Below are 62574 nucleotides of genomic sequence, written 5' to 3'. Positions count from 1 at the left end.
ACTGATAGTCTCCATTGCTTGTGAGAATATCAGTAATTCCCCAGGTGGGGATGTTTAATATTTCTGCATTTCCCCCCAGTCTCTCAGAGGGACTTTGCAAATACATTTTTATTCTCTGCCCAAAGTACTTTGGTATGTATTGGCGTTTCATGCTAAACTGTACAAATCAAGTAGATCTCACTCCCAATTCACAGTTCCATATAGTTTCCCCATACAAGTTAAACTATTTAGTGTGCTACAGAAAATATAGATTTTGCACCAAATAAACATCTCTTCCTTTGTTCTCACACAGAAGTTGAAGTTTTAAAACACCATCAATATTATCCCTTATCCTTTAGTCTGATTTGCCTTAGTCCTAACCAGATCCAATTCATTCATATCTCTAATTGAAGTCTGAACTCTTTTTCAACTTTTTTTTTTAACAGTTGCTGTATTTAGTAATACTGACATTCATAGCTTCCAAGCTCTAGCTCTGGGTTTCTGGTATCACACAGACACCCAAAGTTTCAAAGATTGATCAGGTTATATACAAAGAGCTCAGCATCTTATAGCCTAGAGATAACCATTGCAACACAGGAATAGATATGACTTCTATAAGAGCTTACAACTGTAAGGCACCTTTACAATAAGCCTTCGCCTAATAATCTGTGCTCTAATTCTCAGAGTTTGCAAATTATAGTTAGTCCATATTAGTGAGGTATTATAATGTTTGTCTTTTCATTTCTGTCTTATATCACTCAAAGTATTGTACTCATGATCCACTCACATAGTTGCATGCCTCACAACTTCATTTCTTCTTGCAGCCTCTCAATATTCTATTGTAAGCATACACCACGGTTCACCATTCTGGTCATCAGTCAGTGTACACTTAGGCCACCGCCATCCATTGCAAATTATGAGATAATGGGGGGGGGAGAGAGGGCTCCTGATAGCATCCTAACATATTAAGGAGGCACCACAATGCCATTTAGGATATAATACAGGCTCTTCCAGGAGAAGCCCTTCTATTGTCCTCTCCCCTTAAAAAATTCAGAGAAGCCTTCTCTTTTTCAGCATTGCTCAACATAATAAAGGGAACAGCTGGATGGTAAATTATTTTACCACCATTATTTCTAAACCCTCCCAAGATCCTGAGGGAATGGGATGCAGAGCTGGAGAGGTTTTTTGGAGGAGGATTCAGAAGGAAGGACCTATGAGGTGACCCCTTCATCTGTAACAGTGGGGAGGACAAGCATCCCAGCTCCTATTGTTATGGAAAGAACTTGGGATCCATATGAGAAAGATTAATGGTCCCTAAAGAATATGTCCCAAGATTTTGAAGGACATGGCTTAACATGGCCTGGACACAGTGACAAAGTTCACTCTTTCCCTTCCTTTCCCCCTCCCCCCCCCCATAAGAGCTCGCCACCCAAGGTGGGCACTTATATCGGGTGTCCCTGGCCAAAGCTAGGGGAGGGCTCAGCACCATCAAAGTCACCATCCAGGAGCCCCCAGGGAGCAGAAAACACACCATGCTGGAAACCAGGAGCCGTCAGGGTGCAAGAGAAGCAGGCAGGTCCCACTCAATGAGGTCTATGCCCCTCTTCCTCCCACAGCCCAAAATATAGCAAAGAAGGAAGTCATTTCTTTGACCCTGTGTTTGGTAAACTTAATGTGGGAGAGCCAGTCAGCATCAGAGGCAAATGGCATCATCAGTTGCTGGTCAGAGATTCAGTACAGTGGTCCTCTTCTGAAACGTAGCATTGCCTTCTTTTTAAAAAGGATTTTTTACTTTAGTACCTTAAAAGTTTGATCTAATTGTACCTGAAACATTTTGACTAGGCCCTTTTGGGAAACTGATGATACATCAGAATTATAGCTTTCAAACGGATAATATAGTCTGGATCTCCTCAGAGATAAAAATGTCTCTGATAAATTAAAGGAAATTAGAAGCTAGTCAACAATTTAACCTGAGTGAAAAGGTTTTTCTTGTTTGTCTCCTGGTGCCTTCACTGAATTTAGTGGCACCACCAGAATACACATAGAATAGGGGCTTAGAAAAGGCAATTGATATGGAATGGAGAGTCTTAAAGTTACCTTTGTATAACACTTAATTGAATAATATGATGACAACTGTACAAATCAAAGTATGCAAGGGGCTGAGAGATTGATAAAATCAATCATAGTCAGCCTTTGGCACAACTCTGCTTAAAATAATTAATATATTTTGTAGAAAAGTGTTTGTGGCAGCCCCTGGCCTGAGCAAAACATGCCTGCACAACTTGTCGTTGCACAGCATTCTGTGTCACCTGGGCAGCTAGTGTTTTACCTATCATCTTTGTAAGCCAGTAAAGAGAAAAGGGTAAATTAACCTTAAAATATAACTTTAAAACATGAAATGGGAAGTAAGCAGGGGGTGAGAAACTGTTGGCCTCACAAAAGAGCAAGATGTAAATGCACCCCAGACCTCCCACCATCAAATATTAATCTAGCCTACCTGCTTCCTGGCTCCCAAGTGTTTTCACTCTTGAGGTTATCTACTAAGCCCCATCCTATAATTCTCCTCTCCTTCCTGCATCACCCCCGTGTCACAGGACCCTGTTCCTGCATCTGTGCTCTCCCACCCTTAGGAATGTCTTTGTCTTAAACCCTTATAACCTGCTGGCCACTTCTTTAAGCATGTGGTCAACTTCCCTGCGATGTGATGCCTGCCTGGTGAGATAGCATCATCATGATCTATCTCTACATGACTTCTCACCCTGTAAACAAGCCCTGAATAAAAGTTCATGTATCAGAGAATGCCCGGTGTCTTCTTTGGCCTCTGGACTGGCAAAGCCCTCACAGGCCGCGACAGTGTTCAATCTCTTACTCCTGTTCCCCATTATGATTTGCTCACTTTATTAGGCATATTTCCCCCATTTGATTCCTTTCTCATGCTTTTTCAAGGCACTTGAAAAAGAAAAAGATAAAAAGAATTTGCTAATGAATACATTACAGAATGTTCAAGAAATAGAACACTATGGAAATCGACGAATTTTACCCTATTATATAATTTTAAACAGATAATTCTACTTTTAGACAATTATTAAGCATTGTATTATTGTAAATGTAGTAACTCAGATCCAGAATGCACTTTGAAGGACAATACACTAATTCTGCATGAATTCACTCTATACCACAGTTCTAACAAGCAGTCATTCGCTACGTGTGTGGGAGCCCTTGGCCCAGGACCTTTCCCAAGTGCCTTGAAAACTGCACACAGCAGTTTGCTTGACCTAGGACAGTTAATGTTTGACCTACTCTCCTTGTAAAATCAGGCCTCTGATGATAAATGTAATCTATAGCTACCTCATCCTTAAACTCCCTGAGATAGTTATCTACAAGATAATTTATAATCCTCCCCTCCTCTCTGTTGATTACAGTCAATCCCTCCCTACATTGCAAGACTCCCTCGTCTGTCATGCTCTCACACCCATTGGATGGTTGAGCCCTTATAACCAGCTTGTTCATCTTCACACTGAGCTCTGAACCCACTGCCATTCAGAGCAGATCCTGAATCCATTCAGAGAAGCTCCTGAATTCAGGGCAATGTGACCAACTTCCCACTCTGTAGGTAAGCCCCAAAATAGAAGCTCATATCTCAGAACATGTCCAGTGCTTTCTTTAGTCCTTTGGCTACAAAAATCCTCTTAGGCCATGATAATATGATTTAGTATATCTAGTGACAGAGCACTCACCATGCTGCAATGACAATGACTAAAATATAGTGAACTATTTCTGAGCATTTTGCTTTGTACCCAGAATTGTACTAAGGGTTTTCATGCATCATTTTTTTATTTACTCTTACATCAGCCCAGTAAGATAAGTACCCTTTACTTCTTACAGATGGAGGGAGCAATATGATGTAGGTTAAACAACTTTTTCAAAGATACAAATCTGGTAAACGGTACACTCCAGATTGAACTGAATTATATGTGATTTGAAATTCCTACAAGCTCAGCCATTACATCATCCGACCTGACATTCAACTTCTGAATAGTGTTCCTGACACTAAAAATAATTTCTATCACTTTAGTTCATGGATTCTTAATGAATGACAGAATTTTAAATAATTTAGGGGAGGTGATCTGTAGCTATTCAAGTTCTTTCAGAAGATTCCACTCATTAGTATTGTTATTCTCTTGTAGAAGTGAGAAGATTTGCATTTATTTACATAATGACATTCCTATTGTTCCTGCACAAAATCAACTTGTGCCTGATGAGCTAAAAAATCAAATAAGTAACACCAGAGTTTCAAAGAGAGAGATATTTCTATGCACAGCTGCTGGTAAGGAGAACAGGAGCTAAGCAAGCCGAAATCTGTCTCCCTGAGTCTAAGAAGCTCATGACTTTTATGGGATTTAAACAAAGGGAGCTGGAGAGAGTGGCCTTGTAGATACTGACTGATCTTAACTGGAAGTGTATTAGCCTGGGCCCAAGAAGCTGCTCTTGAAGACTGATAAAAGCCAGCTGGGGTAAGATTGGTTTACACATACCCACAGGGTTGTAAATCGCTTAATTAATATAAGATAATTGAGCACAACAAATGAATCATTAAGAACTGACAAAGTCTGCCTTGGGTAATATGTATGGCTATGGGTTGTAGCAGAGACCTAAATAGTTCAATTAATATAAGATAGCTACAAATGGGCTAAACAAGCTGACAAAAGCCAGTTTAGGCAAACATAGTCACCTGTTACAGCAAGGTTGTAAAATATAAAATAACAAGTGAAGGAATGGAAGTAAATTAAGGTAACATTTAAATTAAAACCTTCTAGTCAGCAGTTATGATTTACAGGGAAATTGAACTTTTCCCAAGAGAAATGGGCAACCTGGAGACAACAGTGGTTATAGGGCTACAATATAACCCACCAAAGTCTCCTTTTATTAAAGATTAGTAGTGACCTCAAAATTCCTAAATCCAATGATTGCTTTTAATCATTATTTCAGGTTACTCAGCACAATGTAGGGCAACACTTCAAGTGTAATTTGACTATCTAAGACTGAAAAATGGAAAAAGTATCACACTTACTTTGGGAAACATATTTTCCAGCGTAAGGGCTTGAAGGGCCCTTTCAAGTGAGGTCTCAGTGAAGTCACCCACTGAGGATCTTGGGGTGTGTGCAGCCATCAGTCTACACACAGTGATGCTGCCCATCTGCCAGCTGACAGGGCTTCTTCAACTTGTGAATGCCATTCTTAACTCACTTTATCAATGCTTTATAATAACTTAACACACCACTTCTAATAGATCCAGAATGTCTGTCATTGGTTTGTCACAGAAGGAACCACCAGAATTCTCATAGTGTTTCCATTATTATTTTACGTAGGAAGAAGAGTTTCAGTTTCTTTTCTATATATTTTTTCTCTAAATGTTGTGTTCATTGTGCTGTGGCAAAGTATCTGCCTCTTTATCCAGCACAAATCCTGGCCAGATTGTTTTTCAAAATTTCACGTTGGTGCTCCTCTTGCCCACTGCCCAGTGATGCCAGCTAGTGTGGGCAGTGAAGAAAATGATGAATTTGCTGAGCTTTACCAAATTCTTTAAAATAAATTCTGTAAAGCGTGCCCCTGAAATGCTGTTTATTTCATTCAAAAACAAATAAAATCATTTAGTAGTATTTTTCTAATTATCTACCTGTAGGTGAAAAGTTACTACTCATTCTGAAAATGTAAGCTATGACTAGTAGTTGTTCATGCTAAGGACACTTTACCTAAGTAAAATTAACTTGAATATTTACAAAGAGCTCCCCAATGGAGAGGTTGAACTACTTTCTTTATTTTGACAACTCTTCCTACATGGTGTACCTAGCAAATATAGCAACTTGTTCAATATTATGAAGCAGTTTGAAAAATTGGAATGTATCTCCCTAACATGATTGCTAGCACCCCTATTTTGTTCATATGTGCCATTCCAGAGGTTACACAGCAAGATAAAGGAACAAAATTTTGTGCTACTATAGACATCTACAAATGCTAAAGTTGTTCTGGGTTCAAGAGACACCCTGTCAATTTCTAAAGTTTGGAATTTGGGGCCTGACCTTAAAGAATAAGTTGCCAGATTAAAAACTGGTACTGTATAACTTAGTGAAACTTAGAGTGATGATAATGGTGGGTAATTGTTCAAATACAAGAAAGTTTTAACATGAACTAGAACAAACGTATGTCACAATGACAAGGTATTTAAATGAGATGGTAGGGAAGATGGTGGCATAGAGAGGAGTGGAAGCTAGTTAGTCCCCGTGGAACAACTAATAAACAACCAGGAACAACTAGTAAAGAATCTGGAATAACTGCTGGGGGACAAACATGACTGTCCACACATCAAAACACCCACCTGAATTGGGAGGAAAGCCCAAGATCACAGCATAAAATCTGTAAGTAAAAACTGTGGACCTGAGCTGAGAGCCCCTCCTCCAAGGCAGCCCAAACTGCAAAGCCTTGCTGTGATAGAGAGCAGCACTCTATGTACAAGCAAATATACCTCAGTCCAGCTCCAACTGGGGTTTTGATTAACAAATGTGGACTGCTCAATACAAGCTACAAATTCCCAACAAGCAGACAGAGGGTTTTGGTGACAACTGAACTTGGGGAGCCAGAGGACCTCTCTGGGAGGGAGGGGGAGCCCACAGGACCAGGTGCTATCTCTGGCTGATGGGTGAAACAGGGTGGCTACAGAATGGCTCTGAAGGGGGCTTTCTGTCCCTTTTTTGGCTCATTGGAGAAAGCCTCAGCCATTTGCAGTTCCCAGCACTCTGACCCAGACAAGGGTGGAGATAGCAGAGTCAGAGAGACTATTCAAATACAAGTGATATCTCCCTAGGGGGTGTATCTTGCCTAAGAGGAAAGAAGTGGTGCCAAGCTCTACTACCCACCTTCCATTCAGAACCAGACCCCAGAGCCTGGGGGAAAACAGCCATGAGCCACATTTCCTTACACCAGTCTGGAGTGACAGGCTGACAGGTGCCAACTTCTGGGCAGAAATCACAGTGGCTTGAGGCCTCATAGGGTGTATCAATCTTCTAAGACACATCCTCAGGGAAACCGGATACTATTGCCTCCTTCTGAGACCTGAGCCCATTCTGGTCTGGGAAAACCTGATTGGGGTAACCAAGGAAACCAGATGCCTAGAAAACAGAAAACTACAACCTACTCTAAGAAAAATGAAGTTATGGCTCAGTCAAAGGAACAAACATACACTTCAGCTGAGATACAGGAATTGAAACAACTAATGCTAAATCAATTTAAAAAGTTTAGGGAAGATATGGCAAAAGAGATGAAGGATATAATGAAAACACTGGGTGAACAAAGGTGGAAATAAAAAGTTGGAAGAAACAACTGGCAGAATCTATGGAAATGAAAGGCACAACACAAGAGATGAAAGTCACAATGGAGACATACAACAGCAGATCTCAAGAGGCAGAAGAAAACACTCAGGAATTGGAGAATGAGACACCTGAAAGCCTACACACAAAAGAACAGATAGAGAAAAGAATGGAAAAATACAACCAACATCTCTGGAAATTGAATGACAACATGAAATGCAGGAATGTACATATCACGGGTGTCCCAGACAGAGAAGAGAAGGGAAAAGGAGCAGAAGCAATAACAGAGGAAATAATCAATGAAAATTTCCCATCTCTTATGAAAGACATAAAATTACAGAGCCAAGAGGCACAGCATACCCCAAACAGGGTAGATCTGAATAGGCCTATCTGACCTGATCTGAATAGTGCCTATCTGACACTTAAGAATCAGATTATCAAACATCAAAGATAAAGAGAGAATCCTGAAAGTGACAAGAGAAAAGCAATCCATCACATACAAAGGAAGCTTGATAAGACTATGTGTGGATTTCTCAATAGAAACCATGGAGGCAAGAAGGAAGTGGGGTGATATATTCAAGATACTGAAAGAGAAAAACCACCAACCAAGAATCCTATATCCAGAAAAACTGTCCTTCAAGTATGAGGGAGAGCTTAAAATATTCTCTGACAAACAGACAATGACAGAGTTTGTGAACAAGATACCTGCTCTACAGGAAACACTACATGGAGCACTACAGACAGAAAGAAAAAGACAGGAGTGAGAGGTTTGGAACACAATTTTGGGAGATAGTAGCACAGCAATGTAAGTATGCTGAACAATGATGACTGTAAGTATGGTTGAAAGAGGAAGATTAGGAGCATGAGGGACACCAGAAGGAAAGAGGAAAGATAAGGACTGGGACTGTATAATTCAGTGAAACCTACCTGAACAATTGTGATAAAATATACAAATATGTTTTATCATGAGGGAGAACAAATGAATGTCAACATTGCAAGGTGTTAAAAATAGGGTGGGATTGGGGGGAAAATACAATCAATGCAAACTAGAGACTATAATTAACAGAAACATTGTATTATGCTTCCTTTAATGTAGCAAAGGCAATATACAAAAGTTAAATTCATATGTGGGGGGGACCTAGGGGAGGTGTATGGGACTCTTGGCATTGGTGATGTTGTCTGACTCTTTATTCTACTTTAGTTCAATGCTTTCTTTCCTTTTGTTGCTTCCTAGCTGTCATGTTTTTTTTTCTCTTTCTTTTTTCTTTTCTTTTTTTTTTTTGTCTCTCTACTTTCTTTGACTCTTCCTCCTTTTTTGTGGAAGAAATGGAGATGTCCTTATATAGATAATGGTGATGGTGGTGAATACATAAATACATGACTATACAGGGAACCATTGTTTACTTAGGATGGAATGTATGGTGTGTGAACAAAACTGTCTTTATAAAAAATGGGTTGACGTAGAGACCTTGAGGCCACTATGTTGAGTGAAATAAGACAGACAGATAAGGACAAATATTGCAGGGTCTCACTGATATGAACTAGTTATAATATGTAAACTCATAGACATGAAATATAAGTTACCAGGATATAGAACAGGGCTAAAAAAATGGGGAGTGTTTGTTTATTATGAGCAGAATGTTCAACTAAGGTGAATTTAAACATTCAGAAGTGGACAGAGATGATGGTAACATGTTGTGAGAATGACTAACAGTGCTGAATGGTGCATGAATGTGGTGGAAAGGGTAAGCTGTGGGTCACATATGTCACCAGAAGGAAAGTTGGAGGTTACAAGATGGGAATGTATAAAACAGTGAATTTTGTGGTGGACAATATCCATGATTAACTGTACGAATATTAGAAATCTCTCTCATGAACTAGGGCAAATGTATGACACTATAGCTAGAAGTTAATAATAGAGGGGCATATAGGAAAAAAATATACCTGTTGCAAACTATATACTACAGTTAGTAGTATTTTTTTATGCCTTCTTGAGTTTCCTCTTGATCTCTTTTTTGTTTTTTTTAATTTTGTTTTGAAATAAATTCAAACTTACAGGAACAGTTGCAAAAACAATACAAACCCCATACACAGAACTCCATCATACCCCGACCCCCCTCCCCCGATACCCCAATTCACCAACTTTAACATCCTGTCACACCGCCATTTCTTTCTTTCCCTCCCTCCCTCCCTCCCTCCCTATCATCCATCATCTATTGCTCTGTCTTCTGAACATATGAGAGCAAGCTGCACACATCCTTGAACAAACAATATAATTCACGTATACATTTCCCACGAACAAGAACATTCTTTTATGCAATTCCATTAAGTGCAGCTAAGAAATTCAAGAAATTCAACATTGATACAAAGCTTACATTCTATATTTCCTTTTTTTTTTCTTATGTCCCATCTGTGTCCCTTTGAGCCTCCTCTCCTCCATCCTCAGATCCCATCCAGGATCATCCTTGGCATTTAATTGTCATCTATTTAGACTGTCTTTTTTTTTTTTTAATTGTGGAAACATATATACAGCCTAAATCTTCCCATTCTAACCCCTCCCTAGCATTCCATTAGTGGGATTAATCACATTTAGAATGTTGCAATGCTATCACCTTCCCACCATCCATTACTAGAATTTTCCCTTCACCCCAGACAGAAACCCTACTCTCATTTCTTAACTCCCCATTGCCCCTTCCCCCACTTCTCATAACCCATACTCCATCTCTGTGGTCATATTCTCTGATACTTTCTTTGTGTTTGCTGTGGGGCCTAAATTTAACCTCTTAAATCTATAACAGTCTTGTTTTTCTTTGATACCAACTTAACTTCAATAGGACACATAAACTACTTTCCTATTCTCCTCCATTCCCCTACCTTTATGTAGTTCTTGTCAAAAATTACATATTTTACATTGAGTCCAAAACCATTCATCATTACAGTTAAGGTATTTTAGATCCTGTAGGAAGTAAACAGTGGAGTTACAAATCAAAAATACAGTAGTATTGGTATTTATATTTACCATGTGGTCTTTACTGGAAATCTTTATTTCTTCATGTAGTTTCAGTCAATTGTTTAGTGTCCCTTCCTTTCAGCCTGCTCAACTCCCTTTAGCATTTCTTATAGGACTGATCTACTGGTGATGAAGTCCCTCAGCTTTTGATTATCTGGGAATGTTTTTATCTCCCCTCATTTTTACCCTCCAGGTATTTGTGAATTCAAGTCTCTGATGGTTATTGACTTCTATTTGTATTCCATTGTGGTCAGAGATTTTAAAATTTATTGAGGCTTGTTTTATGTCCCAGCATACAGTCCATTCTAGAGAAAGATCCGTGAACACTAGAGAAGAATGTGTTTCCCGGTGACCTGGAATGTAATGTTCTATATATGTCTGTTAAATTTCTCTATCTCTCTCTCTCCTTTCTTTGTTTCTCTGTCAGTAGGGCTCCCTTTAGTATATGAAGTAGGGCAGGTCTTTTATTAGCAAAATCTCTCAGCATTTGTTTGTCTGTGAAAAATTTAAGCTCTCCCTCTAATTTGAAGGAGAGTTTTACTGGATAAAGTATTCTTGGCTGGAAATTTTTCTCTCTCAGAATTTTAAATATGTCATGCCACTGCCTTCTCGCCTCCATGGTGGCTGCTGAGTAGTCACTACTTAGTCTTATGTTGTTTCCTTTGTATGTGGTGAATTGCTTTTCTCTTGCTGCTTTCAGAACTTGCTCCTTCTCTTCAGTATTTGACAGTCTGATCAGAATATGTCTTGGAGTGGGTTTATTTGGATTTACTCTATTTGGAGTTTGCTGGGCATTTGTGCCTTGTGTATTTATATTGTGTAGAAGGTTGGGGAAGTTTTCCCCAACAATTTCTTTGAATACTCTTTCTAGACCTTTACCCTTCTCTTCCCCTTCTGGGACACCAATGAGTCTTAAATTTGGATGTTTTATTTTATTTATCATATCCCTGAGATCCATTTTGATTTTTTCAATTTTTTTCTCCATTCTTTCTTTTGTTCTTTCATTTTCCATTCTGTGGTCCTTGAGGATGCTGAGTCATTGTTCAGCTTCCTCTAATCTTGTATTATGAGTATCCAGAGTCTTTTTAATTTGGCCAACAGTTTCTTTTATTTCCATAAGATCTTCTATCTTTTTATTTGCTCTTGCAATTTCTTCTTTATGCTCTTCTAGGGTCTTCTTTATGTCCTTTATATCCTGTGCCATGCTCTCGTTGTTTGACTTTAGTTCTTTGATTAATTGCACAAGTACTGTGTCTCTTCTGATCTTTTGATTTGGGTGTTTGGGATTGGGTTCTCCATATCGTCTGGTTTTATCATATGCTTTAAGATTTTCTGCTGTTTTTGGCCTCTTGGCATTTGCTTTACTCGATAGGGTTCTTTCAAGTTATAAAAAATACCAATCTCTAATTTTTCAGATCTACAGCTTGGTGGCATACACTTTCTCTAACTAACCAGCAGATGGTGTCTGTGAGTCACCTATTCCCCTCAAGTCAGTTCTCCCCAACTTTGTCTTTGTGGTGTGTGGGGATCTGATTCTTGTGGGGTTCAATTGGTGCACTAAGTTTGGGTATATTGTTGGAGCTGTCCACCCTGCATGTGGGGCGTGTGTCTGGGTGGTTAGGGAGGTAGGGCAGCTTTAATAATCAAACCTCCCAGGTGTTCCTTGAGATTTAAGTCTGTTGCAAGAGTCTAAGCCTTCATGCCATCCCTCAAGGGAAGCCCTGGGCCACCGGGCCATGCAAGGGCATTCCCAGCCTGATGTAAAGATGGTTGAATGGGGTGTGTTAATTTCCCCCTTTACGCACAGCTCCGCCTTCCCAGCTTGGGGATAATTAGCTGTGGGTGCACTAAAGGCCACTGCCCATGGCCAATATTGTGGTGTGTGTGCAGTGCTGTGGGATATACTCCCCATCACACTGGGTTTCTTGGTGTGGCTCTGGCTGTGGGTCTGGCCCTGGGCAGGGGTGTCCCCAGCCCGCCAGGGAGATGGCTGCAAGGGGCGTGGTTTCTTTGTCCTTTTGGCTCCCCTCTGCCCCCTGGCCTTGAGACAATCAGCAGTGGGTGTGGGAAGGGCTATCCTCCATGCCAGACACCAAGGCATTGGGAGAGCCCGCTCCTGCTGTGCTTCACTGCACGGTTCTCCCTGTCATATCCGCAGCCGCTCCTGGGTTTTTTTTTTTTTTTTAAAGAACTAGTCCATTTCCAAACGCCAACCCATGGTTTCTCCACACCACAGTGTGGCCACAGGACTTTCAGCCAGCTCACTCACTCGTTTCAGAATGCAGACTCCCGGTTTCACCAAGTGCACAGTCCCTGTGGATTTAGCAGGCCTTGTCTGGCTGGTGCATCACTGGAACTGGTGTTCTGGGTCACTTTCTGGCTTTTATCTAGTATTTTTCAAGGAGGTGTTTTTTTGCCCTGTCTCACCTAGCCACCATCTTAGGTTCTCCCAGTTAGTAGTATTTTAACATTCTTTCATCAACAGTAACAAATGTACTCTACCAATACTATGAATCAATAATGGAGGGGGGTTGGTTAGTGGTATGGGAGGATTTGAGTTTCCTTTTTTTGTTTTTATTTCTTTTCTGGAGTAAGGAAAATGTTCTAAAAATCGAAAAAAATTAATTGTGGTGATGGATGCATAGCTGCATGATGGTACTGTGGGCAATTGATTGTACACTTTGGATCTTTGGATAATTGTATGGTATGTGAACATTCTCAATAAAAAAAATGGGATGGCATATAGGAAAATACAATTAATGCAAACTAAGGCCTATAGTTACTCATAACATTGTCGTATTCTTTCATGAATTGTAATGAAGGCACTATACTGAAACTAAAGGTCAATAATAGAGGGACATAACAGAGGGGTATGGGATTTTTTTCCTTTTTTAGAAGAAATGGGAATATTGTCATATAGATTTTGGTGGTGAATGCTCAACTGTGATTATACTAGGAGTCATTGAGTGTACACTTAGGATGGATTTTATGGTGTGTGAATAAAACTGTTTGTTTAAAAAAAATAAAAAGAAGAAGCTGCCATGAGAGTCTGCTCCATTGTTAAAGATTAGAACAAACCTGCCAGTTAACAAAAAAATATCTAAGCCATGTCTATGTAAAGTAAACATATTTTCTAAGAAACATGGCTTGTGTTAACGTAAAGAAAATTAGGAATTTTAAGTTCCTCCAGAAGTGAGGATTCCTTGTAAAAGCTATGAAAAATAAGGAATAGCAAGAGTCAGTTCAAAAATTGACAGACATTGAGATAAGGCAACCGGTTCTGCCATTTAAGCAAAATACAAAGTAGTTGTTCATTTTCCCTCCATGGCCAAAATCAAACACCTCAGATCCTTTAACTGTCAACATTTCCCTGGGTGCTATTCCTGACAATGTGATATCTTTCTTCTTGACCATGATCTTTCCATCTATAGTTTTTTAGCCACATGATTTCAGACCATCAGAAACAAACTGCTTGTTGTGCTTCAATATGGGCAATTCACTGGGGAGGCTTCTGTGCCTGCCTCCAGTTGCCCACTCTATTCGTTAACAATATAGTCACTATCCTGATAAGGGGTTAAACTGTCATGTGAGTTGTAAAATTCCTGAGGGGCTCATGAATGGTCAAGGAGGCCATGAATGTTGGAAGAAACTGGTGGCATGCAGGAATCTTTGGCCCACATCTGAAAGATCACTGCTGAAGCATCACCTATGAATTCTAAGTATTACACTTGGGAAGGTAAAGAGATGTACTTGACCTCTCCATGGGTTTCTTAATCCAGGAGTGTTGGAAAGTTGTACAAATTTGACTCTGTACAAATATGCCCCATAATGAAATCAGGAAACTTGGCAGGATTCAGGATGATCTCATGGGGTCCAAGCTGACACTGCTTTAGTAGATACACCTGCAGTTTTCAGAAGTGGCTATAATTACACCCCCACAGGCATGGATGAGAGCTCTAGCTGCACGCACTTTCTAGGAATGCTCCAGTCACTGGTTTCCATGTTATTGCTCAAAGGATGTGACATGAAAGATGATTCACTTCACCCTTCGTCAACTTAATTAATTAGTTTTTCTGCCATCCAGGTACATTATTGTACCTATTTCTGCATGACAAATTACTCCAAAATTTAGCAAGTTAAGGCAACAAATGTTTATTGCCTATAGTATCTAAGGGTCAGAAATCAGGGAGCTGCTTAGCTGGGTAGTTCTGGTTCAGGGTCTCTCATGACATTGCAGTCAATCTGTCAGCTGGGGTCACATCATCTAAAGGCTGGACCAGACCTGAAGATGTACTTGCAAGATGTCTGACTCATGGTTGTTGGCAAGGGGCTTTGGTTCCTTACTGGCTGAGAATGAAATCCGTCAGTGCCTTGCTACAGAGCTGCACACGACATGGCAGCCAGTTGTCTGCAGTGAGTGATCCAAGAAAGAGCCAGAGAGCAATAAGAAGCCATGATGTCTTTTGTAAATTTTGCAGGTGAGGGACCATCCCTGGTGGAATATATGAAGGGACTACTCAAGGGGGTGAGTAGCAGAAGTTGGGGATTATTGTGGGCCCATCTTAGAGGTTGGCTACTGAAATTACTGTCTATTTTATCTTCCTACATTTGATTCAATGCTAAGCTTGAAGGCTTTGAGGAGTTGCATTGTTGGGATTGTGCACAGCTTATCACAGACCTAGGTGGTCAGCACTTGTAGTCAACATTGTACTATGTATGTCAACCAAACGTTCTCATTGCCACATGCAAACTTTATTTTTGAAGATTATAGAGAAGGAGCTGTGGACATGATGGCAGATGGATCAGTGCAAGCTGCCCTGATATTTGCCATGTGTAGAATCAATGTCATGCATGCTGGTGATGAGAATCTCTTTTTTAAGGATTGAAATGTATATTTATGTCATAAATGGAATCTAATACATGCCAGTTCAGAGTCCTTCGTTTAAATCTACTTTCTTTTTTAGAGTTGCAGGACATAAAATGTTCCTTGTTGAAATACACACCCAGTGTATAAAAGTCCTGAACTTCCAGTACCTCATGCAGTACAGACTCAGCTCTGCTCCACTCATTGGGTATTGTTGCCTGCAAGTAGAAAACAGGAAGCAAGAAAGACTCTGGAATGTCCCCTTGAGTGACTGGGGAAAAATGTAGAAATATTAAACTTCCCCACCTGGGGAACTCCTGATATTCTCCCAAGCATTAGGGACTCCCAATTTATTAAGTCAAGACCTTAATCTTGGGGCTTGCCCTCATGTAACTTATTCCTGCAAAGGAGATGCTAAGCCTACTTATAATTATGCCTAAGAGTCACCTCCCAGAGGACCTCTTTTGTTACTCATATCTGTCCTCTCTCTCTCAGCCAACTCTGCAAATAAACTCTCTGCCCTCCCCACTAGGTGGGACATGACTCCTAGTGATGTGAATCTCCCTGGCAACATGGGACATGACTCCCAGGATGAGCCTGGCCCTGGCATTGTGGAATTGAGAATGCCTTCTTGACCAAGAAATGGGAAAAGAAATGAAACAAAGTTTCAGTAGCTAAGAGATTTTAAATAGAGTTGAGAGATCATTCTGGAGGTTATTCTTATGCATTATATAGACATTCCTTTTTAATTTCTAGTGTATTAGGCTAGCTAGAAGGAAATACCTGAATCTGTTCCAGTAGACTTGATTCTTGATGATGATTCTATAACTAAATAGCTTTTATCATGTGACCCTGTGATTGTGAAAACCTTGTGACTGACACTCCCTTTATCCAGTGTATGGGCAGATGAGTAATAAAATAAAGACAAATATATATATAAAATAGTGGGAATAAGGGGTATGAGATGTTTGCAGTGTTCTTTTTTATATTTAGGTGTTTTTTTTTTTTTTTTGGTATTTTGGAGTAATAAAAATGTTCTAAAAGTGATTGTGGTGATGAATGCACAACTATATGGTGGAACTGTGAGCCACTGATTGCATACTTTGGATGGAGTATATAGTGTGTGCAAATGTCTCAATAAAATTGCATTTTAAAAAAAGGCTCAGAAGATACCTGTGTCCAAGATTTGCTCTCAAAGGAGTTGGGAAACTTACTGAATGCTTCACAAAAACATGTGGATAGTGGATAGGTTACATATAGGATGGATTAAAGTGATGGCAAAGGAAAAAGTTCTGGTATGGAAAACCAGGATATTTAAGTTCCTTGACAATATGGAAAACGAGCAAATAAGACATTTGTTAGCTGAAAGATGATATGATTTTCTTTTTTAAGTGTGTGGAGGTTTAGACTATTCTCAGAAATCTTTCTTCTTTTGTAATAAGTTTTACAGAGATGGGTCTATTTAAATCTCTAGAGAAGAGCTACTTGTAATGACAAGAAAAAGAAGAAAAAAATATTTCTTCCTTATTTATTGTTAAAGGCTTGCCCAGTTTTTCACTTTGATGACCATTTGATACTTCTGACCTACCAGACTTATCAGAGATTCTGAACTTTTGTAGTTGAAAAGTAAAGAGAAAGTGCAAACAATGCAGATTTCTGAACTATACATGACTTATATTTCTCTTTTTTTGCACCCAATGTAAGTAGGATTTTTCTGGTTTGCTGTATCTGTTGGGTAAACCATTTGCCTTGGTTTTCTTTGTAAATTTTGGTAGCTCAGAAACAATATTTGATTAATTCACATAGTAACAGAGGACTGAATTCTCTAAGACTAAGTCATAAAGAAAAGTTTGAGCAAGATAGAATCTGTTTGAACAAGATTTATCTGGACTGATAACTAGGAGTAGCTGCCTCCCCAAGGATATTTTTTCTGCATACAGAACTAACCAGGAAACAAAGTTTTAGAAGAGGAGTTGATTGGTGAATCAAGGAGTCACATCACAGTGTCTTAAATGTTTTCACTGGGTGAGCTTATTAGGCAATCACCATAGCTGGTTCTGATAAGTCACTTAGAATCAGAGTACCCCTTTACCTAAAAAAGATGAAGAAAAACTGATATTTGATTTTCAATCTTTCAACACTTAGATGCTTCCTTGGATTATAATATATTCATTTGACCAAAGTAGCCTTCTATTTAAAATATTTCAACATCCAAGCTGTTGAGGTTTCTTTCTACAAGTAGGAAAAACTTAGGAAACAAGAAAGCACAGTCATTCATTCAACACATATTAATTGAAAAGTTTATGATATGGCATTGATAGATGGGCCTCTGTCTCTGTGGAACTTACTTTCTGGGGTGGGGGTGGGGGACAAAATAAAAAGGCAAGAAAGAAATGTAATTATTTTAGAAACTGAGAAGTGCTATGGAGAAAATAAAGCAGACTAATGAGAGAGAAGTAAATGATGATTTGCTCCTATAGTTGGGGTTTTCAGGGGGGCTTCTTTGAGGAAATGACTTGAGCAGAGCTCTGAATGTGCAGAAGGGGGAAGCTTTGCAAGGCGCATGGAGTGACAGAGTTCCAGGTGGAGAGGGCTTTAATATAACCCTGCTTATCGATGTATCATAAATCATGAGGTGTGTAAATGCTTTACTATTACGTCAGCAGAGAGGAAACTGAATGTGAGGCCATGTTTGGAGAAAAGCAGCAACATCACCTAACCTTTGTGACTCACGTTAAAGGTACTCCTTGCACATCATTTGCCATGTAAGCTCATTCAATTATTTATTGTGGGCCATTTGTATATCTTCTTTGGAGAAATGTCTGTTCAAGGCTTTTACCCATAGTTCAGTTGGGTGGTTTGTCTTTTGGTTGTTGAGTTTCCTTTTTGAATCTAATGTAATTTAGCAATGTCTTGTACTGTCATTTCCTATAATGTTAACTTTCTGTGTGTTTTCTACATTTGCATGGATCTTTATTTTCTTTTTTTCTGAACTATTTTGGCAAGAACTTGGTAAGGTTTCTCTGACAGTCATTTTTATGTCTCTTAAAGTTGATTTTTTTCTTCTTATCTTTTTTGCCACTTATCCCCTATTCTCCCAAATCCCTCTCCCATTGCTTTTCCTCCAGCATCTAGCTTCAGTTTTCTGCTTTTCTTCCATGTGCTGTGCTTCTCCTTTCTTTCTCTTTCCTTTCCCATCATCTCTGTCTTTCCTTTGTTTTTTTTTTTTTTTTTTTTTGCCCCCTCCATTCATCTCCTTTCTTTCTTACATAGTCTTAGCCTCTTCTGAATTCCACATGCTTAGGATGACTTTATTATAGGGTGAGAATGTGAAGGCAATCAGGTTAAGAGGCCAAAGTTTGTTTCCATCATAGGAGTTTTCCAGGAATCCCTTTTGCGAACAGGCTCTGGAGGGGCTGAGCTAAGCTCCTTCTTCCTTTGACCTCATTTAACACCTCGTGCACAGGGATGCCTTTCATTGGGCAGGGGCAGCCTTGAAACTTCCACTGCCCTTGTCCAAGTCTCTTAAGTGTCTCAAGGTCTGTCCATAATTACACTTGCCTGGCTCTTTTGTTTCTCCATCTGTAGTTGTTACAATTCTTTCCTTTGTATCTTAATTCACTAAATTATTTATTTAGAAATTATTCTTCTCTTTGAACCTCTGTACATGGACTGTTCACTCAAGTAAATTTCACTGATAATAGAGCTTAACAGTGTTAATATTTTAAATGATTGAAGTGAAGGACTTTGTTTTCCTAAATTTCACATTGCTTTTTAATAGCACATTTATTTGAATAATTTAAAGTATAATTTAGATGATATTCTTTGAATTATGGTGATATTTTTGGATGGAATGTACTTTAAAGATGTACTCCTTTTTATAGGGTAGAACTGGTGTTGATTCTATTGCATCCTGCTTTATCGTTTGCTAATGTAAGATTTTTTTTTTCTTTTTTTGAGAGAGGAGGAAGGCTTTATACAAGACGGAGAGTGACTCTAATTATCTCTTAGGGGACACCATTTCATGGGATCTCAGGGGTTCTGATGTATTTAGTTCCTGAGCCAGCAAGCAACAGAAATATGGCAACATTTCTTAGAGTCTGCAAGGAAGTCTTGAAGTGTTATGTTTTTAATTATCCATAATGTGCACTGTTCTTTCCGAAGTGAAAACAAACAACAAAGCTGTTTTAAAAAAACCTCAATCTTTTAATTCTTTTATTCCTTCCTTTCTCCCTCTCCACCCTTCCTTCTTTCCTTATTTTCTCTTTCTCTTTCTAGTTTACTTCTGCATGGTGATCATCATGATCTCGTGAGAAAAAAGCTTAGAGACTCAGTAACTATTGAGGATAAGAATTAGTGGGAGACAGGGAGAGAAGAAAAGCAGAATGAAAGGCGGGGATGAAGAAGAAAGAAGAAAATGTTTTTCACTCTATGTCTAGTGGTTGAGCCTGACTGTTGGTTGGGACACCTACACATGGCCTCTCTAAGTGGTCCCTCCACATGGGCTAACTTGGCTTCCTCAAAGTTTGAAGACTGGATTCCAGGAACGTGTATCCTGAGAGCAGGGTAGAAGTGCGTGGCTTGTGATCTGATTTTGAAGTCATGTAGTGTTATTTCCACTATATTCTATTGGTTGAGGAAGCCACGATGATCTACCCAGGTTCAAGAAGAGGGGCTATAGACACTACCTCTTGGAGTTCTAGCAAGATTCCAGAAGAACATACAGGACAAGAGATATTTTTCCAGCTGTCTATGGAAAATATGATCTGCTTATTACTGCTTATCTGAAGTTGCTGTGCATTATAATTTAAATTCTGTTCTTCTTATTAATATTCAAAACTTCCTGGCCTAATTTTTTCCCTGTCACAACTGCCTGGCTAAATTCTAAATAGTAATGAATCTAATTATCCCCTTCTTTGTGTCTTAATACAGGCAGCTAAATGGTATGGAAAACATAGGCATATTGCTACCTTTATAAATTTTTAGTCGCCTACCAAAACTTGGTCATAAAAGCTATTGTGCATTCCTTTTGTTGTTTCTCTAGCCATCTGAGTCTCCTTATTTGCATCCTATGTCAGAATGTCTTCCTTTTTATCAATTTTCTCATTCTTGATCTTCCCGTTTTTCTGAGGATACCTTGTCTCTCACTTCACAGAAAATAAAATGAAGAAAATAGTAGCCCCCTATATTTGTCTCCACAATTTTATATAAATCTATCTGGTTTTAAAAAATTATTAGAGGAATTGTACCTTTATGGAAAGATCATGCAGAAAAAATGCTATCTAGTTTTTCACCTATTGTTCTAGTCTTTGTTTGCAGTTACACTGGAAGAAGTGTTCCACCTTGTGTGGAGACTTCACCATCCATTCTTTTCTCTTCATCCTCATCCCACTGAAACCTATCAGTTACCTTTTCAATCTCTGTTTCCTATCTTCTTTATTTATTTTCAAAAATTTTCCCATCCTAAAATAAAAATCAGCTTTATCTCCCTCCAGCAACTCTCCACATTCTCTTCAGAGGTAACAATTCATTCTATTTCTTTTACCTCAATTCCTGTTTTCCACTCAACATTCTCCAATCTCTTTTTACAAAATCAACTTTATTGATGTATAATTAACATTTGATAAAATGAACTCAGTTTTAAGCATAAAGTTTGATGAGTTTTATCATATACATAGACCCATGTAACTACCACCACAATAAACATATAGAATGTTTCCATCACCCTCAAAAGTTCCAAAACTTTTTACCAAGTCCCCCACCTACCACTGATTTGCTTTCTGTCACTAGAGATTAGCTTTGCCTTTTCTAGAATTTAATATAAATTCTGATATAAATGAAATCATTTGGTGTGTACAATTCTGCTTGACACTGCTTTCACTAAGCCTAATGCTTTTGAGATTCATCTAAGTTGTTGTGTACATCAGTAGTTTGTTCCTTTTTATTGTCAAGTAGAATTCCATTGTTTATCTACTCACTTACTGATGGGCATTTTTGTTTCTGAGTTTTTGCTCTTATGAATAATGTTTCTCTGAATATTTATGCATAAGACTGTTTGTACATATGTTTTCATCTCATTTGAGTAAATGCCTTGGAAAAAATTGTTGGCTTCATATATTAAGTGTATGCTTAATTTTGTATGGAACTGCCAAACTATTTTCCAAAATGTTTTTTCCTTTTGTTATTCCCATTGGCAATGTATGAAGTTCTGGTGCTCTACATTCTCAGCAACAGTTAGCATTGTCACTCTTTTTAATTTTAGTAGATGGGTAGTGAGCTTTCATTTTTAATTTTGCATTTCTCTTGTGACTAAGGATGTTGAACATCTTTTTATTTGTTTGTTTGCCCTGAGTATATTTTCTTTTATGAGGTATCTATTCAATTTTTGATCATTTAAAAATTAGGTTGTTCATCTTTATATTATTGTATTGTAATACTTACGTTATAAATAATATAATGACTTATAGTCTAGGTAGAAGTCCTTTGTCAGATATAGTATTATAAATATTTTTTCTCAATCTGTAGTTTCCTTTTCATTTTCTTAGTGGTATCTTTCAAAGGACAAACTTAAAAAAATTTTTTTTTGATGAAGTATAATTGAACAATTGTTTCTTGATTGATTCATGGTCATTGTGTCCTAAGAAGTTATCAGTCCCAAGATTTTCTCCTATGTTTTCTTCCAGAAGTTTTATTGTTTTAGCTTTTATATTTTGGTATGGCCAATTTTTTTTTTTTTTTCTTTTGGGAAATCTTTATTTCTGGGAAACAAGAAATTTTCACTTGTGAAGACTAGAAAGAGAACACACTTCCACACGCAACCTTAATGACAAAATACGTGAATGAGAACTTTTCACTGATTCTGCTAGTTGTCATCCACAGCAGCCAAAGAAAAAATAAAATGTTCTCACTGCAAACCGTAGACAATCCACATAGCGGCGTTGGAGCTCTGCTTTCCACTCAACTTCTCCTTTGTGTAACTGTGGATTTCAGTATTCTCCGGTTTCCAGGATTACCTGCCCACGTGCAGAATTTCTCCGCTCCTCGGGAGTGGACGCGTTCCTCTTCGGCGTTGCACACTGCCATCTCTCCTGGTTCTCGCCGGCTTGTCTGTGCCAGTTCACTGCATGCGGACGATTTCCCAGAAAAGCCGCACCTGTTTGCCTTTGTCCCCCCACCCCCACCCCACGATGGCTCCTAACCTCTACTTCTAGGAGTCTTCCCCCGACGAACCTAGCTCGTCCCCGCATTCCACGGGGAAGCGCTGCTGCCCAGATTGTGAGGGCGCGAGACGCGGGCATCTCTATCCGGGAAAGCCCGAGCTTCAAAGCAAGCAAGAAACTCGGCTCGCCCGGTGCTCCCGATAGGTGCGCGGAGGGTGACCGTGTCTGAGATTTCGTTCGGCGGCTTCGTCCTGGGACGGGCACTGGTGAGTCATCCGCCCGTGCGGGTCACATGGGAAACGTGACCAAAATAGTTTCAGGATTTTAAGCCGCTATTAAAGGGGACAGCGGGGCACAGCCGGGAGGGGAGCAGAGGCCGGGCCCGGCTGGGAGGGCAGCGGCGGCGCGGGTGTCCGGGGCGGGCGGGGGTCGCGGGTGACCGAGGAGGGGGAGGGGGAGGTCCGGTATGGCCAATTTTGATTTACTGTTTTTGCATGTTGTGGAGTAAAGTTTGGGTTCATTTGTTTTTCTTCTGGATATTTTTCAGCACCATTTGTTGGAAAGATTATCCTTTCCCCATTGAATTACCTTGATATGTTTGTTGAAAATCAAGTGAAGAAAATACATGTATATGAAGGTCTGTGTCTGAATATTATTCTATATGTTTAACTATTTATATATTCTTACACCAAATACTACAGTGTCTAGATTTCTATACCTTTATAGTAAACCCTGAAATTTGGCAGTGTAAGTCCTCCAATTTTGTTCTTCAACAAAATCATTTTGGCTTTTCTAGGTCCTTTGCATTTTCATATTAATTCTAGACTAAGCTTCTCAATTTCTGCAAAAACCCTGCCAGGATTATGATCAGGAGAGTGCTGGCTGTATGTATCAGCTCAGGAAGAATAGGCTTTGCAACAATAACAAGTCTTCCCATCTGTCAAGAGGGCATACCTCTCACTTTATTAACTTTGATTTTTCTCAGCAATGTCGTGTAGTTTTCCATTTTACAAGCTTTCACATATTTTGTTAAATCTATCCCTATGTATTTCATGTTTTTGGAGGCTGTTGAAAATGGCATTTAAAAAATATATATGATTTTCCATTATTTATTGATAGTATATAGCAGTGGCTCTCCACTGGGGGCTGTTTTTTCCCCAAGGAGACGTTTAGTAATGTCTGGAGAAATTTTTGGTTGTCACAGCTTGGAAGCTGTTATTGGCTTCTATCTGATAGAGACCAGGGATACCAAGTCTTATGTTTCGTAGGACACTTCTCCTAACAATTGTCTGCTCAAAATGTCAGTGGTGCCAAGCTGAGAAACTACAGTATATAGGATGCAACTGATTTTGTTTATCAACCTTGCATCCTGTGACCTTTCTAAGCTAACTTAATAGTTATGATAGCTTTTTTTTTTTGTAGATTCCTGAGAATTTTCTGATTACACAATCATGTCATCTGTGAATAAAGTTGTTTGAATTTTATTTTCTGAAATGTGTGCCTTTAACTTCTTTTTCTTTCTTTGTTGCTCTGGCTAGGAACTTGTGGCAGTTTAAAGCTGAATGTAGCCCAGAAAAACATGTTCTTAAATCTGATTCATTCCTGTGGGTGTGAACCCATTGTGATTAGGACCTTTTGAAGAGGTTACTTCAGTTAAGGCGTGACCCACCTCAGTCAGGATGGGTCTTAATCTTATTACTATATAAGAGAATGAAATTCAGACAGACACAGAGAGAAAGCCATGGAAGCAAGAAACTGAAGTCAATGAAACCCAGAATAGAAGAGAGAGACCAGCAGATACCACCATGTGCCTTGACATGTGGCAGAGGAGCCAAGGATCACCAGCAGCTGGTATTTGGTTAAAAAAAAAAAATAGCACCATCTTGATGATCGCCCTGATTTGAACATTTTTCTGGCTTCAAAACTGTGAGCTAGTAAATTCCTGTTGTTTAACCTGACCCATTACATGGATTTGCTTTGAGTAGCCTAGGAAACTGAAACAGTCCTGATCTTCTGGTACAATGTTGAACCCAAGTGGGAACTTGAATGATGCCCTGCAATGGTGTGAGGTCTGGGAACTGTTGAGCTCACAGCTCCTTGGTAATTGTTCTTTTCCTTGCAGTTGTTCTTGGTCCAGCCTATTGGGGTGTTTACCGTACATATGTGCAGACTGCTCAGCCAAAGACTTAAGAGGACCCCTATGCAGATTCCAAGAGCACTTTCTCTGTACTGCTCCTTCCTCTCTGGTCTCTGCCCCATAAATTACAGGCTTTGAAGCCTCCCTGGATCTGACATTGTTTCCTTGATTCATTGAGATCACAAAGCTCTGTTTGTGTGACTTTTCTTTATGTTGTGGTCTGGAAATGCCTGCAGGCATTAAACTGGTTTGATAATAGGGCTCACCAAGTTTATTTTTCCTTTTGTATGGATCACAATTTTGCACTGCCTGTTGATTACTATCTGAAAATAATGGTATAATTTTTTCCAGTGCTCTAGTTGTTTATGGCAGTACTGTTATGACTTCATATAGCAACTCCTTTAAACAGAAGTTTATGTTTTTAATTTCCACAATTCCACTAACTATCCCCACTGTAGTTGACAGTATCTCAGTCCTGGCAAGTATCAGTCTAGTGTTCTTTTCCTCAATCTGCCCTGAAGAGACAGTCTTCATAGCTTAGGGGCATATTTTTGAGTTTATTTTTAATGTGGCTGGCTGGATATAGTCTTGGCTCTTAATGGAGGTGCTGAGCAGCCTACCCACCAAAGGACTTTTACAATGCTAGGCTACACATCAACCGAATTCTTACTTCCCATTTTTAGTATTTTATCCTGGTTTTAACATGAAGTTTAATAACTGAGCTCTATATGCCTTAAAAAAATAATGTCTGGACAATCTAGTCACTGAAGGGAGAAAGGTACCCTGAAAGTGGCAAACGCAAGCAGGGGTGCCCTGGCCTCCAACAGGGGCTGTTTTTCAGCAGTCCCAACCGATTCTTCTCACTTCTCAAAAGATTCTTCATTAGACAGAAAGAATCTGAATAGTAGTAATGTGTTTCATATTAATGGTGTTGCTTCTTTTCTCCTTTTCCTTATGATTCTTTTTTTTAAAAATTTGATATAAGTATGTCAACTTGGCTAAGGTGGAACTTTGATTCAACAAATTCTCTTCCTTGTATAGCTCTAGGTTTGGCAACAGGAAAATTTTCTGTAAGATTTGGAAGGCAGAATTGAAGCAGCATCCATACATTTTGCACTCTGAAGTCAGTGCAGGCCAAGCACAGTTGCAGCTGAAGCACACTGTCAGGAGCTGTGGGCTCACTTGGTTTGTGTGAGCAGAAAGCGTGTCTTGGCTCCTCACTCCTGCTGGATCTCTTCCTTCAGCTCTTCCAATCATGGACCAGGTGTGTATGTAGCTCTGTGCTGAAGGGTGCCAGCTTATCCTGTGGATCACCTGTGTTATCAGTGTTGGAGATGGTGGGAGACAGACAAGTTTTCCTCCCAAGTTCCAGTTTGTCTTTGGTCTCCACAATTACGTGTCTATCTTCCTATCTCAGTTTCCAGCACTGCTGACTTCAGGCCCAGCACTAGACACAGAAGGAGCAGATTTACATAAACAGTTGAGCTCCCACAATTGTAATAATCGAATTCCTACAACAAATCCTTTGTTTTATATCTCCCATAGTTGTTCTGTTTCCCTGATAAAACCATAATTGCTATAAAATATTTTTTTATACCATAAGATCAAGTGGTATAGAAACAAAGGCACCCTAATGTGAGTTCAGAGGTTCTCTGGGAGTTCAGAGAGAATGAAAATTTAGAAAAGGTTTGGTTACCCCATTCAATTACCAAATATAATTTTTTTTTTATGGTGACCCTGGCGAAGTCTCTTTTTCTTACACTTGATGCTTAGAGATGCTGAAGGAAGGAATAATTTCCCCAAAGACAAGGAGACATCTCCTCTGCATTCATTTAAAACTATTCTGTATGGTTTAGCTTACAAATTTTGTCTATAGGTTGCAAGTAACAATTTTCTACATATATCATTCCCTTACCATAGTCACCTTTGCACTCACTGTTCAACATAGTATCAAAATGGTACACAAAAGCGATCTTAATGGATATAAGAGAAAATTTGCAGGAATAAGTCAAACATAAATGGTGACTGAGCAAAGATCTCTAGATCATAAAATCGGTAGCCTTTTAAATTTAGTCCACAGAGAATAAATGTAATATTTTTATTGTTGAAAGTGTGATTATGTGTAGTAAATTTGCTCTCTTTCTAGTTTTTGAAACTAGAATACTCTGGATTCTTTTAAAAGAGCACAGAAACATGGGGCAGCTGACAGAGGCCAATATCCTTTGGCTATGTTGACTTACCTGCGTCCTCAGCAAACCTTATCATGAGAGAGAAGGAAGCTTTGGGGGAATGCTGAATCAGAGGATGTGATCATCTCAAATTCAGGCACAGATTGGTGTGGATTTTTGAAAACAAAATAAATGCTAGTGGAAGGAGAACAAATGGGATATACAAAATTTCCTAATCTTTTTTCCTACACATTGCTTCACAATCATGCTTCTTCCAGACTTAAAGATTTTTGATGTGCTGAAGGATGAAGATCAGAACCTGTTAAAGTGCTCCATCATTTGACCATGAGCACCTGTACAAAAGCAAATAATGAGGTGGTGTCATAATACCCAAAGACTCTCCAGTCATCTAGGAAATACCGGTCAGACTAAAAACATCCTGTTCTGTGCACTGAGGTGAACTGCGGCTCCACTGCTGTGCAGACAATGTGCCCTGTGCAATGTACCCATGTGCCAGCCCCAGAAGCAACCCCATGTGTTTTGGTGTGTAGGGTGCCCCTAAATATTTATTTCATTATTATTATATCCTTCAGTTCCCTACATTATCAAAATACTATAGAACTCAGAAGAATATTTATGAAATAAAGTGAATCATGGTTGTGTTGTGGCAAAACACAGAAGGTACAATACCACACTTGAGGTGGAACTTCATTTCTTCTTGTGAAAAGCTGTACACCCAAGGAAGCAATCCTTGAAGGATGAGTTGCTTTGATAGAGTTCCAAGGAGAGTTCTCTTTTGGGGGCTTAGGTCCTCACCTGTGTCTGCCACTTTATAAGGAGCTTCCTATCCTTAGAATCTGGCTGTCTCTTAAGCTGTGTGACACCTTTAGGGGATTAACCATAAAATAGGCAGATGAAGCTCAAATACTCATTTTTAAATTGGGTTCCAATATTACCATTAAAAAGAAAGGTTTGGATTGAATTTCAGCAGAATACTTTAAAAGAACTGGAGGGGCCTTGCAGATGTGTGGTTTGGTTCTTCATGCCTGGAGCCTTCCATAAGATGCAGGATGGCACTCGGCCCCAGAAAATACCAGAGCTCTAAGGTTGTCTCTGCAAAGCACATTGGTGATAAAGACGCATGTGGGACTGCAACGTTGCTAACGCACCAGCTGAGCCCACTGTGAGAACTGGTGTCCTAGTGAGAAAAGTTCAATGGAATGCTCCTGATGAGAGTAGGGTACCCTGAAAGTGAGATGGGAAGCAGGGAAATAGGAACAGAGTGTTCAGATAACTATATTGAGAAATTTGCCTATGAAGGGACAGAGGGTCAGAAGATTGACTATAGCTTGATGGAAAACTGTATTGTTTTGGTTTTAAGAAGGGTAAGACTTTGAAAATGTTAAGGCTCATGGCAAGGAACTAGTAGAGAGAGGCTGAGGGGGAAAAACTGATGGTTCATAGTACCAGAGAAGGAGAATAGGATGGATGGAGCAAATATTGGATTGGTGTTCCTTGTATAGAAAGAGAGACACTTAATATAACAGTGAGAGAGGAGTAAGGGAGAGGGGCAGATTTAGATATATTTGTTATAGTTGTTTTTACAAAGATGATCCATATCCTTTCCAGTGGATTCTAATTATTTTTTTTCAAAGTGACAACACAGTCATATATTGAGAATAAGAGGGGAATAGAGCAGAAGTTCGAAGGCAGTTGTGTTTTCGTGAAATTAATGGTGCAAATGTAAGGAAATGCATGTGGATGGAGACACATGAAAGGATTAACAGATGGTTCTGAGGCCCAAGTTGCAATAGTGACTACAGAGATGCAGAGGTACCAAGCTGTTCATATGTAGGGAGTTTTACAGCTGGTAGTGTGAGAAATAGATGATTAGATTCATTTATATTGGAGTTTTGCCAAGCAGATGTGAGAGGAGGACAAAAATTATAAACTGTGGCAGCTGAATAGGAAAGAGTAGGAAGGGCAGTCAGGAGTGGGTGATGGTTGAGGGGGAAGTGAGAGGCGAGACTGCAGTACTGGAGGACTGGGAGTAGCTCAGCAGGCAACGTGGGACTTTCAGCCTCTTGTCCAACTGAGTGTTCAGCTGAGTGTTCAGCTGTGGGAGTCGCTGCTGCTGTCCTTCAAGGGAGGGGCATAGTTAGGATTAGATTAAATCAGAAGGGACAAATGTGCATGTAAATGGCTTAAAGATATAGAAGTTTATTTCTTACAGAAAAGATGTCTGGAATTGGGCAACAGAGTGCTTCCATGAAGTTGTCAAACACTGAGTCTCATTTAATCTTTTCTGCTACCCGGGTCCTATTACATTCACTACATGGTCAAAGATGTTATTTGAGTTCCACTCATCATTCCACATTCCAGCCAGCAGAAAAAGTAAAGGAAAAGAAAAAACAAAACAAAACAAAACAAAACATGAAGGTATACACATTTTTTTAAGGCCACATCCCTTAAGTCACACAGGGCAATTCAGCTTCCAATGTGTCATTTCTTTTTATTTTCTACCATATAGGATAGATAGCTGGGCAGCGAATTAAATTTTTAGCTCACAAATGTTATCATGAAAATTTATGATGAAACTCATGTAAGCTAAGAAACACAAAGGAAAAATATAAACGTTTTATATGAAAATTTTAAAGTAAAATAACTAAATGAAAAATACTAAGAAAGACAAGGCAGCCTCACTCCTAATGATATGATGTATTTTAAAATCACAAAACATGATTTCTGTCAAAGAAAAAAACTGATATAATTGAAATCATAAGAAATGCTCGGAGGGCGGGAGGAGCGGCAGGGCCAGCAGCATCGCGCATGCGCCGGCTCGGCAGCCGGACGCCCCAGAGGAAGGCAGCTCCGCCCCGGGGGGCGGGAAGGAGGCGGTCAGCGAGGCTGTCAGCTACACCTGCTCCTGCAAAAGTGGAAACGAAGCCAAAAAAGGCAGCAGGAAGGATAAGTCTGACAATAAATTTCAGCCAAAAATGAAAAGGGGAGCAAAGGGAAACAAGCTGTAGTGGCTAACCGAGAAACCAAAGGAGATTTACCTGCATAAAATGGAGAAATTAAAAATGATGGGAGTCCAGCCTCTGATGAAGCGGGAGAGAAAGAAGCGAAATCTGATTAATATCATATACCACGACTTATCAGGGGTCCTTGTTTCTCCCTTGTTGTACAATCCAGTGGAATATTTTTTTATCAACTATTTTGTAAATGCAAGGTTTTTTGGTTGCCTTGGATGTTAATTTAACATTCCATAGGATGGAGGGTGGTTGCAGTTTTATATCCTATAATACAGCGCATACTAAATGATGATTTGGAGTCACAGGCAAGCATTTAATATGTGTTGAATGTTTTTAATTACTCCTATTCCCATGTTTTTAATAGAATTGTTTCCAAAACCTCCCTGTGATCTTGGCTCCCCCGCCAGAACTATGTGCATTCTGTAATATCTTTGGTTGTGGTCATCCAGTTTTCCTAATAACTGTTCTATATATATGAGGAGGTTGACCAGGTTTTGTATTGCTAACAGCAGAGGTTTTGGCAGGGGAGTGTTCGGGTAGTGCATCTGCCAAAGAAAACTCTTAGTAGAGGAGCCTATTAAGGGCATATGAAAAAGTAAAAAGGCACCCCCCCCCCCGAGGTAAATTAAGCAAGTATCTAAAAGCAGTCAAGATTCCCCTTAGGAAAAAAGTTTGTTTATTCTTAACATACAAACTTAACAATTCAGATCCCCATCTAGATTAATCAAACATCCATTTCAGGTGTAAAAGAAGAAAATCTCAATAAAGTACCCCTGACACGTCAAAAAAAAAAAAAAAATCAAACAAAAAAAAAACATGAAAAACATCTGAGGTATAAAATACAACGGAGCAAATTGTCAATTACCTCAAAGGTCGTTACAACAGACAGATGTAGAACATCCGGGCTTCACTATCCAGTGTGATGCAGAGTTGAAGGCAGAGACATTTCCAAGGCTTGAGATTCCCGTTTGAGAGCCTCAGAAGAGAGACTTCAGGGAAAAAGAATGGAGACCAATGGCTTTCCTTCGATTATGGGGGATATACCTACCACAGATGGATTGTCATAAAATTTGGAATCATTATGAGTAAGCAAAGTAGCATTTATTCCTTTCATAACCTCTTTTATTTATTTATTTATCACATTTTTTATTGTGGAAAATAACATATACATAGAAGTGATAACTTTCCAAGTGCAATTTAACAAGTAGAGAGCAAATTTCAAAAAGTATTATAGGTTACAGTTCCACAGTTTCAGTTATTTCCTTATTATGAAACATAACATATATACAAAAAGGTAATATCTTTCAAAGTATGATTTAACGAGTAGATATAAAGGAAATTTCCAAAGTTGTTATGAGTTATGGTACCATAGTTTCAGTTATTTCCTTATTGTGAAATATAACATACATACAAAAAGGTATAGCTTTCAAATTACAATTTAACAAGTTGCTATAGAACAAATTTCAAAGGATGCTTTGGGTTATAGTTCCACCATTTCAATTCTTTCCTTCTAGCTTTTCTAATACCCTAGCAACTAAGAAAAAGAAAATTATATAAAAATTCAGTTATTCACAATTCCATTTTGTCTGTTGCTACCTGTTTCTCTAGTTTGATCACTTTCCTGGTCTTCAGGGATGTCTAGCAACCACCCTAACCTGTTCATGTTGAAAAGGGGTGTCAACTTTATAAGCAAAGGGGACACATCTAGTTGATGTTCTTGAAGAGGCTATTGCCTCTGGGTTTGGGGACTTATCTGGCATAGGAGCTCTCTGAAGGATTTAAGTTTCTGAAGAATAAACTTGGTGAGTGAAACTTTTATAGAGTCTCAAATAAGGATCCTGGTATTTTTTAAGGTTTTCAGGACTACTGTGACTTGGGCTCATCATATTGTGGTCATTTGGCATATCTAGGCGAAGCTTGCATAGGAGCAACCTCCAGGACAGCCTCTTGACTCTATCAGGATTCTCTTAGCCACCAAGACCTTATTTTGTTGCCTTTCTTTTCCCCCTTTTGGTCAAAAAGGCATTCTCAATCCCTCAATGCCAGGGTCAGGCTCATTCCTGGAATCCATGTCCCATGTTGTCAGGAAGTGCTCAGTGGTCAGAGAATGCACTTCAAATAATTTCAATCTTTTAAAATTTATTAAGACTTCTTTTGTGCCCCAGCATATGATCTATCTTGGAAAAAGTTCCATGTGCACTAGAGAATAAAGTGTATCCTGGTACTTTGGGATGCAACAATCTATATATGTCTGTTAAGTCTAATTCATTTATCATATTGTTTAGGTCCTCAACTTCCTTATTGGTCCTCTGTCTAATTGTTCTATGTATAGAGGAGAGTGGTGTATTGAAGCCTCCCACTATTATTGTAACATGTCTATTGCTCCCTTCAGTTTAGCCAATGTTTTTCCCATGCATTTTGGGGCTCCTTGATTGGGTGCATAAACATCTATAATTGTTATTTCTTTTTTGTGATTTATCCCTTTTATTAATATATAATGTACTTCTTTGTCTCTTATGACATCTTTACATTTAAAGCCTATTTTGTCTGATATTAGTGTAGCTACCCAGTTTTCTCTTGATTGCAGTTTGCATGGAATATTTTTTCCATCTTTTCATTTTCAGTCTCTTTGTGTCACAGGGTCTAAGATTAGTCTCTTGTAAACAGCACATTGATGGATCATATGTTTTAATCCATTCTACCAGTCTTTATCTTTTAGTTGAAGAGTTTAATCCTTTCACATTCAAAGCTATTACTGTGAAGGCAGTTCTTGAACCAGCCATCTTATCCTTTGGTTTTTAGTTGTTAGAGCTATCTTTTCTCCTTTCTCTTTTTTTCCTTCAAGTTACCCTTACTAATAACTCCTCAGTTCCATACTCTTCTCCAAACCTCTCTCTCCTTTCTTTTTTTCGTCAGCTGGTAGAGCTCCCTTTAGTATTTCTTCAGGTCAGGTCTCTTGTTAACAAATTCTCTCAGTGTTTGTCTGTGAAAATTTTAAACTCTCCCTCAATTTTGAAAGAGAGCTTTGCTGCATAAAGAATTCTTGACTGGCATTTTTTTTCTTTCAGAATCTTAAATATGTCATACCACTGCCTTCTCACTTCCATGGTGCCCACTGAGTAATCAGTGCTTAGTGTTACGTTGTTTCCCTTGTATGTGGTTAATTGCTTCTTTCTTGCTGCTTTCCGAACTTTCTCCTTCTCTTCAGCATTTGGTAATCTAATCAGTATGTGTCTCAGAGTATGTTTATTTGGATTTATTCTATTTGGAGTTCATTGGGTATCTTTGATTTCATATTTATGTCATTTAGAAAGTTTGGGAAGTTTTTCTCAGCTATGTCTTGAAGCATTCTTCCTAGCCCTTTACCCTTCTCTTCTCCTTCTGGGACATCAATGATTCTTATTTTTGTTTGCTTCATGTTGGCATCATTATTCTGAGATCTATTTCAAATTTTTTGATTTTTTTCGCATTTATTCTTTTATGTGTTCACATTCAATTACTCTATCCTCAAGTTCACTTATCCTTTCTTCTGCCTCTTCAAATTTGCTGTTGTGTGTCTCTAGTATATATTTTAATTGGAGCCATAAGGTCTGCTACTTTTTAATTTACTCTTTCAAATTCTTTGTGCTCTTGTAGTCTTCTCGATTTCCTTTATGTCCTTAGCCAGCTCATTGACATTGTTTTGGAGATTTGTTTGTACTTCTTTAACTAGTTGCTCTAAATTTTGTGTCTCTTGTGGCTTTTTAATTTGTTCATTTGGCTTGTCCATATCTTCTAGATCCTTCAAGTGCTTTGTTATTTTCTGTTGACTTTGGGGCATTTACTTGTCTTGATAGGGTTATTTTGGGATTTGCAGACTTATTTTAGCATTTATATATAATTTGTTTTTTTGGAGTGCAGTTTCCCCATATTACCAGCAGGTTGCTCTCTTGAGGCACAGCTTACTTGAGTGCAGTTTCCCCATCTACCAGCAGGTGGCAATCTTGAGGTACAGCTTGCTGGAGTGCAGTTTCCCCATATTACCAGCAGGTGGCACTCTTGAGGCACAGCTTACTTGGGTGCAGTTTCCCTCACCTACCAGCAGGTGGCAATCTTGAGGTACAGCTTGCTGGAGTGCAGTTTCCCCATATTACCAGCAGGTGGCACTCTTGAGGCACAGCTTACTTGGGTGCAGTTTCCCCATCTACCAGCAGGTGGCAATCTTGCGGTACAGCTTGCTGGAGGGCAGTTTCCCTAACCAACCAGCAGGTGGTGCTCTGATATCAGTCTTCCTGGAAACTGTGCTGGGTGGAGTCCAAACTGGGTGGGGAACCAATCAGTGCACCCATTCTCCCTGTTCACTGGGGTGTGCCTGTCCTAGGCTCCAATGTGGGCCCTGAGGAGGTAGGCAAGGAGCCCGATGAAGGGCACCCTGCTGATGGAGCATGGGTCCTGCCTGCCAGTTCTCTGCCTGCCTTGTGCCCGTGAGTCTCTGGAGTGTGGGAGGGGCTCCTGATCACCATATGGTGCCTCTCCCTTCCCTGCTTCTAACCATTCCACCCCTCGGACTTCCATGGGGGGAGAGCAAATGCTGCCCACTGGGTTCCCTCATGGGTGCTCCCTGCTGTCTGGCTGAGGAGGATCACCCTCCTCCCCCAGCAAACTGTCAAGGTAGGTGCACGGGTGTGGAGAGCCACTGCTCATTCCCTTGTCCAGCAGTGTTTTGTCGCTGCCAGCTGGGAAGCAGTCCGATGGGAATGAACTCACCTTGTTCCTCGAACTGCCGTCTCTCCTCCATTTTTGTCAGAGTCCCCTGCACATACCGTGGGACTCTCTATGGCCAGTCACAAACTGAAACCACGGTCCCTGGTGCTCTCTGGTCCCTTTCTAGTTACTGTCACAGATGCAAAGCCTGTTCCGCCTCACCTACTCTGCCATCTTCCCAGAAGTGTTTCATAACCTCTTGCATAAGGAATATTGGAAGTTATTCTGTTGAAAATTGAAATGAATCAAAGAATATGAAGCATGGAAGATAACCACATTTTTGTTTAGAAAAGATGTCTGATGCCAGTGAGGATTATCAACGTTAGAGGGGTGTGAGACAATTAGGAGGTCATTAATTACCACCACAAACAACTAACAGCCTTGCAAATGTCCTACACCTTTCTGAGCACTTACTCTACACTAGGCACATTGCTAGGAGCTTCAAAGGTATTTTCTCATAATCCCTACAACCACCTGATGAAAGAGGGAGCATCACTGCCATGTCAGCTATCGCAGGATGATATCTCTACTGAGGAATCTGATGAGGACACTGATTCCTTCTCTCCATGCTGCTCTCAGATGCCACCTGATGTTTTCTGTTCTGATGGTGAAGAACCAGTTATTCCTTCTGATATAGAAGCATATTTGACAGAACTTTTACCTAAGAACACTCAAGTACAATTTCCAAATGATGAAAAGTGGAAAGGTCTTACTATAATAACTGGGACAGATGATTCATATCCTTTGAGTCCTGTATTAGAAGATTATACTGAAGGAGAAGCCAGAGTTAGAAAAGCTGTGAATATTTTCAGGAAAGCAGAAAGTCCTTCTCGCCCTTCTTAGATATAGATAACATGTAATCGCCTAGTCCTCTGTGAAAACAGGATGGGGTTGCAGCTGTTACTTTAACCACAGAGATGTCATAAATAATGTAGCAAGGTTGAATACAGTCCTAATCAAATGTATGTTTATCAACATGATGTAATGGCTAAACTATCATAGAATAAAATGAAAAAACTTTATTAACAAGCTAGAGACAAGTAACAGCAATCTCTTTTCTAATTTTTAGACTTTATACAAGTAAAACTATGTTATATTTCTCTTACAGAAATCATAGCTTAATTAGTATAAATATTATCGGTAGAGTTTTACAGGCATTCAAAGCTAAGTCTCTGATAATGTGGATACCCTCCTTTGATCTTTAACCACTTGTGGATCAAGACAGTTCACTTTGAAAGTCATCATGTTCACAATGCATAATTTAATGTAAAAATAGAGTATAACTTAATTAAAGGCACTTCTAAATAAAGATGCTATAAATTTTCTGTAACTCAAATAAGGGGTAGCTCTCTGATTTCATGTCCAGCTGTGTCTGGAGGAGTGGGGGCTCCAGACTTGGTAATGCATCAATTAATTTTTGCATGGTAATCTTGTTCCTTTTGCTTTAAGTGCTCCTTTAGTAAAAATGTGTTGAAGTTGAATTCCTGCCTTGAATGCTCTTTACTTTTAATTTATTGTCTTTCTCTATACTCTTAATTGAGTGGGAGGTTACTTGATGAAGCCCAAATCCATTGAATCATGACCTGATAAGGCTCAGGTCTTTTCTAACAGAGATCGTAGGTTTGAGGTGTAAAGAGATGAACCCATGAAAAAGCTTCCATGTCAGAGGGGAAAGCCACAAAGTCACGCAGCCACTACATGGCAAAGCCAGTATTTGGTCCCAGGCATTTAAATGCAGACCCCATAAACTTAACCCCACTGACAGTAAAGGGAGGGCTTAGATAATGCAAGCAGAAGTCATAAAGACAGTGGAGGGGTAAATGAATAATGGGAAAATATTAATAGGCTTAATCAAATGGACATGGTGGGTGAGGAGGGATTTAAGGATGATTTTTGGATTTCTGGGCACAAGAGTCCTATGCATGGAAGTGACAATGAAGTAGGAACAAATGGGACTGTAACTTTGAAATAGGTAGGAAGGAAAATGGGTTCAGTTGGGAGCAGTCAGCATGAGTTCCAAATGAGTTTTTGGTGTCTCCCTCACCTAAATTTATGCTTTATTCTACAACAGAATTTTCCTACTTGTCACTTCTCCAGTCATTTTAATGGGGTTTTGTCCTTCTATGTTCAGGGATTGGAGACTATAGGCTGGAGGAGAACAATGGAAGAAATTATGAAGGTAGATAATCTAATGAAACCAAAGTCATAGGAATGTCAGGGATATTGCTAGGGATAATGTCATATTGCTATGGGCAGATCAACAGGAAAAAAGGGTCTGCAATCAAGAAGATCAGTAAAGAACAAAGTCCCCCAGTTTCTGACAATGCAATGACCTTGAAATCACCACCAAGCTCCATGGATTAATTCCTTTTTTAAAAAATTCAGTTTTATTGTGATATAGTCACATAACCTACAGTCATCCACAGTGTACAGTCAACTGTTCACAGTATCATCATAGAGTTGTGCATTCATTACCACAGTTAATTTTTGAACATTTTCATTACTCCAAAAATAAAATAAAATAAAATAATAAGAACAAGAATAAAAATACAAGAACACCTGAAACATCCCATCCCCCACCCACCCCCCTATTATTCATTTACTTTTTATTCCCCTTTTTCTACTCATCTGCCCATACACTGTGTAAAGAGAGTGTGAGCCACAAGGTTTTCACATTTGCACAGTCACACCATGTAAGCTACATAGTTATACAATCATCTTCAAAAATCTATGCTATTGGGTTGCAGTTCAGCAGTTTTGGGTATTTCCTTCTAGTTATTCCAATACACTAAAAACTAAAAAGGGATATCTTTATAACACATAAGAATAACCTCCAGAGGCGGGGCAAGATGGAGGACTGGTGAGCTGTATGTTTTAGTTACTCCTCCAGGAAAGTAGGTAGAAAGCCAGGAACTGCGGGGACTGGACACCACAGAGCAATCTGAATTTGGACATACTTCATACAACACTCATGAAAACGTCGAACTGCTGAGATCAGTGAAATCTGTAAGTTTTTGCGGCCAGGGGACCCGCGCACCTCCCTGCCAGGCTCAGTCCCATGGGAGGAGGGGCTGTCAGCTCCAGGAAGGAGAAGGGAGAACTGCAGTGGCAGCCCTTATAGGAAACTCATTCTACTGATCCAAACTCCAACCATAGATAGACTGAGACCAGACACCAGAGAATCTGAGAGCAGCCAGCCCAGCAGAGAGGAGACAGGCATAGAAAAAAAACAACACGAAAAACTCCAAAATAAAAGCAGAAAATTTTTGGAGTTCTGGTGAACATAGAAAGGGGAAGGGCAGAGGCGCATATGCAAATCCCAAAGAAAGGCTGATCTCTCTGCCCTGTGGACCTTTCCTTAATGGCCCTGGTTGCTTTGTCTCTTACCATTTCAATAACCCATTAGATCTCTGAGGAGGGCCCTTTTTTTTTTTTTTTTTTTTTTAATCCTTTTTTCTTTTTCTAAAACAATTACTCTAAGAAGCCCAATACAGAAAGCTCGAAAGTCTTGCAATTTGGGCATGTCAAGTCAAGAGCAGAACTAAGGGAGCTCTAAGACAAAAGGCAATAATCCAGTGGCTGAGAAAATTCACTAAACACCACAACTTCCCAAGAAAGGGGGGGTGTCCGCTCACAGCCATCATCCTGGTGGACAGGAAACACTCCTGCCCATCACCAGCCCCATAGCCCAGAGCTGCCCCAGACAACCCAGTGTGACAGAAGTGCTTCAAATAACAGGCACACACCACAAAACTGGGCATGGACATTAGCCTTCCCTGCAACCTCAGCTGATTGTCCCAGAGCTGGGAAGGTGGAGCAGTGTGAATTAACAAAGCCCCAGTCAGCCATCATTTGAGCAGACTGGGAGCCTCCCTACACAGCCCAGCAGCCCAGAACTGCCCTGGGGGGACGGCACTCACCTGTGACATAGCACAGTCATCCCTCAACAGAGGACCCGGGGTGCACAGCCTGGAAGAGGGGCCCACTCGCAAGTCTCAGGAGCCATACGCCAATACCAAGGACTTGTGGGTCAGTGGCAGAGACAAACTGTGGCAGGACTGAACTGAAGGATTAGACTATTGCAGCAGCTTTAAAACTCTAGGATCACCAGGGAGATTTGATTGTTAGGGCCACCCCCCCTCCCCGACTGCCCAGAAACACGCCCCACATACAGGGCAGGCAACACCAACTACACACGCAAGCTTGGTACACCAATTGGGCCCCACAAGACTCACTCCCCCACTCACCAAAAAGGCTAAGCAGGTGAGAACTGGCTTGTGGAGAACAGGTGGCTCGTGGACGCCACCTGCTGGTTAGTTAGAGAAAGTGTACTCCACGAAGCTGTAGATCTGATAAATTGGAGATAAGGACTTCAATAGGTCTACAAACCCTAAAAGAACCCTATCAAGTTCAGCAAATGCCACGAGGCCAAAAACAACAGAAAATTATAAAGCATATGAAAAAACCAGACGATATGGATAACCCAAGCCCAAGCACCCAAATCAAAAGACCAGAAGAGACACAGCACCTAGAGCAGCTACTCAAAGAACTAAAGATGAACAATGAGACCATAGTACGGGAGATAAAGGAAATCAAGAAGACTCTAGAAGAGCATAAAGAAAACATTGCAAGACTAAATAAAAAAATGGATGATCTTATGGAAATTAAAGAAACTGTTGACCAAATTAAAAAGATTCTGGACACTCATAGTACAAGACTAGAGGAAGTTGAACAACGAATCAGTGACCTGGAAGATGACAGAATGGAAAATGAAAGCATAAAAGAAAGAATGGGGAAAAAAATTGAAAAAATCGAAATGGACCTCAGGGATATGATAGATAATATGAAACGTCCAAATATAAGACTCATTGGTGTCCCAGAAGGGGAAGAAAAGGGTAAAGGTCTAGGAAGAGTATTCAAAGAAATTGTTGGGGAAAACTTCCCAAATCTTCTAAACAACATAAATACACAAATTATAAATGCTCAGCGAACTCCAAATAGAATAAATCCAAATAAACCCATTCCGAGACATATACTGATCACACTGTCAAACACAGAAGAGAAGGAGCAAGTTCTGAAAGCAGCAAGAGAAAAGCAATTCACCACATACAAAGGAAACAGCATAAGACTAAGTAGTGACTACTCAGCAGCCACCATGGAGGCAAGAAGGCAGTGGCACGATATATTTAAAATTCTGAGTGAGAAAAATTTCCAGCCAAGAATACTTTATCCAGCAAAGCTCTCCTTCAAATTTGAGGGAGAGCTTAAATTTTTCACAGACAAACAAATGCTGAGAGAATTTGCTAACAAGAGACCTGCCCTACTGGAGATACTAAAGGGAGCCCTACAGACAGAGAAACAAAGACAGGACAGAGAGACTTGGAGAAAGGTTGAGTACTCAAGAAATTCGGTATGGGTACAATAAAGGATATTAATAGAGAGAGAGAAAAATATGGCAAACATAAACCAAAGGATAAGATGGCCGATTCAAGAAATGCCTTCACGGTTATAACGTTGAATGTAAATGGATTAAACTCCCCAATTAAAAGATATAGATTCGCAGAATGGATCAAAAAAAGTGAACCATCAATATGTTGCATACAAGAGACTCATCTTAGACACAGGGACACAAAGAAACTGAAAGTGAAAGGATGGAAAAAATATTTCATGCAAGCTACAGCCAAAAGAAAGCAGGTGTAGCAATATTAATCTCAGATAAAATAGACTTCAAATGCAGGGATGTTCTGAGAGACAAAGAAGGCCACTACATACTAATAAAAGGGGCAATTCAGCAAGAAGAAATAACAATCGTAAATGTCTATGCACCCAATCAAGGTGCCACAAAATACATGAGAGAAACACTGGCAAAACTAAAGGAAGCAATTGATGTTTCCACAATAATTGTGGGAGACTTCAACACATCACTCTCTCCTATAGATAGATCAACCAGACAGAAGACCAATAAGGAAATCGAAAACCTAAACAATCTGATCAATGAATTAGATTTAACAGACATATACAGGACATTACATCCCAAATCACCAGGATACACATACTTTTCTAGTGCTCACGGAACTTTCTCCAGAATAGATCATATGCTGGGACATAAAACAAGCCTCAATAAATTTAAAAAGATTGAAATTATTCAAAGCACATTCTCTGACCACAATGGAATACAATTAGAAGTCAATAACCATCAGAGACTTAGAAAATTCACAAATACCTGGAGGTTAAACAACACACTCCTAAACAATCAGTGGGTTAAAGAAGAAATAGCAAGAGAAATTGCTAAATATATAGAGACGAATGAAAATGAGAACACAACATACCAAAACCTATGGGATGCAGCAAAAGCAGTGCTAAGCGGGAAATTTATAGCACTAAACGCATATATTAAAAAGGAAGAAAGAGCCAAAATCAAAGAACTAATGGATCAACTGAAGAAGCTAGAAAATGAACAGCAAACCAATCCTAAACCAAGTAGAAGAAAAGAAACAACAAGGATTAAAGCAGAAATAAATGACATAGAGAACAAAAAAACAATAGAGAGGATAAATATCACCAAAAGTTGGTTCTTTGAGAAGATCAACAAGATTGACAAGCCCCTAGCTAGACTGACAAAATCAAAAAGAGAGAAGACCCATATAAACAAAATAATGAATGAAAAAGGTGACATAACTGCAGATCCTGAAGAAATTAAAAAAATTATAAGAGGATATTATGAACAACTGTATGGCAACAAACTGGATAATGTAGAAGAAATGGACAATTTCCTGGAAACATATGAACAACCTAGACTGACCAGAGAAGAAATAGAAGATCTCAACCAACCCATCACAAGCAAAGAGATCCAATCAGTCATCAAAAATCTTCCCACAAATAAATGCCCAGGGCCAGATGGCTTCACAGGGGAATTCTACCAAACTTTCCAGAAAGAACTGACACCAATCTTACTCAAACTCTTTCAAAACATTGAAGAAAATGGAAGACTACCTAACTCATTTTATGAAGCTAACATTAATCTAATACCAAAACCAGGCAAAGATGCTACAAAAAAGGAAAACTACCGGCCAATCTCCCTAATGAATATAGATGCAAAAATCCTCAACAAAATACTTGCAAATCGAATCCAAAGACACATTAAAAAAATCATACACCATGACCAAGTGGGGTTCATTCCAGGCATGCAAGGATGGTTCAACATAAGAAAAACAATCAATGTATTACAACACATTAAAAACTCGAAAGGGAAAAATCAATTGATCATCTCAATAGATGCTGAAAAAGCATTTGACAAAATCCAACATCCCTTTTTGATAAAAACACTTCAAAAGGTAGGAATTGAAGGAAACTTCCTCAACATGATAAAGAGCATATATGAAAAACCCACAGCCAGCATAGTACTCAATGGTGAGAGACTGAAAGCCTTCCCTCTAAGATCAGGAACAAGACAAGGATGTCCGCTGTCACCACTGTTATTCAACATTGTGCTGGAAGTGCTAGCCAGGGCAATCCGGCAAGACAAAGAAATAAAAGGCATCCAAATTGGAAAAGAAGAAGTAAAACTGTCATTGTTTGCAGACGATATGATCTTATATCTAGAAAACCCTGAGAAATCGACGATACACCTACTAGAGCTAATAAACAAATTTAGCAAAGTAGCGGGATACAAGATTAATGCACATAAGTCAGTAATGTTTCTATATGCTAGAAATGAACAAACTGAAGAGACACTCAAGAAAAAGATACCATTTTCAATAGCAACTAAAAAAATCAAGTACCTAGGAATAAACTCAACCAAAGATGTAAAAGACCTATACAAAGAAAACTACATAACTCTACTAAAAGAAATAGAAGGGGACCTTAAAAGATGGAAAAATATTCCATGTTCATGGATAGGAAGGCTAAATGTCATTAAGATGTCAATTCTACCCAAACTCATCTACAGATTCAATGCAATCCCAATCAAAATTCCAACAACCTACTTTGCAGACTTGGAAAAGCTAGTTATCAAATTTATTTGGAAAGGGAAGATGCCTCGAATTGCTAAAGACACTCTAAAAAAGAAAAACGAAGTGGGAGGACTTACACTCCCTGACTTTGAAGCTTATTATAAAGCCACAGTTGCCAAAACAGCATGGTACTGGCACAAAGATAGACATATAGATCAATGGAATCGAATTGAGAATTCAGAGATAGACCCTCAGATCTATGGCCGACTGATCTTTGATAAGGCCCCCAAAGTCACTGAACTGAGTCATAATGGTCTTTTCAACAAATGGGGCTGGGAGAGTTGGATATCCATATCCAAAAGAATGAAAGAGGACCCCTACCTCACCCCCTACACAAAAATTAACTCAAAATGGACCAAAGATCTCAATATAAAAGAAAGTACCATAAAACTCCTAGAAGATAATGTAGGAAAACATCTTCAAAACGTTGTATTAGGCGGCCACTTCCTAGACTTTACACCCAAAGCACAAGCAACAAAAGAGAAAATAGATAAATGGGAACTCCTCAAGCTTAGAAGTTTCTGCACCTCAAAGGAATTTCTCAAAAAGGTAAAGAGGCAGCCAACTCAATGGGAAAAAATTTTTGGAAACCATGTATCTGACAAAAGACTGATATCTTGCATATACAAAGAAATCCTACAACTCAATGACAATAGTACAAACACCCCAATTATAAAATGGGCAAAAGATATGAAAAGACAGTTCTCTGAAGAGGAAATACAAATGGCCAAGAAACACATGAAAAAATGTTCAGCTTCACTAGCTATTAGAGAGATGCAAATTAAGACCACAATGAGATACCATCTAACACCGATTAGAATGGTTGCCATTAAACAAACAGGAAACTACAAATGCTGGAGGGGATGTGGAGAAATTGGGACTCTTATTCATTGTTGGTGGGACTGTATAATGGTTCAGCCACTCTGGAAGTCAGTCTGGCAGTTCCTTAGAAAACTAGATATAGAGTTACCATTCGATCCAGCGATTGCACTTCTCGGTATATACCCGGAAGATCAGAAAGCAGTGACACGAACAGTATCTGCACGCCAATGTTCATAGCAGCATTATTCACAATTGCCAAGAGATGGAAACAACCCAAATGTCTTTGAACAGATGAGTGGATAAATAAAATGTGGTATATACACACGATGGAATACTACGCGGCAGTAAGAAGGAACAATCTCGTGAAACATATGACAACATGGATGAACCTTGAAGACATAATGCTGAGCGAAATAAGCCAGGCACAAAAAGAGAAATATTATATGCTACCACTAATGTGAACTTTGAAAAATGTAAAACAAATGGTTTATAATGTAGAATGTAGGGGAACTAGCAGTAGAGAGCAATTAAGGAAGGGGGAACAATAATCCAAGAAGAACAGATAAGCTGTTTGACGTTCTGGGGATGCCCAGGAATGACTATGGTCTGTTAATTTCTGATGGATATAGTAGGAGCAAGTTCACAGAAATGTTGCTATATTATGTAACTTTCTTGGGGTAAAGTAGGAACATGTTGGAAGTTAAGCAGTTATCTTAGGTTAGTTGTCTTTTTCTTACTCCCTTGTTATGGTCTCTTTGAAATGTTCTTTTATTGTATGTTTGTTTTCTTTTTAACTTTTTTTTCATACAGTTGATTTAAAAAAGAAGGGAAAGTTAAAAAAAAAAAAAAGAAAACCAAGGAAAAAAAAAAGATGTAGTGCCCCCTTGAGGAGCCTGTGGAGAATGCAGGGGTATTCGCCTACCCCACCTCCATGGTTGCTAACATGACCACAGAGATAGGGGACTGGTGGTTTGATGGGTTGAGCCCTCTACCATAAGTTTTACCCTTGGGAAGACGGTTGCTGCAAAGGAGAGGCTAGGCCTCCCTATGGTTGTGCCTAAGAGCCTCCTCCCGAATGCCTCTTTGTTGCTCAGATGTGGCCCTCTCTCTCTGGCTAAGCCAACTTGAAAGGTGAAATCACTGCCCTCCCCACTACGTGGGATCAGACACCCAGGGGAGTGAATCTCCCTGGCAACGTGGAATATGACTCCCGGGGAGGAATGTAGACCCGGCATCGTGGGACGGAGATCATCTTCTTGACCAAAAGGGGGATGTGAAAGGAAATGAAATAAGCTTCAGTGGCAGAGAGATTCCAAAAGGAGCCGAGAGGTCACTCTGGTGGGCACTCTTACGCACACTTTAGACAACCCTTTTTAGGTTCTAAAGAATTGGGGTAGCTGGTGGTGGATACCTGAAACTGTCAAACTACAGCCCAGAACCCATGAATCTTGAAGACAGTTGTATAAAAATGCAGCTTGTGAGGGGTGACAATGCGATTGGGAAAGCCATAAGGACCACACTCCACTTTGTCTAGTTTATGGATGGAGGAGTAGAAAAATAGGGGAAGGAAACAAACAGACAAAGGTACCCAGTGTTCTTTTTTACTTCAATTGCTCTTTTTCACTCTAATTATTATTCTTGTTATTTTTGTGTGTGTGCTAATCAAGGTGTCAGGGAATGATTTAGGTGATGAATGTACAACTATGTAATGGTACTGTAAACAATCAAAAGTACGATTTGTTTTGTATGACTACGTGGTATGTGAATATATCTCAATAAAATGAAGATTTAAAAAAAAAAAAAAAAGAATAACCTCCAGAGTGACCTCTCGACTCTATTTGAAATCTCTCAGCCACTGAAACTTAATTTTGTTTCATTTCTCTTCTCCTTTTTGGTCAAGAAGTCTTTCTCAGTCCTATGATGCTGGGTCTGGGCTCATTCCCAGGAGTCATGTCCCATGTTTCCAGGGAGATTTACACCCCTGGGAGTCATGTCCCATGTAGGGGAGAAGGCAGTGTGTTTACCTGCCAAGTTGGCTTAGAGAGAGAGAGGCCAGATCTGAGCAACAAAAGTTATCTGGGGGTGACTCTTAGGCACAATTATAAGTAGGCTTAGCCTCTCCTTTCCAGCAACAAACTTCATAAGAGAAGCCACAAGCTCAAGGACTCAGCCTTCTAATTTGGTAAACCCCAAAGCTTGTGAGAATATCAGTAATTCCCCAGGTGGGGAAGTTTAATATTGTCACATTTTCCACCAGTCCCTCAGAGGGGCTTTACAAATACATTTTTATTCCTGCCCACATTACTTTGGGATGTATGGGGGTTTCACCCTAACCTGTACAAACCAACTAGATCTCATTCCCTATTCAAAGTTCCATGTATTTATGGTCAATTAAGTATTTATTGCTGGTCTACTCTGAAAATCCCGTTTTGAGTAGAGTTTATGAATGCATGATAAAATATTTAAAACATGGTGACTCCACTAGAATAAAGAAATACCTGAGGGCATGAATTATGTCTTATTAAGTATTGTATCTCTAGGGTGTTGCACAAGGCATTTTACACATAAGGTATACAATAACTATCCATTTTATGAATCTATTCATGCATTCACAAAAGTTTATTGATCAACTAATATATGCCAGGCACTTTTCTGTGTTGTAGGGAAAAATCAGTACCCTCACAGGTAAATAAGGAAAGAGTCATGCCAGGGTGTTAACAAATTTAGTCTCTCTGGTTTCTTACAGTCCTCTCTCTCAAACTGTGATCTACTCAATCTTTTTACCTATTCAGAGAGGTGCCATATTTTCACATGACTACAACCTGACTGTGGTAATGAATGCACAACTATGTGATGATACTGTGAACAACTGACTTTACACTGTGGATGACTGTAGGTTATGTGGGTCCATCTTACTCCTCATCCATCAGCCCCAGTAGCTGTTCCAATGTGGTGGTGGGGGTTGGGGAAGAGGCAGGTCACTCCACCATCTCCTTCTCTGCAGCTTTTCTAGCTGGAATTAGAACTGAGAAAGTCAATCTCCAATTTGGGAAAGCATGTTTCTTAATATATAGTAAAAGATTCTGACTGATAAAATACATTTTCATGAGACTTTCTCCATGAAAAGTCAATATATTCATATATAGGGCTTGCACGAAGGCACAGGACAAAGAAACAAAGAGCTAGATTGATGAGGAAGACTCAAAGAAATGAACAGTGATTTTAATTTTTTCGCACATTATAAAATAAGGCACTTCCAATTACATTAAATCAAAATAAAGTAACACGTCAAAAATATATTCAGGGAAATACACATTATAAAATAAGGCACTTCCAATTATATTGAATCCAAATAAAGTAACATGTCAAAAATATATTCAGGGAAAGCATATTTACTAATAAATTTAAGTCACCAAAAATATAAATAAAAATATTCCAATCACAAGGGTATATAATGCAGTTACAAAAATGTGTAAATTCTAGTGAGAAAATACTACATACTTCAAACATAAATTTATGAATTTAAAAACAGAGAAAAAAATATGATATGACTGGGGAAAAGAACTCCAGAATGCTGTCAGTCTTTGAAGGACAATGATACTCTGCGACGTTTTATCCTAGAAAGCAGCAGAGTAACATTTTCAGGAGTTCCTCATCTCACTTCAGAAGATTTTAAGACTTCAAAAGCCTCTTTATTTCACATTCTTTCTTCCTCCACATCTAATTCCTCTTCTTTAACTCATTATGACTTTAAACAAAATATATTTTATGTTGCATTTATTGCTTATATTCATTTATTTGATAAATTACTGATTTTAAGTGGTCGCATTTATTTTGCTCTAAAAATAAAATTTCTATTTTCATGTGCATGATGCATAATTAGTCTTTTTCTTGGAATGGAGTTTCTAAACATTTCCCCCACTCCAAGTCCTCCATTAACTTTCTCTAGAGCAGGCATTCCATAATACTTCATATGATTTTCAAGATTACATCTTAGTGATCAGTTTTTTTCCCTCATATTCAGCTATATTTTCTCTCACTCTTTTTAACTGTATTTTTTGTCTCCTGAGCCCCACATACATGGATAATTTATTGTCATCCTTTTAAAGAAACCGACCAAATGCTTGATCATTCCTTGCCTTCCTTCTCCAGGCTAAACTGCATTTACCTTTCGGATTTTCTAAGTATACTTTGGTCACCAGAAATCTGATGATATCTGATCCTGGAACAGAACGGCTCTCTGAAGGGATCAGTCTCCAGGTCAGAAATGAAGCCGGAGTGAGGTTAAAGCACTCTCGACTCGGCACCTCGATGATCGTTTGAGTCCCTTTCGAGCAGTTGGTGAAACAAGAAAAGATCTGGGACTTGGAATATGTCCCTGGATTCCAGAGTCCAAGGTGGTTGTTTTCCTTGGAGGGACTGCCAAGTACCCCCTGGGTGCAGGAAGGATGTCAGGAGAACTTACATTAGGGGACCAAAGAATGAAGAGGGGGTGCAGAGGTCCAGAGAATAAAGTTTTGGGGAAGGTGTAGATTGGGCACTTGTTAGTCATGTTATAAAAGGAGAGGCGTCCAGAGGCATAGTCGAGGGAGGTTCTCACCTGCCCAGGGGCCCTCTTCAGGGAGAGAAGGGTTGGAGGAGAGGTGAGGGCCCAGTACTCATTTCCGTAGCAGCCCATTGCCCAGAACCCATTCTCAGGTGACAGAGAGAGGCTCCCCTTCCTCACAACATCGTCCCTGACAACACCCAGGAACCATCCCATCCCGTCCCCAACCTCCACCTCCCAGTACCACCTCCCTGAGGTGAATGTTTCCTGGCCCAGCACACAGGGCAGGCAGTCAAATCTCTGGGGGACTTCTGGAAGATTCTGCCAAGAATGTCCATGGGTCACACATTTGTTTCCCTCAGAAAGGATGAGTTCTGGGTGAGCTGTATTTGGATCCAGTGTCACGTTCACTGTAGAGAAAGAAAACCCATTCTAATAAGTAATCAGTAGTTTTTTTGGGGGGTGGGTAGGGAGAAATATTATAAAAATATTAATTTCATGATATTGATATGCAAACTGGCAAACAATAGGTTCAGTGACATGAGAAATTTAAAGTGGAAGAACTTTCTGGACACATAAAACAGCCTCTCAATCAGCTCCTGAGGAACCCTTCAGCCGAAGAGCAAGAACCACCAATAAGGTGGCTACCCTATTTTTAATGATCCTAGAGAAATATTCATGCCAACAGAATATATATTCTAGTTCAATCTCAGCTCAGCTTTGAAAACTAGGATGACTATCTCCCTAACATTTTTTCCTCTTCCTTAACTAGGTATCTTGGGAATAGGCACTAGGAGATCAAATTATTTTATTTAATTCTTGTGCTTCTATTAGCAGTGCAAGCTCTGATCTCATACAGATCTGATCCTTGAACACATGGAATGTAAGCCCAGGACTCTCATATGTTTCCTGAATTACTGAATATTGACTGATGTCTCCCATATGTAACTGCAAAAGAGAGAGGCGAAAGCAAGCAGTAAACTCCACAGCAGATTATTCTCCACGCTCTTTCTGTTTTCCCACCTTACCTTTTTCACAGCCCTTCCTCCCACTCAGGACTACAGCCCCAGCAAGAAGCAATCCACAGATGAGCAGCATCTGCCATGAAGGAGGCGTCCTGCATTCTGCAATAGAAACCCAAGAATTCCATTAATAATGAAATTACAAAAGTTTCAAGAATGTCCTTTCTACTTTCTATCTGAGCAGCAACAAGGCTGTAGAAAGGGGAACAATTAGGCTCTCAAGGGTCTACTTCTCCCTACCCTGTGCAAGCTGAGTAGCTTTATCGCTTATTTCTCCCAGAAAGACAGACAGGCAGGCAGATGGACAGATGGACAGACAGGCAGTCTCACACACACACACACACACACACACACACACACACACACACACACACACAGAGTTTTTTTTTCCCCTCCTTTGCTGATTATACCACCATAGTCACTGGAGTAACTGGGATGGGAAAAGGGGAAAATAACTCAGGCCCAAATCATAAAGATGGTGTAAGGGAAACTTAACTTTTAATTCAGAAGAAAATCTACCGTGAGGAATAAAACAAAGTGCTGTGATTGTTTTCACATCAGAAGAAGAGACTGTGTAGGAAGAGTGAGAAAGGGTCAACTTAGAATTTAGTGTACACCCAACAAGAGAACTTATCGGCTCTCATTGGGGAAGTGAGGGAGAAAATCAGAGCAGGGGGTTTCCTATGCCTCCTGAAGCCAATTGTGCAAGAGAGAGCAGAATATTTCATCAGAGAGAAGAAAATAAAAATCAGAGGAAAAATAAAATGAGTAAGTATGAGTTTATTTCCCAAAGCCAAGAGGAATGTACGGAACTACCAACCTGAAAGAGAAAAAGTTGCCCTTTTCTCCTGACCCAGAAGAGGGTTGCTGATGGAGCAGGTCACGTTCACCGTGGAGAGGTTTCTGACCAACAGAGATGTCTCCACGTGGAACAGCCCGTGACGGCCTTGAGTCAGGGCCCCAGAGAACGAGGGCAGTGCCTGCCCTTCCATGTCTCTCCACTGCACGTGGGGCTGTGGGAACCACCCATCCGAAGTGCATGTCAGCTGTATTTCTCCATCCTCCAGCCCCTCCATGGTGATGAGTGGGGACGAGCCTAGACCTGGAGAAGAGAGTAAAGGAGCTAAAACCTGGGGTTTTAGGGTCAGTGACTTCACTGAGTGAGAAGAGGGGCATCAGAGGGCTCCTGGAAGAAAGAAAAGCTTAAGAGGGCATTAAATTCCAACTGGGAATGAGACTGGCTAGAGGGTTTTTGTGCCTAGTTTTGCTTTTAATTTTGTTTTTTATTATTCCTAAAGCTATGCAGGGACAGATTGAGAGGTAAGACAAATGCTCACACCCAACATTTTTCTTCTAATCCTGAAAATAATGTAACTTTGACCAAGATTTGGCTCACATGGACAGGATGTAAGAGAGTAAGAGAATATTCTCGAAGATGAAAATCTTACAAATACTTACATCCAATGACATGAAATTGGTGGAGGTCCATTTAACTTTACAACATGTGTCCCTGCTTATATTTCCTAAATTTATTACTTTAGGTTCAAAATCATGGGAGAAACAGCTGATCATTCAAGATTGTCACCTTTGTCCACAATGTCATTTGCTAACCTCAGAAAATCATTTCTTACTCCCAAATATAGACAGTGGGAACTCATCATGTCCGAAGTAGTTTTATCTTTCCTCATCCCTCCCTGGCAAAACTGTCAATATTTACAATTTTGTTTACCTGTTGGGTCTAGTTTATTCTTTAAATTATTACACTTCCTAGTAACTACACATTTTCCAGAATTTTTTAACACCTTATAAAATAATGAGTCTTGTATAAAGTTACAGAATAAAATTCTTAGTTTTCCCTAAATATGTGGTCACCTTTTGAAGATACTAGGAAGGATGCATGTTCTATATTCAAAGACTTAAATTTGGTCCTTTTCAGTTTGTAGACATTTTGTATTTCTCACAGTTCCTGCACATCAGAGTGTTCAATTTTAATTTAAAGGATGAATGTGCATAAAAGAAACTTGAGATGCCAGTGAAAATTTCCAGGAACTCGCATGTTAAAGCCATAATAACAGGTGTTAAATCCAAAATATCCATTTAAATTCCTCACCTGCTACCTTTAGGTCCAACCTGGCCTCCTGGTAAACACCATCTTCTTCAAAAAGGCACCGGTACTGCCCAGTATCTGAAATTCTTGCGTCGTGTATCTGCAGAGTCAGTCTCCCCTCAACGATGGCATCACTCACCAACGCTGTCCTCCCTCTGTATTCTTCCATCTGCTCTCCAGCCACATGGTCCCCATCCACATACACATAAACAGCAGGAAAACGGTGGTATCGGACCCACCTCACCTCCATGCTCTGGGCATTAGCCTTGGGGGTAAGGTAACAGGTCAGTTGTATATCTTCTCCCACTTCAACAAGGATGGGCAGGGAAGGTCCAATCACTTGGAAGGACGCTGTTAAATATGACACATAAAACACAAGCAAGACTCAAAATGGAGAAACAGTGTCATCAGCAAGAATAGCTTTACTAGAGTTTGGAACCCATGGGCATCCTGGGGAGCTCTAAGGTGTAGGGTCATTCATTGGGGGCTTGGTGAAATCAGTACAGACGTTGTCCCTGTTCAAAGCAGAACCATCCATGCTGTGTATCTGTCCTGCAAAATTCACTATCAGTACACTTAAACCTGTACGCCTATATCCCTATATCTGTTTCTATCTATATTTTTCAGTTATATCCAAATAGAAAAAAGAATTTTGCAGTGAAAACTCCCAGAATAAAATCAACACTCTATCACTTCAAATCCAGATGACCTTAAATTAATTCTTAATTTCCCTTTGCCTCAGTTTCTTCAGTAATAAAATTTGGATATTACTACCAATTTGGGGTTAAACAAAATAATCTCTACAAATCCCTGGATAACCATGCAGTGCGAATGGAGGCATTTGGGCCTGTGAGACTTGAGGATGTTGGAGCCAATTCCACCCTCTGCCTTGGGAATGGGGAAGTGATTGGTAAGTGTCTCAGGTGGATTTTCAGTAAGAATAGTTAAAAAAATTCTTCCCATAGATTTGTTTTTAAAATAACTTATAATGTAGGTCCAGCTACCATATTTCAGACACAAAATGGATTCACCAATCTCAGATGACCTTGAGAAACATTATAAGACCAAGAATTGGTCTTATAATATACAAAGCACAAAACAATATACAGAGCACAAAACAACCATGGATGCACAAAAGGCATCTAAACCTCTCACTGTGGAGAGTAGAGAAGATTTTCTCAGGTTTTTCTTGGATCCACGCTATGTTATACTTTGAATTCTCATTAGGTCCTGGCCTTGCCAACTTTGCTTTATTCAAAATGGTAGTCATAATTCTCTGTCAATTGGTAAGAATGCTTTCACACAAGTTATCATCATTAATAAGAGAAATTCAGGCATAATGTCACAGATTCCCAGGATGGGAGTCAACATAAGACTGAAGGTGTAATGTCACCTTTATGTCATTAGCCAACATTTGCTGGGAAGCCTCTCGAGAGAGGAAATCAGCCATTCACACAGTTCTACTTTTCAGATTGCTCCTTGCAATATAAGCTACAATTAGACTCCTAGTTATTCCAAATATTGTGCTCACTTTGTCCTCCAATGTTACCTAAAATATTTTATCTCCATTCCATATGTATCTGTTAAAATCTGAAGACAAATAGGATCAGAGAAAAAAAATGAGTTAGGAATTGATTTGCACGCTTCTCCATCCAGGTGTCTTAAAGCAAATTACTTAATAAAACAGACTCTTTCTTCATTTCTGTCAGCCATTGGATGATTTTCTCCCCTGTCCCTCACCTGTGGTACACATCAAATCTCAAACTGACTTAGCTTGCCAGACATAGGTAATTAGGAGGTAAAATTGTTTTTAATATGGATTTAAAGAAGATAAATATAAGTATGGAAATCATTAATTAGGTGAATTATAGATACATGAAACTCTTGTTTTTCCAAAATCCAAGTTAAAACTAGTGTAAAGTTCTAGATAAATCATGCAGTCCTTTTGGTTAATAATTGACGTTCTACTAGAATATGAGTTCTTTGATAGCAGATCTGCATAATACACATCTTTTGTGTTTTTTTCTATACAATTCTGTATAGAATACAGTCTTCCACACAATTTGTGCTTATATTTTTTTGTTCTGTTTTGTTTTTGTGTCGTACATGTATGTTCTTGAAATGCCTTCTGAATATCCACGAAAAACTGAAATTCCTTCAGAAATGTGAAGTACGCAGAATTACATGCTAAGCCTGAAATCTGAAAGTTACTCAGTGTAACATATAATCCTTTTTCAATCACCATATTTGATTAAGTGGGCCATCTCCTACCTCAAATATGCTAAGTTATATTATCATTATCTCTAGACTCTTTAAAGCTGAAGCTACTTTAGATATTGAATTCAACTTCCTCACTTTAAAGATGAGAAAAATAGAGATCAATGAGTTGCCAAATTCACACAACAGGGATTAAGAAGTTGCACTGTGAAGTCAGACATAGGTTAGAAGGTAAACATGACAGCTGTGTAGTGATTTTTGGCAAACCACCTATATCTCTACAATTGTTTCCCAGCTATAAATAAGGATAAGTCTATTACCTATCTTTTATAATTATTTTAAGAATACAATGCAATAACTCCTGTAAATCACTTAACATGTTGTAATGCATATAATAAATATTTTAAAGATCTACTCATTATTTTTCTAAACCAATAGTATTATTTGTCAGAACAGGAACTGGGATTTCAGTCTCAGGACTTGTACTGAGAGTTCGGTTTGCCAGTGGCCCTTTGGGGTGGGTCCTTACCTCTGAGCCTCTAAATCATAAGGATAATGCAGGGGCAGCTGTGAAACTCCTGGTTGCTCAATTGTACAGCCTCACAGCTCCGGAGGGTGCAGCCCTCCTTCCCCCACTTGACAGGGAGCAAAGGAAGCTCTGTCTTTCCATCTTGTTTTATTGTGGTCCCTGGAAGTTCAGGGGTGTGTCCTGCTCACTGGAATAGCATGACTTGGGACGGTACTTCTTGTGCTGAGCCTCCAATGGGTATGTGGATTCAGCTGGGAGGACTTAGAGTGAGTGACTCTTCACCTGAAATCTTCCTCGGTGACAGAGACATGTACCAACCTGTCCCCAAAACCGGCTTGGCTTCCTGATCTGTAGCCAGCAAGCTCTTCCAGTCAGGGTTTCTGTCTCCTCAGGTGCATATACAGCCCCAGGCGGAAGGGGATCAGAATGGAAAGGTAAGGCTCACAGGTGTGCAGAACTCCTCAGACTGTGGAGTCACCTTTGACCTTCCTGCAGCCCTTTCTTTTATCTTTCTGCTCTGATGGGGTCGAAGGTGTCTAACTAGCCTCTGGTACCTCCCATGTGGGTTGAAGGCTGTGCCTGAGCTCACCTAAAGTGCATGCACACAAGCACACACACATGCATCCCTTTAACAGGTGACATGGAGAAGAGAGTATCGATGGGAGGGGAGAGTGAATGATACAGGTCACTGCACATCTGGGCAGAGGGCAGGCCTGTGGTCATGGCCTGGGAGCAAAAGTCGTAGAAAGGAGGGAAACGATAAGGAGTTAAAGGAGAAACTGATGAGGTTCAAACATCAGCTGTTCATTTTTTAGACACTTTAACTTGGGTTCAACTGCAAGGGAAGAAAAAGAGAAAACAGGAAAATGAATGCCCCAGTCACAGGGTCCCAGCTGCACTTGGGAAAGCAGCAGCTCCCTGACAAGGTTATGAGGACCAGGCACAGAACCAGCGACGGGAAGAACCAAGAGCGGGGTTAAAGAGTGGAGCCTAGGGGCGACCTGCAGCCCTCACGATGACGCCCTAGCGCTCAAACCAGACGCGCCTTCAAAGGCCCTCCAGAGCCCGGACGGCTGCGCCCTGCCGTCCCCCACGCACCAAGGGCTGCTCCTTGTCCTCCCACCACACCGAAAAGGGACGATTCCGCACCGCTCCGGGCGTCCATCTGGGCCTCACTGGAATCCCCAGCGCGGCAGCTGACGTCGCGGAAGAAGCCCTGGTGGAGGTTGTGGGGTCCCCACATTGCCGGCCCCCTCGGGTACTAACTGAACCTGAGACTTCCTAAAGTCCTGCCTGGGTTTCTCATCCGGACCCCGAGGCGCTCACAGGCCCCTCCCGCTTTGTCTTGGAGCAGCGCCTTTCATCCGCAAGGGCAGAGACCCTCCCAGGTAGCGTGGGCAGCCTGCCCTACTTACCCAGCTCGGTCTGGAGTTTCTCTGGTAAAAGAAAGAGAACAACATGGTAAGGAATTTGGTCTAAGGAAAGGGGAAAAAAATTTTTTTTCAAAAAAAATAAAAGCAAGATCCCCTACATTTGATGGGAAAACTCAATTTATTAAAAAAAAAAATGCAGAAAAATATTGATCCTTTCCCACCAATCACCTGGTTTCACAGCTGTTCCCTTTCTCTGCACAACAGAAATGCTCTCATTTCTACCACCCCATGATTCTGTTTGTTTCTGCTCATATTTAACGTATCAGCTATAAAAATGACATATGTTCATTTTATAAAAACATGGTATAAAATATATAGACCCAGGCAGTCATCTATAATTGCAACTAACTGATAGAACATATACATGTGTGTATATACATATTTCCTTTTTATTTTTCCCTATATCCATTTATAAAAAAAAACAACTGTATTTTTATACCTAAATACATAGGATTTCTCAAAAGTCTTAGTGCAGTTTTAATTTTTTAAAGCCAAAAATGTTTGCATGATTGGGAATGTGTGTTTATAGAGAGACAGAATGATAGAGAGACAGATACAGGTAGATAGATGTAATTTTGATCATTGAATGATATATCATGGGAATTTTTTCAACCACTAAAATCATTTGAAAATGTCATTTTCAACAATGCTATAATTTATACTACGTAAGACATTTAACGCACCAGTATTTATTTGTTTTGCTGCTATTTATAAATGAAGCTGTAATTAAGGGTCTATTATATAAATAGCTGTCTCCATCCCTGATTATTTCCATATGATCAATTCCTTGAGTTAATCATCACGACACAGTATAGAAAAACATTTAACTGGAAAGAATGTAGTTTTATTTTCTTTACAACATGATGCATCTGTGAGTAAAGAAAATCAATGCAGAAAGATAAAAAAATAAAAATAAAAACAAAACTACCCAGACTTGAAAATGACTGAAATACCATTAATAGCTATTCAATCAAAATTCCCAGTTATATTTTGTAGCTTTTAATACATATTACTAAATGCCACATTTTTTTCTTTTAAACATTATTATGTGTTATGAAACAGCCCCTGCAGCATTTCCTGTTAATCGGAGCATGTTGGTGCTAGAGATGAGAGTACTAACCTGGGATGGAGATCACTGCTCCCTTCTCTTCGTGGAGGAGAACATTGTGGATGAAGCAGGACACAGTCTCTATGGAAGCATCTCTGACAAGAAGAATGGCCTCCACATAGAACAGGCCATCTTCATCTTGGATGTGATGTTCCGAGCCAGTCAGCAACTTCTCTCCCTCCATGTCCTCCCAGTAAACCTGGGGCTCTGGGTACCAGCCTGTGGCAGTGCACACGAGCTGGACTCCACCTTCCACACGTCCCTCCATGTGGATGTTGGGGGCAGATCCCAGACCTGTACATGGAAGCAAAACCATGGAGAATAAGATTTCCGTGACACCGGTTACAGGGAGAGGGCAGGAGCTCAAGGGCCTGGGAACAGAGTATGGTCCAAAGCCTTCTTCCTGTTCAAATTTGAGTTAAATCTACTTTACATTCTCCCCAAGCCTGGTTCTTTCAATTTTAGAATCTGATCAGTATTTTTCTTCAGATCCAGACAATGGAACAAGGGAGGGTGGACATAATGACATTTTTTTTTTAATTTTAAACAATTTTTAATTATTAAAATAAAATTTTCATATGGCAAAAAATAAAGTAAAAAATTACAGAAGAGTTTAGTGCAAAAAGTAAAGTCTACCTCTATTGCCAGTCCCACTTACCAGTAGCAGTCACTTTAATTAGCTTCTCTTCTTTTCTCTCCCCTTTTATTTTAGGGCTTGTTATTAACCTTACATTTTTTAAATTCATTTTTATTGAGATATATTCACATACCATGCAGTCACACAAAACAAAGTGTACATTCAGTTGTTTACAGTACCATTATATAGTTGTGCATTCATCACAAAAATTAATTTTTGACATTTTCATTACCACACACAAAGTCAATAAGAGTAAAAACCAAAGTGAAAAAGAACAACCAAAGTAAAAAAGAGCACTGCGTGCCTTCCTTTTTTATTTTTTCCCTCCTCCCCATTTTTTTACTCCTCCATCCATTAACTGGACAAAGGGGAGTGTGGTCCATATGGCTACCCAATCACATTGTCACCCTCATATACTGCATTTTTATATGATCATCTTCAAGATTCATGGCTTCTGGGTTGTAGTTTGATAGTTCCAGGTATTTACTGCTAGCTATTCCAATTCATTAGAACCATAAAAGGGTTGTCTATATGGTACATAAGAGTGCCCACCAGAGTGACCTCTCAGTTCCTTTTGGAATCTCTCTGCCACTGAAGCTTATTTCATTTCTTTCACATTCCCCTTTTGGTCAAGAAGATGTTCTCCATCCCATGATGCTGGGTCTAGATTCCTCCCTGGGAGTTATATTCCATGTTGCCAGGGTGATACACTACCCTAGGTGTCAGATCACACATAGGGGAGAGGAAAGTGATTTCACCTGCCAAGTTGGCTTAGCTAGAGAGAGAGGGCCACATCTGAGTAACAAAGAGGCACTTGGGAGGAGGCTCTTAGGCACAATTATAGGCAGGCCTAGCCACTCCTTTGCTGCAACAGTCCTGCCAAGGGCAAGTCCTGTGGTAGAGGTCCCAGCCCATCAAAACACCAGTCTGCTAGGACATAATGACATTTTGCATATGTCTCTATTACCACATGCAATTATGTTTTGTAATTTGTTCATGAGCTCCTCCATGTCATGAACTCTTTTTTTTCATCTTAACCTTAACTATGTAAGGCACTTTGATATTTTAGATGATTTCTTGGCTCCAATTTAAACATAATATTTGATATATAGTCAGAAGTCACCTCCATTCCTACACTTTCCTTCTGTTGGGGATTTTGATTTTGGGCAGCAAGTATCAACTCAAGGTTTTGAAATGGGAAGCTCCGTGAGGAGTTCTGGTGTCCAAATATTCCATTCAATGGGAAAAATGTTCTTGAGAAATCCTAATTTAGAAAAATTTATATAAGCATGATTCCTTCCCTATTCAGCACTACAATTCCTGAACCTCAACAAAGGGAACTAACAATATTTTCCATAGAAGGGAATTCTGTCGCTGTCACCTGCTGGGACAAGTGTATCACTCCCTTCACCTAGAGCCCTAGAAAATCCACAGCTTATTTTCAGGTGTCCCCAACAGCAAAATGCATTTGTATGTGCCAGCCAATTCAGCAACACAAGGATTATTTTATCCATCTTGAATCACCTTGAACATAATAGCAGTAATAATTATAGTCATGGGTGTTAAGGAAAGATATTAGAGAAAACAGGGTAGTAAGGAATAAAGAAGGAAACAACATCTACCAGAGATGGTAACTCTTTCCCTGGCGGGTAAATGGATTTGCCTGATTTTCTCTTTAGCATGTGGAGGAGATAGTCCTGTCAGGGAACCATATGAAATTATACTTTTCAGATACTGTTTTGTCCATAAGAGAGATTCCTATTTCATCCTCACTCCTTTCTGCTTGGCAAATACATAGCATTGTGCAAACCCTTGCCATTCACACTGGGTATGTCCAAAACCATCTGTGAATCCCCAATTAATTGAACACTATTTTAATATTTGACAATCTACATAAAAGCACAATGTTCTTAATGTCTTCAGTCCCATCACTAGCTTTCTAACTGGAGGCATTGCACAAAGATATCAGATTTTCCCATCTCAGCTACTGCATATATGAGGTTGGGTAGACAACAACAAATTCCAGTGGGATACCAACGTTGGGCAGTCAGCTGGGCTCACTCAGGAATTGACTTGCTCTCGTACAACAGCCTTTGTGGCACAAATTTGTGCATCAGCAAAATTGCTAATGATAACCTTTCATGCATTTAAAATAATCCTTAAGAATAGTAAACATCATGTAAGTTAAATCTGTCAAAATATTTTATAAGTGAGTTTGCATTGAAGGCTCCATGATCACTTGCCTTCAAATGAATGCAGTTAGAGGACTGAGCATTAGGAATTGCTTTGATGGTTAAAGGGAATGCTACTGTCAATAAGCTTACCATAAGTTACTATACTTCTCTCCCAAGGCCCTGTGTCTTTTCCTGAATATTCACCTGCTACTTTGAGCTCCAAGCTTGTTTCTCCACAATAGCTCTCCTCCTGGTAACGGCACCAATACTGCCCATTGTCGGAAGGTTGGATGTTGTAAATTTTCAAAGCCACACTTCCAGCTGCAATGTTGTCCTCTATCCATTCTACGCGGCCTCTGTACTCCTCCATCTGCATCTCAGCCAGCTCAGCTCCGTCCCGCTGTGCAAACACAGGGGTACTGGGCTCCGAGCGGTACCACCTCACCTCCATGTGCCGTGCAGTCCTCTTGGGGAGCAGCTGACAGGTTAGTAAGACATCTTCCCCCACCCTGGCCAAGATAGGATGGGCAGGACTAATCACTTTAAAGTCATCTACAAAATAGTGAGAAAGAAGGACCAGAAAATGTCAACCAGAGGCTTAATATGCTTGCTTTGGGATGCCCAACCTATCAAAAATAGAGGCACCCGGAGGAGTGAGGCCTTTATTTTCATTTTTTAAAGAGATATCCAGCATGATGATTTGCACATTTGGTTGTTACAAGACAATTCTGTGTACTGAAAATAACTTGCAGTTCAAAAATTTGAGCAGGAATGCTAAAATTCCAAGCTTTCAGACTTGGAACCTCAATTTTTTCATCTTTAAGTTACTAAAACCACCACCCCAGGTTTCTGTTATTCTCAAATAGAGTTATTTGTAAGTTGACTTATTTAAATCGGGTAATGTATTATTGTTAGTTATTGATACCATAACTACTTTTCCTAAACTCCACATGATAAATCACTTCATTGGATTTTTCAGCTCTTCAGGCTTGCTCTTGCATTGGCTAAAGAAACGGATTTTAATTTTTTCTGGAGAGGGCAAGACTCTAGTTAATGGGAGCTGTATACAATCCGGTTCTTCTGAGGACAAGCGAGGGGGATTAAGGGCAGTGGTTTATCTAGTTTGAGTCTTTCAATGAAATTTTAAGTGTTTTAGACCTCTGTCATTATTTTCTGCAAATTCAAGATATGCTCAATAATTCATATGCTATTTTAAAAAATAAGTTAATGTTATGTATATTATGTTCTTTCTTATGCTAAAATTGCTCCAGGGCCATTAGCACTTTCTCTGTAAAGATTCAGTCATCCTAAGAAGAAACCTCACATTGCTTGGTTTCTATTCACTATCAATTAGATGCTATCTGAAAGGTTGGCAGAGAACTTGAATTCTTGAATTATTTGCTGTGGAGTCTAAATATTAATCTAGAATTGAAGTATTACCATCTGGATGCCTCTTTTACAAACTAAGAAACTGAAATGCTGTGAGGAAAAGACAACTTCACTGTATCCCATAGTTTGGGGCAGCACCGAGTCCAGAGCCTATGCCTCCTAAGTTGCTATCCCATCTTTTTCCCATTTCATCAAGCAACATCTTCCATGAGACTCTGATATTTCCCTCTGACACTGAATTTTGTAAATCCTTTTTCAAGTTACAATATTTTGATGGACAAAATTCGGCTATTGAGATTTCCAAGTCCTTCTCTTGGGAGCTCCCTTCTTGTCTATTATTTTTGAGTGTTTTTTCATTGTTTAATTTACCAAGAAAAGCAACCACTTTTCTTGCCTCCTAAAGTGCTAACCTGCACAGAAAAAAGGAGAAACGATAAAAAACTTAATATGTTCCAGGCATTGATGCAAGTGCTTTTTGTGAATGATCCCATTTGATCCTAAATCCTGTGCTAGCCTATGAGACATAGGTGCTGATATTATCCCTACCGTAAGGATGAGGAAACCAAGACATACGATGTTTAAATAATTTTCCTAAAGGGATACAGGTGGAAGAGGAGGGGCCCTTTTTGGAACACGAGCACTTGGTCCCTGAATCCACACTCTTAATTAAATGTTTTACTATCCGTTTTAAGATTAGACTTCTGCATCCAGACTGGACCACGGGGGCATTAGAGTACAATGAAGGGGAGGAGGAAACCCTACCTGATGGCCTCATGGTCAGCAGGATGAAGAAGAAGGAGGCAACTGCCCCAGACAGATGGTACCCTGGAAAATCCACCATCTTTCCTGGAGCAAACACAACAGAAAACAGGACTGTACCTCCATCAGGCTGTAAAGCACCAGGCATCCTCTGTGTTTTCCCCTGGTTGTGTGATCTTATGGGGGCCATCAACAGGAACCCCTTCCCCATAAATGACAAAATGGCTTGGCTAAATTTTCTGTAGTTGTTGATCCCTCCTGATCTCTTCCCTAATCTGTTGTACTTCAAGCTATTTTTGAGGCCATGATTGAAATGGAAAGCACTTCTGAGCTAAAGGGACAATATTAAAATCCAAACCAAAACAAAACATTCCTTAGGCCCATCTGCTGTAAGCATCAAATATATGTTCTCTTCCTCTTCTGAGCCCCTTCCTCAGAGTCCTTCCTCAGTAGTTTCCTAGATGTAGGGGAAAGAGCAAGAAGTTTCTGGGTCCCAAAGCTGCAGCCAGGAAGACATCACTCAAGGGAATGGCTTGGAAAAGGAAGAGAAGAGCAGGGGAAGTGGTGCCTCTAGCAGAATATGATCAAGGAGACTACCTTATAAGGGTCTTTCAGTATAGTCTTTTTCTTTCTTTTTTTTAAATTCAATTTTATTGAGATATATTCAGATACCATACAATCATCCAAAGTGTACAGTCATTAACAGTACCATTATAAAGTTGTGCACTCATCACCACAATATTGAAGATTTTCATTACCCACCCCCCAAAAATAAAAATAAGAATAAAAATTAAAGTAAAAAAGAATACTCAAAACATCCCATCTCCCCCTGTCCCTACCTAGTATTCATTTACTTTTTGTCCCCATTTTTCTACACTGGATAAAAGGAGCATGGGCCACAAGGCTTTCATAATCACACTGTCACGTCATGTAAGCTATATAGTTATACAATAGTCTTTAAGAATCAAAGATACTGGATTGCATTTCAACAGTTTTAGGTATTTCTTTCTAGCTATTCCAATATTCTAAAAATTAAAGAGGGATATCTGTATAACACGTAAGAATAAGTTCCAGAATGTCCTCTTGACACAATTTGAAATCTCTCAGCCACTGAAATTTTATTTTGTTTCATTTCTCTTCCCTCTTTTTGTCAAGAAGCCTTTTTCAATCCCTGTTGCTGGGTCCAGGCTCATCCCTGGGAGTCATGTCTCACGTTGTCAGGAAGATCACACCCCTGGGAGTTCTGTCCCATGTTGGGGGGAGGGCAGTGAATTTACCTGCAGAATTGGCTTAGGGAGAGAGGCCACATCTGAGCAACAAAAGAGGTTCTCTGGGGGTGACTCTTAGGCACAATTTTAA

At 39.6% G+C, this 62574-nt stretch overlaps 1 protein-coding gene, 1 long non-coding RNA gene and 1 pseudogene across 2 annotated transcripts; 1 reads left to right on the top strand and 2 right to left on the bottom strand.

The window, feature by feature from the left end:
- The window catches only part of LOC119539881, a 10145-nt pseudogene extending 8592 nt beyond the window's left edge, over nt 1–1553 (bottom strand).
- A 22878-nt stretch (nt 1554–24431) lies between these two features.
- LOC119540983 lies at nt 24432–27048 on the top strand. The gene is made up of 3 exons (XR_005218139.1): nt 24432–24477; nt 25556–25778; nt 26661–27048. It is a non-coding gene; the product is annotated as an uncharacterized LOC119540983 (long non-coding RNA).
- A 22626-nt stretch (nt 27049–49674) lies between these two features.
- On the bottom strand, nt 49675–61297 carry BTNL2 (butyrophilin like 2). The gene is made up of 6 exons (XM_037844307.1): nt 61219–61297; nt 59272–59619; nt 56269–56550; nt 55131–55151; nt 50973–51320; nt 49675–49964 (listed from the first exon to the last, which is right to left on the bottom strand). The coding sequence occupies exons 1-6, from the start codon at nt 61295–61297 to the stop codon at nt 49675–49677; spliced, it is 1368 nt and encodes a 455-aa protein (XP_037700235.1).
- Nucleotides 61298–62574: the final 1277 nt, after the last annotated feature.

This window comes from Choloepus didactylus, chromosome 7 (assembly GCF_015220235.1).
Source record: "Choloepus didactylus isolate mChoDid1 chromosome 7, mChoDid1.pri, whole genome shotgun sequence".
NCBI classification, from domain to species: Eukaryota; Metazoa; Chordata; class Mammalia; order Pilosa; family Megalonychidae; genus Choloepus; species Choloepus didactylus.
This window is presented reverse-complemented; position numbering and strand designations above follow the sequence as displayed.

Coding starts and splice junctions, on each gene's coding strand:
- BTNL2 (XM_037844307.1), bottom strand. CDS start 61,297: ATGGTGGATTTTCCAGGGTACCATCTGTCTGGGGCAGTTGCCTCCTTC. Junction 51,321..55,130: donor GAAACTCCAGACCGAGCTGG/GTAAGTAGGGCA, acceptor CATATTTAACAG/CGTCCTTCCAAGTGATTGGA. Junction 49,965..50,972: donor GTTGGACCTAAAGGTAGCAG/GTGAGGAATTTA, acceptor TCTCTTCTCCAG/GTCTAGGCTCGTCCCCACTC.